This window comes from Phascolarctos cinereus, unplaced genomic scaffold, assembly GCF_003287225.1.
Source record: "Phascolarctos cinereus isolate Bilbo 61053 unplaced genomic scaffold, phaCin_HiC Scaffold_9;HRSCAF=440, whole genome shotgun sequence".
Classification (NCBI taxonomy): Eukaryota; Metazoa; Chordata; class Mammalia; order Diprotodontia; family Phascolarctidae; genus Phascolarctos; species Phascolarctos cinereus.
In genome coordinates this window covers 15,038,640-15,110,728 of record NW_027556402.1, presented here as the reverse complement: position 1 = coordinate 15,110,728, position 72,089 = coordinate 15,038,640, and the positions used below count along the sequence as shown (strand labels likewise).

The 72,089-nt window shown below is 38.6% G+C and overlaps 2 protein-coding genes across 10 annotated transcripts; one reads left to right on the top strand and one right to left on the bottom strand.

The window, feature by feature from the left end:
• Window positions 1-26,539: 26,539 nt before the first annotated feature.
• On the top strand, window positions 26,540-37,210 carry CSN2 (casein beta). Its single transcript, XM_020988530.1, has 8 exons — window positions 26,540-26,645; window positions 29,343-29,405; window positions 30,568-30,594; window positions 31,367-31,390; window positions 31,491-31,526; window positions 32,889-33,653; window positions 35,013-35,058; window positions 36,890-37,210. Exons 2-7 carry the CDS (start codon window positions 29,355-29,357, stop codon window positions 35,022-35,024), a joined length of 915 nt encoding a protein of 304 aa, XP_020844189.1. The 5' UTR covers window positions 26,540-26,645; window positions 29,343-29,354; the 3' UTR covers window positions 35,025-35,058; window positions 36,890-37,210.
• A 9,612-nt stretch (window positions 37,211-46,822) lies between these two features.
• Window positions 46,823-71,033, bottom strand: CSN1S1 (casein alpha s1). Of its 9 annotated transcripts, none has more exons than XM_020988534.2 (19): window positions 70,950-71,033; window positions 68,648-68,743; window positions 67,717-67,779; window positions 66,476-66,499; window positions 62,487-62,513; window positions 61,348-61,362; window positions 60,470-60,538; window positions 59,533-59,556; window positions 59,023-59,046; window positions 58,300-58,338; window positions 56,262-56,285; window positions 54,719-54,760; window positions 54,197-54,238; window positions 53,743-53,766; window positions 53,617-53,652; window positions 52,132-52,157; window positions 51,689-51,838; window positions 50,342-50,387; window positions 46,823-47,246 (listed from the first exon to the last, which is right to left on the bottom strand). In XM_020988534.2, the coding sequence occupies exons 3-18, from the start codon at window positions 67,765-67,767 to the stop codon at window positions 50,348-50,350; spliced, it is 657 nt and encodes a 218-aa protein (XP_020844193.1). In that variant the 5' UTR covers window positions 67,768-67,779; window positions 68,648-68,743; window positions 70,950-71,033; the 3' UTR covers window positions 46,823-47,246; window positions 50,342-50,347. The 9 variants fall into 9 exon arrangements, with proteins under 9 accessions (XP_020844193.1, XP_020844192.1, XP_020844190.1 ...); XM_020988533.2 differs by having other exon boundaries at window positions 68,652-68,743; XM_020988531.2 differs by lacking the exon at window positions 68,648-68,743 and having other exon boundaries at window positions 70,950-70,995.
• Window positions 71,034-72,089: the final 1,056 nt, after the last annotated feature.

Sequence of the window (72,089 nt, the reverse complement as noted above, 5' to 3'; positions counted from 1 at the left end):
ACCAGATGAAAGAGAAGGTGCTGCAAGCAGCCAGAAAGAAACAATTTAAATATCATGGAACCACAGTCAGGATTACACAGGACCTTGCAGCTTCTACATTAAAAGACCAGGGCATGGAACATGATATTCCGTAAGGCAAAGGAGCTTGGAATGCAGCCAAGGATCAATTACCCAGCAAAAATGAGCATCATTTTTCAAGGGAGGAGGTGGATATTCAATGAAATAGGAGACTTCCAAACTTTCCTGATAAAAAGACCAGAGCTCAACAAAAAATTTGATCTTCAAGTACAGGACTCAAGAAGGACTGAAAAAGGGAAACGGGACAGAAAGATACAATACGTTGTTAATAAGAGGGGGGGTGTTTAAACCCCTACAAGGGAATATGAGACTTGCAACCCTTGAGAACTGTATTGTTATTACACCTTGTTAAAGGAGTATACATAAAGAGGGTGGATATTAGTTGACTTTGATGTAATGATAAAAAAAATCTAATCAAGTGGGTTAAATGGATCCAAATAAGTGGATCAATCTGATCTTAGAAAATGTACTGAGAAAGGAGGAGGCAGACAAGGGTAAATTACATTACAGGAAAAGACACAAAATCCTATTACAGCAGAGGGAAAGAAGGGAGGTGGGGAGCATTGTTTGAACCTTACTCTCATCAGATTTGGCTCAAGAAGGGCATAATATAATCAGTTAGGTATAGAAATCTAACTTGCCCTATAGGCAGTAGGAGGGAAAAGGGGAAAGAAAAGGGGGGGAAAGAAGGGAGGGAAAGCAGTAAGACTAAAGGGGAAGAAAAGGGAAAGGGATAATAAAAGGGGAAGGGACTGAAGGAGGCGGTGGTCAAAAGCAAAACACTAGTGAAGGGGGAAAGGAAAAAGGAGAAAGAAAAGCATAAATGGGGGAAAAGGATGGAGAAAAAGACACAGATAGTAATCATAACTGTGAATGTGAATGGGATGAACTCTCCCATAAAATGGAAAGGATTGCAGAATGGATTAAAAACCATAATCCTACAATATGTTGTTTACAGGAAACACATTTGAAAAAGAGTGACACATACAGGGTAAAGGTAAAAGGCTGGAGCAGAATATATTATGCGTCAGCTGAAGTAAAAAAGCAGGGGTAGCAATCCTGATCTCAGACAAAGCAAAAGCAAAAATAGATCTAATCAAAAGAGATAAGGAAGGAAACTACATCCTGCTAAAAGGCACCATAGACAATGAAGTAATATCATTACTAAACATATATGCACCAAATGGTATAGCATCCAAATTCTTACAGGAGAAGTTCAGGGAGTTACAGGAAGAAATAGACAGCAAAACTATACTAGTGGGGGACTTGAACCTCCCCCTCTTGCACTAGATAAGTCTAACCACAAAATAAACAAGAAAGAAGTTAAGGAGGTGAATAGAACATTAGAAAAGTTAGGTATGATAGACCTCTGGAGAAAACTGAATGGGGATAGAAAGGAATATACTTTTTTCAGTACATGGCACATACACAAAAATTGACCATGTACTAGGGCATAAAAACCTCACAATCCAATGCAGAAAGGCAGAAATATTAAATGCATCCTTTTCAGATCATGACAATAAAAATTATATGTAATAAAGGGCCATGGAAAGATAGACTAAAAAATAATTGGAAACTAAATAATCTAATCCTAAAAAATGATTGGGTCAACAACAAATCATAGAAACAATCAATAATTTCATTCAAGAGAATGACAATAATGAGACAACATACCAAAACCTATGGGATGCAGCGAAAGCAGTTCTTAGGGAAAGTTTTATATCTCTAAATGCTTACATAAATAAAATAGAAAAAGAGGAGATTAATGAATTGGGCATACAACTAAAAAAACTAGAAAAAGAACAAATTAAAAATCCTCAACTAAACACCAAATTAGAAATATTGAAAACCAAAGGAAAAATTAATAAAATTGAAATTAAGAAAACTATTGAACTAATAAATAAAATAAGAGCTGGTTTTATGAAAAAACCAATAAAATAGATAAGCCTTTGGTTAATTTAATTAAAAAAAGAAAGAAGAAAACCAAATTACTAGTATCAAGAATGAAAAGGGTGAAGCTACCACCAAGGAAGAGGAAATTAAAACAATAATTAGGAATTATTTTGCCCAACTATATGCCAACAAATTTGACAATCTTAGTGAAATGGATACATATTTACAAAAATATAAATTGCCCAGATTAACAAAGGAAGTAAAATACTTAAATAACCCCATCTCAGAAAAAGAAATTGAACAAGCCATTGATGAACTCCCTAGGAAAAAATCTCCAGGGCCAGATGGATTTACATGCAATTCTATCAAACATTTAAAGAACAATTAATTCCAATACTATATAGACTATTTGGGAAAATAGGTGAAGAAGGAGTCTTACCAAATTCTTTTTATGATACAAATATGGTGTTGATACCTAAACCAGGAAGAGTCAAAATAGAGAAAGAAAATTATAGACCAATTTCTCTAATGAATATAGATGCAAAAATTTTAAACAAAATACTAGCAAGTAGATTGCAGCAACTTATCACAAGAATAATACACTATGACCAGGTAGGATTTATACCAGGAATGCAGGGTTGGTTCAATATTAGGAAAACTATCAGCATCATTGAGCATATCAACAACAAAACCAACAGAAACCACATGATCATCTCAATAGATGCAGAAAAAGCTTTTGATAAAATACAACACCCATTCCTATTAAAAACACTAGAAAGCATAGGTATAAATGGAGTCTTCCTTAAAATAATAAATAGCATATCTAAAACCTTCAGCAAGCATTATATGTAATGGGGACAGGCTAGAAGCATTTCCAATAAGATCGGGGTGAAACAAGGATGTCCATTATCACCACTGTTATTCAATATTGTACTGGAAACCTTAGCTTTAGCAATAAGAGAAGAAAAAGAAATTGAAGGCATTAGAATAGGCAAAGAAGAAACAAAGCTATCACTCTTTGCAGATGACATGATGATATACTTAGAGAATCCTAGAGAATCAAGTAAAAAACTACTTGAAATAATAAACAACTTTAGCAAAGTTGCAGGCTATAAAATAAACCCACATAAATCATCAGCATTTCTATATATTACCAACAAAGCCCAACAGCAAGAGATAGAAAGAGAAATCCCATTTAAACTTACTGTAGACATTATAAAATATTTAGGAGTCTACCTCCCGAAACAAACCCAGGAACTCTATGAACACAATTACAAAACACTTTTCACACAAATAAAATCAGATCTAAATAATTGGAAAAACATCAGTTGCTCATGGGTAGGCGAGCTAATATAATAAAAATGACAATCCTACCTAAGCTAATTTACTTATTCAGTGCCATAGCAATCAAACTACCAAAAAATTATTTTATAGAGTTAGAAAAAATAATAACAAGATTCATTTGGAAAAACAAAAGGTCCAGAATATCAAAGGAACTAATGAAAAGAAATGCAGGGGAAGGTGGCCTAGCAATTCCAGATCTTAAATTGTATTATAAAGCAGCAATCATCAAAACTGCTTGGTACTGGCTAAGAAATAGGGAGGTGGATCAGTGGAATAGGTTAAATATGCAAGACACAGTAGTCAATGACTATAGTAATCTATTATTTGATAAACCCAAAGACCCCAGCTTCTGGGATAAGAACCCACTCTTTGAAAAAAATGCTGGGAAAACTGGAAAAGAGTATGGCAGAAACTAGGCATAGACCCAAATCTCACACCATATACCAAAATAAAGTCAAAATGGGTTCATGACTTAGATATAAAGGCTGATACCATAAGTAAACTGGGAGAACAAGGAATAGTTTACCTATCAGATCTATGGAGAACAGAAGAATTCATGACCAAACAGGAGATAGAGAACATTATGAAAAGCAAAATGGATAATTTTGATTACATTAAAGTGAAAAGTTTTTGCACAAACAAAGCCAATGCAACTAAGATTAGAAGGAAGGTAGAAAATTGGGAAAGAATTTTTACAACCAGTCTCTCTGATAAAGGCCTCATTTCTAAAATATATAGAGAATTAAGACAAATTTATAAGAACACAAGCCATTCCCCAATTGATAAATGGTCAAAGGATATGAACAGACAGTTCTCAGATGAAGAAATTAAAGCCATCTATAGTCATATGAAAAAATGCTCTAAATCATTATTGATTAGAGAAATGCAAATCAAAACAACTCTGAGGTACCACATCACACCTATCAGATTGGCCAACATGACAAAACAGGAAAATGATAAATGTTGGAGAAGATGTGAGAAAATTGGAACACTAATACATTGTTGGTGGAGTTGTGAAATGATCCAACCATTTTGGAGAACAATTTGGAACTATGCCCAAAGGGCTACAAAAATGTGCATACCCTTTGATCCAGCAATAGCACTTCTAGGGCTATATCCCAAAGAGATCAAACAAATGGGAAAAGGACCCACATGTACAAAAATATTCATAGCAGCTCTTTTTGTGGCGGCAAAGAATTGGAAATTGAGAGGATGCCCATCAACTGGGGAAAGGCTGAGCAAGTTGTGGTATATGAATGTAATGGAATACTATTGTGCTATAAGAAATGATGAACAGGCTGACTTCAGAAAAACCTGGAAAGACTTATATGGTCTGATGCTGAGTGAAGTGAACAGAACCAAGAGGACTTTGTACACCATAACAGCCACGTTATGCAATGACTAAGATTGTTAAACTGAACCCTTCTCAGCATTAGGATCTAAGACATCTCCAGAGGCCTCGGATGGAAAATGCTGTCCACATCCAAAGAAAGAACTATGGAAGTCGAATCGCTATCACTTATCTTTACCTTCTGTTGAGTTTTGTTTCATCTTTCTGATGGTTCCTCCTATTGGTTTTAACTTTTATTTACAACTTCACTAATGTGAAAATATGTTTAATGGGTATTTAAATGTAAAACCTATATCAGATTGTGTGCTGTCTTGGGGAAGGTGGGGGGAGGAAGAGGGAGAAAAATTTTGAACTCAAAAGCATATGGAAGTGATTGTTGATAAATCAAAATAAATTAATTTTTTTTAAAAAGTGGAAATTTTAGACTCCCTACTGTTAGAGTTTTACTATTTCCTCCTGTAACTCATTTAATTAAGAATTTGGATGTTGTGCCATTTGGTACATATGTGGTTAGTATTCATATTGCTTCATTATCTATAGTACCTTTTAGCAAAAGGTAGCTTCTCTGTTTATCTCTTTCAATTAGACCTACTGTTGCTTTTGGTTTGTCTGAAATCATGATTGCTACCCTTGAAATGTTTAACTTAGCTGAAGCTTAATAGATTCTGCTCTAGTCCCTTATGTTTATTTTGTGTCTTGCTGTTTCAAGTGTGTTTGTTGTAAACAACATATTGTCCGATTCTGGTTTTTAATTCACCCTGCTATTTGCTTCCATTTTATGAGTGAATTCATTCCATTAACATGCACAGTTATAATTATTGTGTATTTCCTTCTGTCCTATTTTTCCCTGTTTATTTTTCTCTCTCTCCCTCTTTTTGCCCTGACTCGACTTAAAAATCTGTTTTGCTTCTGACCATTGTCTTGCTTAATCTGCCTTCCCCTTTTATCAGCCTCACCTCTTTTCTCCATCCCCTCCTACTTCCCTGTAGGGTAAGATAGATTTCTATATCCAACTGAGTGTGTATGTAATTCACTCTTTGAGTCAATTCTGATGAGAGTAATTACAAGCGCTGTCCACCACCACCACTCATATCTTCCTCTCCACTCTAAAAGCTCTTGCTTTCATACCTTTTATGTGAGATAGTTTTCCATGTTCTTTTTTTCTCCCTTGTCCCAGTGCATCTTTCTTTCTCACTCCTTAATTTAATTTTTTAAAATCATTTCGTCATAGTCAACTCACACCCATTTTCTCTCTGTATGCTCCTTCTAACGGCCATAATAATAATAAAGTTCTTAGAACTTATAATTGTCATCTACCTATATGGTTTCATCTTATTGAATCCTTTATGATTTCACTTTTGTGTTTTTCTTTTTGTTCTTCTCTTGAGACTTGTATGTGAAAGACAAATTTTCTTTTCAGCTCTGGTCTTTTCATGAGGAATGCTTGAAAGTTCTATATTTCATTAAATGTCCATATTCCCCCAAAGGATTGTGCTCAGTTTTTCTAGGTAGTTTATTCTTGGTTTCTAATCCTAACTCCTTTGCCTTCCAGAATATCATATTCCAAGCCCTCCAGTCCTTTAATGTGGAAGTGCTAAGTCTTGTGTGATCATGGCTGTGTGCACAATATTTGAATTGTTTCTTTCTGGCTGTTGCACTATTTTCTCCTTGGTTGAGGGGCTCTGGAATTTGACTACAATATTCCTGGCAGTTTTTGTTTTGGGATCTCTTTCAGGAGGTGATTGGTAGATTCTTTCAATTTCTGCTTTACCCTCTGATTCTAGGATATCAGGGTAATTTTCCTTGATAGTTTTTTTTTTGAAAAATAATTTCTAGGCTCTTTTTTTGAGCGTGACTTTGAGGTGCTCCAATAATTCTTAAATTATCTCTCCTCGATCAATTTTCCAGGTCAGCTTTTTCCAATAAAAGCTTCTTCTATTTCACATTCTCTTCTATTTTTTTTTCATTCTTTTGATTTTATTTTGTTGTCTGTTGATGTCTTGTCATGTCATTAGCTTCCACTTAGCTAATTCTGATTTTTAAGGAGTTCTTTTCTTCTGTGAACTTTTGTGTCTCTTTCACCATCTGGCTAATTCTGTTTCTTAAGGTTTTATTTTCTTCAGTATTTTTGTGCTTCTTTTACCAAGTTGTTTTTTTCCCCCACTAAGCTCTTTTCAGAGTTTTCTTACTTTTCTCTCACTTCTTCTCTCAATTTTTCCTCTACCTCTCTTACTTGGTTTTAAAAATCATTTTTGAGCTCTTCCAGGAATTCCTGTTGGACTTGTGTCAAATTCACATTTTCTTTGAGGCTTTTTTTTTCTTTTTGGTTAGGCAATGGGGGTTAAGTGACTTGCCCAGGTTCACATAGCTAGTAAGTGTTATATGTCTGATGCTGGATTTGAACTCAGGTCTTCCTCAATCCAGGGCTGGTGCTCTATCTACTGTACCACCTACCTGCCCCTCTTTGGCATTGTTGTCTTTTTCTGAGTTGTGTCTTGATCTCCCCTGCTCCTGGAGTAGAAGAAACACTGTCCCAATATTCAGGTATTTCCTACTGCTGTTTTCTGATAGAGCTCTGGGTATCTGCAGGTTTTCAGTGCTTCTAAGAAGAGATGTAGTCACTTCTCTCATGGCCTGTGTTCTGGTCTTTACACAAGAAAGGACCTTGTTCCCCCACAGCCACAAGTGCTAGAGCATTTCTTCTGGCCCCTTTGATCAGGTCCCCTGATCTCCTGTAGCTGCAAGCATTAGTGCTCCTTTCTGCCTTGGAATTAAGGTCAGGGTCCATATTCTTTTGTGGGTGACTACAAGCACTCTTTTCCACTCTGGAACTGTGACCAGGACCCCTGTTGCACTGCAACCATGATCAGTAGGGCTCCTTTTCACCCTGGGACTGTGTATGGGCAATGCAACAGGGTCCTGAACCCAGAGCCAACAAAGGGTCCCCGTAATCTCTTTCTGACCCCCTTACCGTCTATGGGCTGAGAGCTTCCAAAGCTGTAACTGATGATGATTCAGCCATCTCCAAGGCCTGCTGCTGGTGCCAGACAGAAACTGCACTGTGCTCCATGCCAAGCACCACTCTGGTGAAACAGACCTTTTTTGCCAACCTCCTAAGTTATCTAGGGCTGGAAAATTGTTTCACCTGATTTTGGTTCTGCCACTTCAGAATTCAATTTGAAGAATTATTTTAAAGTTGTTTGGAAGAGGATTTGGGAGAGTTTAGGTGAGTTCCTGTTCTTATTCTGCCATCTTGGCTCTCCCCCTACCATCCTTATAGTATTCAATATATATTGAAGCAAAGGTTGAATGACAATTTATTGGATAGGGTATGACAGAGAGGGTTATTTTCAGTTGCATTCTGAACTACATGACCTGTGAGGTCCCTTCTAACTTTGACATTGTCTGATTCTGTCCTTCAATATCAAAAGACTTGGTAATCAGGCTATCAAATGGTCTAGAAAACAATGAGGATAGGTTGAAGGAATTAAACAGATTTAGACTAGAGTCAATCAGTCAACAAGTATTTATTAAATGCTTGTTACATGCCAGGCACTGTAGGAAGTCCTAGAGATTTATCAAAAAGCAAAAACCCTGACCTCAAGAAACTCCCATTCTGATATGAGAGAGAAAATATAGATAACTAGGTACTTATCCTGACTAAATTGAACATAGTCTCAGAGGTAAGGCACTAGTGAAGGTAAAGGGGGAGTGGGAGAACAGAAAACACCTGCAGAAGGTGGAATTTGAACTGAGTCTTGAAGAAAGTCAGTGAAGTCATTAGGCAGAGATAAGGACGGAGAGAATTCCAGGCATGAGGGACAGATGGAGGGTTATGTGCAAGGAACAACAAGAAAGCTGGTGTTACAGAATGATAGAGATTGTAGAGGGGAGAAGATCCCCGTCTTCAAGCATTTGGAAAGTTGTCTTGCAGAGATCAAACTTTTTACATTTGGTTACATATAGCAGAGCCAAGAAGAATAAGTGGAGGATATTTCAGAGGAGATTTAGTTTCATTATAAGAAAATTCTTCATAGAATCAGAGGAATTTGAGAGCTGGAAGGAACCTAGTCAACAGCCATCTAGCCCATACAACAAAAGACTACCCACTGTCAAAAACCTGACACAAGTGGTCATCTAGCTTTGGCTTACACCTCCAAGGAGGTGTAACCCACCTCCTCTCAAGGAAGTGCATTCCACTTTTGGACAGCTCTCAATGTTTGGAGACTTTTCCTGGTATCAAGCCTAAATGAGCCTCTTTGAAACATCCACCTATGGTCCTTCATTCTGCCATCTGAGGCCAAACAGGACAAGGTTAATCCTTCCTCTATTTGACAGACTTAGAAATATTTGAGGACAGATCATGTTCTCTTCCCACCACCCTGAGTCTCCTTTTTCTTGAAACATGCCCAATTCCCTCAACCTATCCTTACATGCAAGGGACTTGAGTTCTTTGCTTCCACATGCACACTGGCTCTTCTATCTTGCCAAAAGCATGAGGCCCAGAATTAAATAGCTCCTTCATTGGGAATACCATGACTTGTATGATAGAACCTTAGATAGGCAGCATTAGCAAGTTGGACTACCATGCCGTATTGGTTCCTCTTATTGAACCTGAAGACCAGCTGTGCATCACCAGACCTTTTTGTTTACAAGAATTATTCACCAAGCCATGCCCCTCCCTTCTGGTGTGGAATTTCACATTTGTTCCTACAGAGAGTGCACCAACATTCCCTCCTTGGTTCCAGTTCAATCAAGCATATAGAAAGCTGTAGGGAGCCATTTTCCATCGAGGTATAACTGAGGAGCTTCTGATGTGTGATAATAAAAAGACTTTTAATTGGCTGTGGAGCCAGAATGGGTGGCTGAGCTGGAACACAGTTGTTATACAAAAAGGTCAACCTGCTTCTGATTACTCTTTCCTTTGTGGTTCTGGGGAAACAGAACTACTTTGCACCATCTCCCCCAGGTGTTGGAGAAAGGGCAGTGGCCCTATCTCTTACCTGGTCATTGCAGCTGTGGCCACATGGCCACCTCTGTCTCTTGATGTCTGGTGAAAGAATATTCCACTATATAAGTTCCCAGGATACTGAGTGGGTTGGGAGATCCAAAAATACCATGAAAGGTTCCGTTATTGATCAGCAAGGAATGGTGTCAGTGGCAGTGATTCCTGAAGCCAGAATCAGTCTTCAATGGAATGGTGAGAACCAACAGCAGTGGAGACAGCTGTGGATGGATGTAGAAAGGCAGTCACCTGAGGGTGGTGGGGGCTTTAGGGAATGTGACTCCCTCTTCTTGGAGATAAATGTCAGCCACAGAATCTAGAAAAAGATCATCTCTCAAAGCCCAGCAGAATTACATCTAAAGGAAACATCAAGAGAACTCCACAAAGAGATTAAAGGACTTGCCAGGTGAAGGCTTGGGAAGTAGTAAAGAAGGCTTTACTACATTTGTTCCCCACACATGTGCCTCATTATCATTGTATTATAAGTTTAACCTCACCTTTCCAACTGATCCTTTGTGTTTGGGGCAAAGAGCACTCCAGATTTGGAGTCCAATATTTTGTACCGACTGTTCTTGCTATACCTTTTCTAAAAGCTAACTAAGCCTGATTGACTGATTGTTAATGGGGAGATAACTAGTAGGGGCTCAGGAACAACAATAGTACTAGAAACACAGCTCTGAATGGTTAGCCCTATAACCTTGAAAGTAATAATAGTCAGCCACCCTCTGGACACCCGAAACAGCAAGTGACAAGTGCAAACTGGGGGACAACTGACGGAAGAGGTGCAACAATGCATTACATTGATTTTTAACCCATGAGTAGAGCTTTACAATTCTTCCCATTAAGTTTCATCTTATTTTAATCTACTTTTTACTCTACTGAGATATTTCTGTACTTATGCTGACATTCAACATAGTAGGTATCTCTCCCAGTTTTATGTAATCTATAAATTAATCAAGCAGCCTATCTATTCCTTCTTCTGAATAATTTACAAATCTTCTTTCTATACATCTTCCAAAATAATCTTCCCAAGACACAAGTCTGACCATTTTCTTATTCAGAAAATGTGATGACTCTTTCGGGTGTTTTTCTGATTCTGGCATTCAAGGACCCCACAGTCTGGATCTGGGTTATTCTTCCTTTCTTATTTCATGTTACTTCTCACATTACTCACTTTCAACAAGTCTAGGTTCCAAACAAACATGAATACTGACTATTTAATCTGAGCTCAGTGTTCTTTCTCCTAAGCTGATTGCCCTCCATTCCTGAAATCCAATCCCTCAGCTCTCTGCCTGTAAGCAATCCTCATCTTCCTTCAGATTCAACTAATTGGTTAATGAAAAATCTGTAGAAGTATAAAATTCAATTCATCTAGGCAGTTAGATGACACAGTTAATAAAATGGTGGACCTAGAATCAGGAAGACCTGAGTTCAAATCTTGCCTCAGACACTTACTAGCTGTGTAACCCTGAGCAAGTCACTTAATCTCTGCCACAGTTTTCTCATCTGTAAAATGAGGATAATAATATCTACCTCCCAACATTGTTTGTGAGGATCAAATGAGATCATGTTTGTGAGTACTATATAAATGCTAGCTACTATAATTATTCATCAATTTAACAGACATTTGCTGATGGTATATTTTGTTTCTTAGAGTGTGAAGTAGAGAAAGATAGTTGACATTTTCAAGCAGTAGACAAGATAATCTTTTGGCCATCCACCAAGTCATGGGTAATGGAAAGCTATTTCAGGAAAACCCCAGATATGCATCCCTTCACTCATCCATCTCTGGCTGCCTCCACCTCCTTTTCAATTACCTTGCTACCCACAGCAGAGACCATGCTCTGGAGGTATTAAGTTCTGAGGTCCCACTCACCTCATTGGTAACTGCCTCTCCTGGAAAAGGGAAGATCACCTCAGTCAGTCAGCAAACATTTACTAAGCTTAGTATGTGCAAGGCACTGTGCTAAGTACTAGGGATACAAAGAAAAGTAAAAAAAAATCCCTGACCTCAAGGAGCTTTTAATCAAATGTAGTTACATGGGAGCTATTCAAACTATTGACTCTTCAGGAGCAACCTAGTTTGGGGCTTTAGTGTGCCATTCCAATACAAACCCAAAGTTGACAATTTCAGTCAGATGCTTTAATATATATATATATGCATATATATATATATATATATATATGCATATATATGTATGTATGTATGTATATGTATGTATATTATATATATATGTTAGTATATTATTTTTATTTATTTATTTATTTTTATTTATTTATAAGGTGATTCTGTTAGGTTATGAATCACACTAATCTTTGGAAATTTTGCTGGGAGGAATTATCATAATGATCAAAGGGATAAATATATTTTAATCTTGATACTCAGATTACTGAAGGTAAAGTAAGTCTGTTGTTTCCATTTTCCTCTAATTTGAGGCTGGATAGACAAGAGTTCAATTAAAGAAAAAATAGAAAATAAAAAGGATTAAGTGTACTCTGAGTATTCTGGAACTTTAAAAATACATTGTTTTAATGGTAGTGGGGGGCCATTGCTTATTATACCCCATTTAAGCATAATTACCTTTGTCAAGTGAGAACACTTCTTGAATAAATCATTCAATCAGTCAAAGATATTTCAATTAGGTGCAACAGGAAGTCTGTTCCACTTAGTCATGCCCTGTGAGGATTGAATGAGATAACATTTGTAAAACACTTAGAACAGTGTCTGGCATATGCAGGTGCTTAATAAATGCTTACTCCTCTCCCTTACCCTCCCCCCCCACTATCTTGCTTGTCTATCAGTACCATTATCCATAAGAAGCACTTAATAAATACCTTATCCATTTATTGACTCACTCATTCACCAGGAACAGAAGTTGGAGAAAGGTCAGACCCTCTTTTAAGAACTTTAGCCCTGGAGGAGATAGGTGCAGTTGCTGATCTTCACAACAACCTTTTGAGGTAGCTGCTGTCATATCCTCTATTTACACTTGATGAAACAGAGAGAGACAACCACCAGCTGACATAATCTGTCTCTTTCCAATACCTGTCCAACATTTGGTAGCAGTTGGCTAACAGCTGTTGCTGCTAGTGACAGGAAGGTGGTGGCCTTCTCCACAACGACTTTTCCCCTTGGCAATGTCTATTAGCAAACATTATAATACACTCTGTTTGCTTTTTTACCCAAATATTTCCAGTAACTGTAATTTCCCTTGACCACAAAAAGATCAGGGGTTAGCTAGAAACAAAAACAAATTTAAATTAAGAGACCCAAACCTCTGCCTAAATGTTAGTAACATTTCTAAATGGGGCTCAGAGTCATTGTGATAATATTCCTAATGTTTCATTGAATATTAACTCCCTAAGGAAATAGAGAAGAAAGCCACTATGGGTCTAAGAGGCCATCATATCACCCCTATGCTTAAAATAAGCTAATTATTCTATCAAGGCAAGCCTTATTACATCTCTAGTTACAGAAAGGAATGGGGAAAGGAGACAGAGAAAGGGCATGTGAGGACTGTAGCTTACTGGTAGCCTATGCCCTTTACCCCTCTTCAGGAACAACCACATCGACTTATATTACAAAAGCATAAGGTTCTTAAAGCTCATTAGGGTACTGCCTGTCAAAAGAATAGGCAAAAGAGAATAGCATGAATTGCAAATGCCTCATTAAAAGACTATAAAAATATAAAAATGAAGGTTAGTTTGAGACACAACCGATGAAGGTATTATGCCTCACCTAGCTTTGACTGAAGGCCCTCAAAGTAGGAACTGGTCCATTATGAGCAACAGTAGGAATACAAGAATGCCCAGTATTGGAAGCAAGACCAGTACTGTTCAAAATATCTAATTACCTCTCATCTCACCCTCAATGAACAAGAGGACTTTTAGATGATTGATGGACCAAAAAAGTCCATAATATTTGTATTAAAATAAAAATGAAGTTCTTTCTTCTATGTCATTCCCTTGAAAATGTCAGCTATGTACTCTGCCAATGATTTTACTTCATGAAAGGTGAACAAAAAAAATCTGTTTCCACCACATTGGTGCCATATGGCAACAACACCAGACCAGGTTAGTCAATTTCTTGAAACGTCCAGTTCCTTTTCCAGCTGGCTTCCATCTCTTTCAAATGCTGAATGGTATTTGCAGCCATAAATTTATCTTGATCATAACAACATGCGTCTAAAGAGGCATGACACAATTCTGGAAGCTGGCTTAGTTAACCAGATCTGGTAACCACTTTTTCTTCATTCATTTGTGTGGTGTTTTCAAGTGAAAATTCATCACAAAAAACGATGTCCTCAATGGATTCCTATATTTAATTTTTAAATGTAATTACTAAACTTGATAATGTCTGACAAAAATAACAAGCTGAAGAGAATACTTAAATTAAGTCTAAGTCAACAAATATTTATTAAGCACTTCCTGTATACTGAGCACTTTACTGTTGTCTCAGTACAGGGTTGGTAAGGTTTAGGATACCAATAGTCCAGTACAAGGAACTATAGAGTATATAGCAAACCAGCTTTATTGAGGGGACATACTTACAATAAAGAACAGTCAGGAAGGTCAGAAATAGGTCAGGTCAGGTGGGACCAGGGTGAAGTTGGGCACTCAAAACCAATAAAGTGTGGTGGGTTTTATGGGGTTCTTATTCGAGTCAAGCAGTAGCATGCTTTGGCAGAAGGGAGAAGGGAGCCTGCACCTGGGGACTGGGGCCAATTCATACTAGTAGGAGAAGAGGAGGGAGATTTGGGGGAATGATGGTTAGCTGCTATACCAACACCCACCAACATGAAAGGGGCCTTTGGCTGTTACTGCTGGTCTTATTTTTGACAGGACAACTCAGGGGGCTTTGAGCTTCCCTGGGACTTCTTTCTTTAACCAAATGGGGAAGGGCTACTGCAGTTCTTATAGTCTGCAGTCTTAGAGGAAGGTGGTACAAAATTTAGAGAAGAAATGTTCTGTGATTTTATGGGATTTGACAGATACCCTAACAACTAAAATTCAAAGTAATGTATGATAAGTGAAGAAGAGAAAAAATGTAAATGAGTTAGGTCCTAGTGGGGAAAATTATTATCAGCTGAAGGGATAACAGAAAGCATCCCAAATCAGAGATCATTTCAGTTAGCTGCTGTCAACAGGCAGTCACAACTTCACAAAACCTATAGGAAAACTAGGTTTATGACAAGAGAGGTGTTAAGGATTGTTAAGGGGCTCACTGAACTTGGCTTTTTAGTTGCCAGATTTTCCAGAAACACTGAACCCAGACTGCACAGGAAGCCCAGAATGTGTCAACAATGAAGCAGCTGACAAAATTGGTTGTTTGCATCCCACACTAGACTCCCTGTGCATTCTTAGAAAGCAAGACAAGAGCCAGTCAGTCTGTGCTAGGCTGAGAAACCACCTGTGCAGCTGGAACTTGTAGATAAACAGACCATCTGATCTTCATAGGCCAGCAGTTCCTAAGGGAAAAGAATGGGGCTTTTGCCATCACCCTGCTCCTCCCCTTTGGGAGGGGTTTTGTCTTTTTCCCACCTTTACTGCACATTTCCCCTTCCCACCACACACCTCTTTTGGTGGAGATTTTACGGTATCTCCTCCTTCCTTTGTCCTGTTATTATGAAAATGCAAGCTTCTGTAGGGATTGTGAACTCTTTGGGTTCCACATACACATTCATTTCTCTTGTAATAAACCTAGTTTTCACTGAGTTTCATGAAGTTGTGATTGCCTGTTGACACTAGGCATTTAAAGGAATCCAATGAAGGCAGAGGAAACGGCATTCTAGGTATAGGGGAAGGTGTGAGAAAAGCAATGAAATAAGACATTCCTCTTTAGACAGACAGACCATGGACTAGAGATACAGAGTGACAGAAGCATTCTCAGACACAGGCAATATGCTAATTGGTTTTGCTGGACTATACATACTTATTATAAGGAAGGGACTCCACTTGGATTGGTGTGGGAATGGTCAATTATTGAATAGTGATAGATATGCAAAAACAAGAAGCATCAGTAACAAGCATGGAAGAAGAAGAAGAAGAAGAAGAAGAAGAAGAAGAAGAAGAAGAAGAAGAAGAAGAAGAAGAAGAAGAAGAAGAAGAAGAGGAAGAGAAGAAGAGAAGAAGAGAAGAAGAAGAAGAAGAAGAAGAAGAAGAAGAAGAAGAAGAAGAAGAAGAAGAAGAAGGTGGGAATAGGACCAGATAGAATAGTTCAGGTTTGTCACTTCCTTGTTGAAATAGATATTATATGTCTCAGAAGTCTTAGTGCAGTTTTAAGTTTTGATAGCTTAAATCTCCATTAAGTTTGGTATGCCCTGAATATATCTCTCTCAGTATGTATACACATTAACATATATGTGAAGAGGATACTGAGATCTAAAGAGAGAAAGGGAGATATCTATGCCTTTTCATATGTATATGTAGATATATAAATATATGCTTGTACATATACATATGTATGTATACATTGTGACCCTATGTATGTATATTTATACATATACCCATACATATAAATAAACATACATGCATGAATATATATACATATACTTCCTTTAAAATTACACATGAAGCTCACATTTTTTTAAATAAAAGCCTCTTTATTGTTTTTCTTCATACATTGAAATGGTTAGATTTGCTGATGAATAAGTTAGCAATGAGAAAAGAATTTTTCTTTGAGCCTAACAACTGGCCATATCTGGTTAAAGCAAAGAGTATACGTATGGAAATAATATGTGGCACCAGACTTTGGAAGACTCTGATTGCCAAGTCAATGACTATGAATTTTTCTTGGTGGGCAATAGGAAGGCACTGGAAGGATTGGAGCAGAGAAGTCATATTGATTGTTAGGAAGGCTGAGAGTGGGGGAAGAAACACTGTCATACAAACTATTGCAAACTATTGCTATGAAATGCTAGACTCAGAAGGAAAAAACATTATTAGAGTAGAAAAAGCTGTATGTGGGGATGGGGTGGGGGAGCAGGCACTCAATATCAAAGATATTGTGATGGTAAGTTCAATGAAATTTTCCAGCTGACCAGATATGTGAGATGAAGGAGATGAAAGAGTCAAAGATAACATAAAGATTTTGAATAAGTAAAACTAGGGAAGTGGTGGTACCATGGACAGAAATCCAAAAATAAGAATGAGGTTTGGAGGAAAACATATTAAACTCAGTTTGGGATTTGTTGTCTGTGAGGTGCCAATAGGACATCTAGGTAGAGATGTTCTGTAGGCAGCTGAAGATATGCATCTAGAGCTTGGGGGAGAGGCTAAGGCTGAAACTATAGATGTGTGAGTCACCTATAGACCATTAATGATGGAAGTATGGTGAATAAATACAGCTGACAAGACTCAGACCCTACACAAGAAGGAGAAGTGAAAAGGGCCATGAACAACACCCATCTAAAGGAAAAAAGGAAAGGTCAATGATTCATACACAGAAGTCCTTAGGGAGTTAAGAGAAGAATCAGGATAAAGCGTAAGGGACAGAAGATAGATTACCAGGAATTCAGGAAAGAAATGGTGGGAAAAGGAGGAGAGTCATTAGATTAAGGTCATTCCCTTCCCCCACTCCCAAATTCTCATATTCTACTTAACTTTCATAATTTGTGATATCTTCAATGAAAGGAATTGTGGTGTAGGTGGTAGAACATAGAACCTTGATTTCAGGCATTGTGAGGTCATTGAGTACTGACTGTGTGACACATTAGCTGAGTGACCATATACAAGTCATTGTGCCTTTCTGAGCCTTACTTTTATTATCTGATGAAAACTAGTAATACATAACTAACAAGGCTGTTGAAAAGCCCTATGTAAATTGTAAAGCCCTATATAAATATGATATATCATCATCACCATTATTATTTATCCTTTTTTTTTTTGGTGAGGCAATTGGGGCTAAGTGACTTGCCCAGAGTCACACAGCTAGTAAGTTTTATGTGTCTGAGTCCAGATTTGAACTCAGATCCTCCTGACTCCAGGGCCAATGCTCTATCCACTGCACCAGCTAAGTGCTCCATTATTTATCTTTTTTGATGGGATTTAAGTAGAAATTGTCCCCAGACAAGCCTCTATCCTGAGAAGGGATACAGTGTCAGTTAAAAAAAAGAGAGTGGCCTCAGATACTTGAAACTTCCTAGCTGTGTGACTTTGGGCGAGTCACTTAACCCCCTGCCTAGCAAAAAAAAAAAGAGAGAGAGAGAGAGAGAGAATTTCCAGCTGTCTCTCTTGCTTCTACCCTCCAGGTTGTACTATGTAATTCTGGGGATTGCAGTGAGGATGAAAAATATATGTATACATACATATATGCATATATGTATATATATAATATATGTATGTTAATATGTGTATATATATACAGATATACATATATTTTAAAACATCATTAACACAATAAACATTTCAAATCTTATTAGAGTTCAAGTGGAAAAAAGAAAATGTATATTGAAGTAATTTTATTACTTTAATAATTAATGAGTTTCCAAAATAGAAGGACAAGAAATATAAAAATGAAACCCAGTTAATGATGCACAATTTTATTTCACCCTTTCTTATCTAGCATTTTAAATCTTATGTTTAATTAAATGACAATTTGGCCATTTAAAATAACACCAAATATAAGGAGTTTGTACTCTTAGAAGTCTATCAGATTGGAATTTCTTTTCTGCCATCCACAGAAATTCTAAGAAGTACATCAACAAAGGAGTGGGTCTCTTTTTCTTTCTTTCTTTCTCTCTCTCTCTCTCTCTCTCTCTCTCTCTCTCTCTCTCTCTCTCTCTCTCTCTCTCTCTTCTCTCTCTCTCTCTCTCTCTCTCTCTCTCTCTCTCTCTCTCTCTCTCTCTCTCCCTCCCCCTCTCTCCTAGGTGGCATAGAGCACCGCTCCTGAAGTCAGGAGGACCTGCATTCAAATCCGGCCTCACACCAAACACTTGACACTTACTAGCTTGTGTGACCCTGGGCAAGTCACTTAACCCCAATTGCCAAAAAAAGTCTCTCCTTCTCTCTCTCTCTCTTCTCTCTCTCTCTCTCTGTCTCTCTGTCTCTCTCTCTCTCCCTCCCCCTCACACACACACACACACACACACACACACACACACACATACACATACACACCCCATGATACTAGACACTTGTTTCAGAAATGCAGGGGTTAGGGGCAGCTAGGTGGCACAGTGGATAGAGCACCAGCCCTGAATTCAGTAGGACCTGAGTTCAAATACGACCACAGACACATAACACTTACTAGCTGTGTGACCCTGGGCAAGTCACTTAACCCCATTGCCTAGCCAAAAAAAAAGGAATAAAAGAAATGCAAGGGTTAAATGCACAAAGCCAGTACTAGAAGATTGAAGCCACACTATTTTAATCCCTAAATAATTGTTAACGTAATTGGGTTCTCCTAACCTACATTGTACATCTAAGAAAGAAGGTAGTACAAATGGTGACTGTGGTCCCATATCTTCATCTTGGCATACTGAGGAGCCAAATTTACATGATAGAAAGTATAGCTTCCTATACTAAAGAGGAGAGCCTTTCCCAATCTGGATCAAAACAGAGAGATTGAAGAAACAGCCCTGGTCTGTTCCCAGGGTCTTTTCACTTGACAAAATGTCACAAGTGTCACTACTTAGCAGTGCATACATGGCAAAATAAATTCTCTTGTGCCACATGCAATGGAATCAAATTAGGGGAAAGGATCTGGAAGCAAAGCTGCATAATCAAGATGGTGAATGAAGACAAAAGAGACAAGAGCCCACGAAGGTTCACAAAATGTCAGCTATAACTGACTACGAAAGCAGTGTGATGGGTTTACGTAATCATACTCTCTGAATTTCATTTGGTTCAGGCATTGTAAACTCTTTTGATTATCCAGTGAATCTATCCCCCTGTTCAAAGGCAGCTAGCTATATGTTGTTATCTATGACTTGAGATGGGCACCAATAGCATGATAAACACAAATTTTAAAAACTTGTCTAGAAGACAGGGTAATCTCAGATCTGCAAATAACAGAACACTTCTGAGTTGCTAAACTCTGTACTAACAGGGGGCACCAATAGACAGCATGGAAAATAGCCTTGCAAAGAGCCTTGGACTGAAAGTCAGGTCATCTGGGTCCCACTCCTAGCTCTGCCTTACCTAATCAGGTGTATGACCTCAGGTAAGTCTCTTAGCCTCCTTGGGCCTCATTTTACTCATTTATAAAATGAGAATATCTCTCAAATCCTTTATACTTCAAAAATTCTGTGACTTGATCAGAAGTGTGCTGACAGATATTTAACATTTGGCTTTGCAAAAAAAATGGACACAAAACACATTTTTAAGTTTAATCCGCAGTATTAATATTTTCTTCATCACTTTCTTAAATCTAGAAATCAATAAAATAATAAATCAAGCCCTGATTCTTCATATGAGACAGAGTTCATGAAGGAGGAGATAGTGGCAAAAGATATTTGTGTCATGTGAGATGAGGAGGAAAGGAAATGAGGGAGCTTTGGCACCTGGCTTCAGTTTTTCCAGTAAAATATGAAGCAAGGTTCTCAGTTCAGAGGTGTTGGGGGTGGGAGGGACAGAGAAGGGAACATGGGAGGTTTGAAAAAACTTTTGTAGTAAGTAGGATAGTAAATTAATTAGAGAGGTGTAAAAGAATTATCTTTTAGCAGTGAGGGCCCAGGTGAGGTTATGTAACCCCATTTGTAGAGGACCCAGGCAGGAAAATTATGTGATTTTCTCCCCCTTCATTCAGCAGCTTTGTATGGGAGCAAAGGCAGCTGATGATGGGGATAATCCACAGCTGAGGCTTGCAGGGAAAAAAAAGCATATGATAATGGGGCCAGAGACTCACGAGAAGAAAAATGTAGGGTTGAGCTGGCTCGCAAGGGGCCAAAATAGAGCAAAGAGAGAAATGCAAGAGTAGAGGTGATTACGCGGGGAAGAAATGAGTGGTCCAGTGATTGGAAGTCACGGTGTGGACAAAGAACAGGATTTGGGATGTGGAGGGAGAGGGAGGAAGGAAGGAAAGAAGGAAGGAAAGGAGGAAGAAAAGAAGGGAGGAAGGGAGGGAGGGAAGAAGGGAGGAAGGGAGGGAGGGAGGAAGGGGAGGGAGGGAGGGAGGAAGGAAGGAAGGAAGGGAGGAAGGAGGAGACGAGAGGAAGGAAGGGAGGGAGGAAGGGAGGAAGGGAGGGAGGGAGGAAGGGAGAAAGGGAGGGAGGAAGGAGGAAGGGAGGGAGGGAGGGAGGAAGGGAGGGAGGAAGGAAGGAAGCTGAGACTAGATTTCCAGGGTTCTGCTTGGATATGCTAGACCTTATTATTTTTCATCTAAGTGATGGGGGAGAAAAAGAATGCCTGAGCATAGTTGATGTTTAAATATTTATTGAATTGAGTATAACAGAAGGATTGAAAGTAATGATACAGAGGAGGAAAAAGCATTTCACTGGTTTTCAAAAGTCACTATTCCCAATTGTTTCCAGTAGGTTACATCAATGCAATTTTCTTAAGCACTTGCTATGTTCTAGGCACTGTGCCAAGAACTAGAATGAAAATACAAACACAAAAACAGTTCCTGCTTCAGGGAGCTTTTGTTCCAACAGGAAAGGCCAACACAGAAAAGGGAGTTGAAAAGTGAAGGTGTGGAGGAGCGGGGGAGTACTTGCCCTGATAGAGAAGTCCCAAGAGTTAGAAGGGAAGGTATAGGAAGTGAAATTACAGCCTATTTGGTCCCACCCTCTAATTTTACAAATGAGGAAACTGAGGCTGAGATAGGTAAAATGCTTTGCCCATGGTCATACAGATACTAAGCATCAGAGCAACTTCCCATATTCTCTTTTCTTTTCTTTTATTATTCTTTAATTACCACAACCTCAACTAAAGGAAAAATTCTCCAAAGATTCTCCTACAAACAATGATTTCCATGTAAAATGAACAAAATAAGACTGAAAAGAACAGGCGCAGTATGCTGGCTTAAGAACAATCTTCTTCTACATGAAAAGAATAAGGGCTCTTCTTATTTCTGAAATTGTTTGCAATGTGGTCATCCATGGGCCTCCTTGCCTCATTTGTGGATGATCTTGAAGACAATCCCTCCAGAGCCCAGGCCTTGATGATGAAGCTCATGGAAGCAGGGAGGGCCAATCAGGAAATAGTCTGGCTTCTGAGGTTAAGCCAGAGGAGTCCACTCTTTTAAACAATTGATTCAACAAAGAACATTCCCTGAAAGGAAGGGAAACACCAAGGCCACAGGTGCTAGTGTGTGATTTCCTAGAAACAAAAGAACAAAGAATGAGGTGCCATCAGAGCAGCCATTTGTACTTTTCAACAAAGGTTCTTTCTGGAGCTTGTCTGTGTAATGGGCAAGTGGACTCAGCACTTTCTCAGAACTTCCACTGGCCTCCAGTTCCCCACTGTCAGACATGGGCTAGTATTTCAAGGCAACATCTTCCAGTGGCAACGTCCCAATGTTATTTCTCTGGTTAGGCAGAAAGATAAAACTTCATGTATTACCTCTGATTAGAAGAGCCAAGAAACCCTCTAAGAAAGTGTGGACACCATAACCATCAGACAGGATCCTCAGGAAGCCCATATGATCCCAATAAACAGCATACTAGCTAAAGGTTGCATAGATACAATATAAGGACATGCTGGGGGTGGAGGAGTGTCTTCTAAGAGAGTACACTTGGGAGTACTCCAGAGGGGAGGTGCATCCAAAATCTGCCATTTACTTGTGACCTTGGACAAGTTGCAACCTCTTTGGGACTCATTTTCCTCATCTGCCAAATAAGAACTCTACACTAGATAACTCCTAAGATCCTTGCTAGCTCTAAGCCAATGATCCTATGATGGTTAGAGTAGAGTGGTACTCTAGCCTGTAGCTACTGTGTAAGAAAGCAAGGTAGGTATTGTCATTTGAGTGGTTAGACCTTTGTGCAATCCTCTCCCCCAATTTTACTAAACCTTCTGCCATTTTACTCTTTTAGCCTTTTTTCCTGTGAGTCTTGAAGGTGGTTCCAACTTCAAGAGTCCTCTTTTAAAATGAAAATATCCCTGGAAGAGTTCCTACTTTGAATTCTTATCAACTGACACCTGAATTATGGTTAAATGAAAGCAGGAACAGAATCAGGAGGAGACTACCAGGAGAAAAGAAAGGGCATTAATGGGGAAAGTAGGCATTTGTCTTTTCTTTTTTACCTTCACCTCATGGCTAACCCATTCTCCCTAGTTAAGGTCCTTGCCTAGGCTATTAGGATAGCACACTGGTTGGTGGGCCTGCCTTGAATTCTCTCCCCACTCCAATCCATCGACCCCTCTCCATCAAAATCATGTTCAGGTTTGACCTCATCACTCCCTCCCTGCTCAATAAACCCAATGGTTCCTATTACCTCCATGATCAAATGGGAAGCCCTTTGTTATTTAAGACTCTTCACAATCTGGCCACTTCTTATCTTTCCAGTCTTTTCATATTTACTCCTCTTTCTGCACTCTCTGGTCTATCAATACCCTCCTACTGACTCTTCCTTCCATGAGATACTCCATCTCTCTTTCCACTGGCTCTCTTCCATCCCCTTCCTCCTCATTTCTTTTGACATCCCTGGATTTTTTCAAGATTCAACTCAAATGCTGCCTTCTGAAGAAGGCCTTTCTGGTCGCCCCCCCATCCTACTAGATTACCTTCATTCTGCTCTTTCTCTATCATGTACATTCCTATTTATTTACATGTTGTATACTCCATTAAAATGGAAGTTCCTTGAAGGTAGGGATTTTTTTTGTAGTTTTGCCTTTTTTGTATCCCCAGCATTTAGCACAGCATCTGACATATCTTAAGTGCTTAATAAATGATTGTGGATTGATTGATTGAAGCAACTGGGTGCTGATAAGAATAATAGCTATTTACACATTTATTAAGGGTTGCTCATGTGTAAGAGTGTAAATTCCACCCCAGATGTGATCTACAGTTTTAGGGATCTTCATGGGATCAAAAACTCTTTTTTGCACTTAATATTATCTTATTTTTTCCAGTTACACATAAAGATAGTTTTCAACATTCATTTTTGTAAGATTTTGAGTCCCTTCCCCCCTCCCCAAGACAACAAGCAATTTGATATAGGTCATATATATACAATCATGTTAAACGTATTTCCACCTTAATCATATTGTGAAAGAAGAAACAGAACAAAAGGGGGAAACCACAAAGAAAAAGAAAGAAAAAACAAAACAAAAGGCAAAAATAGTATGCTTTGGTCTACATTCAGACTCCATAGTTCTTTCTCTGGACATGGATAGCATTTTCTAAAATGAGTCTATCAAAAACTCTTAAAACTAGAAAGACTCTTGGAGCTAAAAGAATCAAATATGAATGAATGCATGCATGCATGCATGGATGGCTGAAACATTTATTAAGCCTTTACTACACACAAAACACTGTGCTATAAAAATAAAAAACAAGACAGTCTATGCTATCAAGGAGCTCCCATTCTTTTTTTTTTAAATCACTATCATGATTTTTATTTGCTCAATTGCTTTTGTTACTAAGCCTCCCATCCTGTCTCTTATTAGAATGGCTGACTCACCTGTTGATGGCCACCATTTTCAAGGTCTTTTCTTTCTTTTTTTTAATTTTTAATTTATGGAATAAAACAAGCATTTCCTAACATAGTACAATCAAAAAAGATGATAGTACATGAAACTGCAAATCTACTGTGCACAATTTACTATTCCTTTCCAATACACAACAAAATTGTCATGTAAATTTCTTTCTTTTTTTTCTTTCCTCCCCTCCACCCCTAGAGATGGCTATCATTAGACCCAAATACGTAGTGTATATATATATATATATATGTGTGTGTGTGTGTGTGTGTGTGTGTGTGTGTGCATGCGTGTGCGTATACATAATTATTCTGTACATACTCCTATTTATCAGTTCTTTCTCACATTCTAATGGAGGAAGATCTCAGCTACAAATCAGGTGGAAAGATCTCATTGTCTTTAGGGAACACTGACAACACAGATGGTAATGCTACTTCTTAATATCTATTCCACTGATAAAATCCATATCTCTTTCTGATGTTGTACCATTTGACAGAGCCAAGGACTTTGGTGGCCAGAGCTTTCTTTAAAATATCATGTTAAAGATAAAGAAACTGAGGTCAAGCAAGGGAGGTTAAATGATTCGTTAAACTAGTTATCAGAAGGGTCAGGATTAAAATGCAGATCTGATTTTGAATTCAAAACTCTTTCCATTATATCATTGGTTCTCAGTGAGTGTGCCTCAACACACCAATGCGCTATGAGTTTTGGCTAGATATGGCAAGCATTTGATGGAGCTCACAGTGGAATCACATTCATAAGTCTCCTGAATTTCTCATAGTATTCCATTCACAATTCCTCAGAGCCAAGAGCAATCCTGCACCATAACCAAAAATGTTTGAGAACAACTGTGTTACACTCTATTTTTATAAAGCCCACAACCATTACAAACACTCAAGCAACTGAAGATGCTAGGGATTGAGCATGTGGGAGTCAGCATGACATGGTGGGAAGAAGGCTAGGCTTGAAGTCAAGAGACTTGAGTTCAGATCTTTCCTTTGACACTTGCAACCATGGACAAGTCACTTAACCTGGTTTGATTTTGGTCTCCATTTCTGTAAAAGGAAGATAAATCCTTACACTGCCCAACTTAATGGCTAAATACAATGGCCTTTTCTCAGTCCTCATCCTTCTTGACCTCTCTCTGGAATTTGGTATATTGATCACACCCTACTCCTATACACTCAGATCTCCCTGTGGTCTTCTGACTCTCCTATTTCTTGATTTCCTTCCACATGTCTGCCTGTTCCTTCCCAGTCTTCTTTGTTGTATCTTTATCTGTATCACATACACTAGCTGTGGGTGTCCCTCTTTTTTCTCTACACTGGTTATCTCACCTGGTCATCTCATCAGCTCTCAATGGTTCAATTCTCATCTCTATGCTAACAATTCTCAGATCTATAACTCCAACTCTAGTCTCTCTCCTGAGCTTTATTGTCACATCACCAAAGGCCTATTGGACCTTTTGAACTAAATGGCTCAAATTCAGCATGTCCAAAAGAGAAACCATTACCCTTCCAAACAAAAGCCCAAAATCCTCTATTAAGAAAGGGGTTTAGCACAGTCTTCTTCCCATTTCCCACCAACTTTAGACTTCTTCACTTGGTTGACATTGACTATATGGCCCCCACTTCTCAGGCCAGGGGTTCTCAAAGTGTAGTTCAGAGAATTCTTTGAGTCCCCAAAACCCTTTCATAGGGTCCATAAGGTCAAAACTATTTTTATAATAAGAAGAAGAAATTTGAATTTTCAGTATAGTAAATATTGATTTACAAAATGCATAAATAAAAGCTTGGTGGGTGTTCAATATTTTTAAAAGGGTAAAAGGTTCCTGATACCAAAAACCAATGAGTTTTCTCATCTGCAAAATGGAAGGATTGGATTAGATGGTCTCTGAGATCCCATCCAATTTCAAATATAAAATCCTATGCAATTTACCATAGTAGTGTTCAGAGAGGGTACCTCTCTAGGACTGTGCCTTTCAGAGAAGGGATTGACTTGAATTGGGAGAAGGCATTTCCTCATCAAGGAGTTCCCTGGATCAATGAAAAACAAGGCCTATCTCTATCCCTGTTCCTGTGTCTAAGGTAAGTAGACCCGCAGAGAAGATTGGCACAGTCCATCAACAATTCTTTCCTTCCTGTTCAGATTTAGGTTATCACATAAATCACTCCATTGTTAAAGTACTCCTTGGAAGTGCTATGGGCAAAATCTAGCCAGAAAAAAAAAATTATCATCCTAGCAACTTCTTCGAATTCATGTTCTTTATTGGTATTTTAAACCACAAAATTAGCATTTCATCAAGCATTGAGTTTAAATAGCCTTGAGACAGCACCTTCCCAGTCATCAGCACAGCTTCTCCAGACCCTTCTTCTCTCCTCTTGAGGAAAGAAGGTAACGTTTGCATGAATAATTTATTTTATTATTTTATAATTTTATTTTCTTCTTGTCTCTATCTCTTATTCCTCCGTGGGCCTTGTTAATGGGAAATATTAATAATAGTCTGTTAAAAGAGTCATTTAACAGATTCCTTTGCCTTTTTCTTTTTTTGTTGTTGTTATTCAGGCATTCAGTCACGTCTCACTCTTTGTGACCAATGGACCATAGTACACTAAAAACCCTTGTATCCGCTACTATCTCTCAAAGTCAGTCCAAATTCATGTTTATCATTTCCATGAGATTATCTATCCATCTTATCCTCTGCTGTTCCCTCTTTTTTTGCCTTCAATCTTTCTCAGCATCAGGTTGGGTCTTTTCCAATGAGTCCCATCTTTTTATTATGTAGCCAAATTATTTAAGCTTCAGCTTCAGTATTGGACCTGTCAGTGAATAGTCTGCATTAATTTTTTTTAAAGTATTGACTAGTTTGATCTCCTTGCTGTCTAAGAGACTTTAAAAAGTCTTATTAAAATTATTTTGTTTGAATATAAATCTCTTTATAAAACAAGAGAGAGAGAGAGAGAGGAAGAAAGAAGGCTTCCTGTGATCTAACATAATTGATCACCTTCAGGACTAATGCAAAGCAAAGGCAGCCAATGGATGGAGTACTGGACTTGGAGTCAGGAAGACTTGAATTTGAATCCTAGCTGATACATTGCTAGCAGTGTGACCGTAGGCAAATCACTCAACTTCTTCATGCCTCAGTTTCCTCATCTTTAAATGAAGGAGTTGGACTTAAGGACCTCTAAGGTTGCTTCCAGTTCTAATTGTGTAATTCTATGAATAATTATTTCATAAAATTGGACAGCTTAAGTCTTGAGCAATTCAGTGTCTGTACATATATTTAATCTATGGAAGAATTGTATCCACAATTTACATTGGAACAGGTCACAACAGTAGGATCAGTTTACAGCCATGTGGCATAGTGGAAAGAATACTGATTTGGGGGCCAGAAGACTTATGCTGGGATCCCAGCTTTGCTACTTAATCAGTGCGTGCTCAAGGACCAGTCACTTTGCCTTCTCTGCCCCTCAGTCACCGGATCTCCAAAACGAGAGAGATTTGACTTACCGCTCCTTAAGGCCCTTTCCAGAGATAAACACTATGATTCTCCTTATCTTATGAAGTTGCTAAGATTAAATTTGTAGAAGGAAATGTAATATGAAAGTTTTCCCAAAAATACATTAAGTAGCACTGATTTCTCATCATTTAGTTCCTTCTTGCCAGAGAGAAAGGAATTTGAGGTTCTAGGCAATCTGCAAGGGGCATATCAAAACTGCCAGCATCCTTGAAGAGACGGACCAGAGAATGCCCTTCTCTCATTCTATCCCATTTTGCTTTCACTCTGGTGGAGGCACGAGGAAAAGACCCTTTCGCAATGTCCACAAAGTGGACGGATCTCCCTGGGGAGATCCTCTCCAGGCTGACATATGGTATTTCTTACTGGATGGAGATGTCTTAGTAGTCATCCAGCTTGAGAGGCTTATGGATAAATATGAACAAAATGAAGATCTGATAGAATAACTTGTCCTGGAAGAGCTCCACATTGTGTTAAAAGAAGACATACCCCCTTAAAAAGAGCTTTCATGTTACTATAATGGTTCCCTACACTGTACATTGTATCACAATGGTACAGTAATTATAACAAGGTTTGGACTGGCTGCCTTATGATGGAGGCTCAAGTTGATTAAGATCCTGGCCTTGCATTTATTTTCAGGTAGGGAAGAGAGGAAGCTGTCTCAGGACTGGAACTAGAGGGCAGCAATTTTCCTGTATAGTGGAAGTTTTTTTATTTCTCTGAGGAACCAGGGGAGGGTGAGAGAGATCAAGAGAGAGAGAGAGAGAAAGGGGGGGGGGGCAGGCAAAAACAAAGACAGAGACAAAGAGAACTTTTTTGACTCCATTAAGTTTTCAAGGAGTTAAAACATTTAATGCTCTTTTGAGGAGATGGAGGAAGGCCCTCTGCCCCAAAGGCACCTCAGAGCAGAAGACGAGGGCTCCAGTCATTGGTGGTAGCCACTCGTTCAGGCAAGTTCCAAGAGAAAGTCTTCCTTCTCAACTTCCTCTTCCCATTACTGCCTATTAACTGACATTGCTACATATTCTAGTTGTTTCCTGAATTCAGCCTTTCTATAGTGGACTGAAGTTTTGCCTTAACCATACAGAGGCCAAGGGGTAAGTTAATATAAGTTTAAATGAAGGCAGAAAGCCAAACTCTGCTTAAATGTTGGGAATTTTCCTAATGGGGTTCCAAGAAATTGTCATCATACTTCTAACCTGTCATTTAGTATAAACTCCATAGAGCAGCAGAGGAGAGGACCATCCAATTTCCCCTCAGCTCCAAAAACAAAAAACAAAAAACACAAGCTAATTATTATAACTGGGTGTGGGTGATGACATCTTCAGAGAACCAGAGAGCAGGGAGTCAAGGGAAGGGAAGATTATTGGACAGTTAACTGGACCTTCTGCAGAGACCCTGAAAATCATTATATTTGGTGGTTACAACATCAAAAATGTCTTTGTTTCCTTTCTCTTTCTTTCTTCCTTTATTTCCTTCCTTTTATGCTCTCTGGGGAAAAGAATATAAAGTTAAGGGGGAAAACTGATGTCATAAAACCAACACAATCTCTTTTCTCATATCTCTTTGCACAGACCTCAGCAACCATGAAGCTCCTTATCCTCACCTGCCTTGTGACTCTTGCTGTTGCCAGGCCTGTAAGTACATCAGGGAGTTTAGAAAGATCTGTTCTTATCAGTGGTTAGGAAACTCCAAAATGGTTACCTAAAAAAAAAGTTGATCTTGAAACCCTCAGAAGCAATAGAATTTCCAACAACTTAGAATTTCAAGTAATCATTTCAGACAAGCAGAATTGCTATTATTCTGAACCTAGATTTAAGTGGCAAAATTTAAATTCAATGGTGCAGATGCAAAGGTGAACAGAATAGTATAGGAAATTTTGTGTCCGGTTATCAATAGAGGTCAAAAATTGGAGGAAATAAAACAAACAATAAATGATACCAGTATAAATGTCCACCTCTTTTCTGTTTTTTTTTTCATTAGGAAGCATTAATATTCTCTCCTTCCTAACTTCTCCCATTGGAAAAAAACTAAGAACCAGCCTTTTCTAACAAACATGCATAATCAAGAAAAATAAATCTCCACAATGGTCACGTCCAAAACTATGTTTCGTTCTCTATCTTCGGCTGGAACTCTTTTGCCAAAGATAAGACTCATTTCTGTCAAACTCCCTGATCATTGATCAGATCCTCACACACTGACTGTGACTGTTTACACAACCCCAGGGAACAGAGCACTGGGTACTTATCTATCAAGTCTGAACTGTATACATTGCCAAGCCAGAGCAATTCGATATAAAATGATTTCCACCCTCCACTCTCAAAAGGCCCAAATTTCTATATTTATTCAGGTTAATAACTGAATACAAAGTTATACTATTGAATAAAGTGGGATTTTTTTCCAGGAGCGACTGCAGCATTCAATCCACCCCACTGGCATTTGTCTGGCTTTACAAATGTATTTGTATATTAGAGAACTTCATGGGAGGGAGAAAGTGAGGTGGAGATTTATTAGGTTTGCCCTAAAACTGGTCGGGGAAGGTAGATGGCTCGGTGGTTAGAGTGCCAGGCCTAGAGTCAAGAAGCTTCGTCTTCTCGAGTTAAAATCTTGCCCAAGAGATTTACTAGTGGTGTGACTCTGGGCAAGTCACTTAATCCTTTATAACTCAGTTTCCTCATCTGTAAATGAGCTGAAGAAGGACATGGCACACCAGTCCAGTATCTTTGCCAAGACAACCTAAATGGGGTCACGGAGAGTTGGACATGACTAAAAACTAATTATCTTTGTCTTATTTTGCAGATGGTAGAAGAGATTTCAGAAAGTGAGGTAAGATACTTTCCTATCAAGGCAGGAGCCCTATGCTCTGTGCATCAATCAGTCAGTCAACAAGCATTTTTAAGCACCTATTACATGCTAGATTTTGTCTTTGGCACTAAGGCCACAAAGATAAAAATGAAGCATCTTCCCTTAAGAAGCTTGCTTGGGGTCAGTCAGGCACAGACTTCTGTATTCCCACTTAGAAGATGAAATGTTATTTTATGAGTTGAGATAGGCAGATGGGCTGCAATCTAAATTTTGGAGGAAATAATCACATGGATGAAACCAAGGATCCATTTGAATCTATCACTATAAGGACAGATGGACACACATGGAACGAGACTAGGGCAGAGCACTTGGATGGAAAGTGTAGGGATTGTAGAAAACTTTGGTGCAAATCTGAAGTTGAGATGGCCTAGAAATTTAGCAATTTGGTGTTGAATATGTAATATTAATACATGAAATAGAGTATCATTTAATGAATTTTTCTCTGGCTTGGTCTTGTGTCCCCAACTTTTAAATTCTTTGTGGGCAGAAACTCAACCTTTTACTTTTTTCTTTTTCCTTCATCCCACCCCATAGCACTTAGGAATCATCCAAAGAATATAGTGGAAATTTCAGAAATTGCTTCAATAATAACTCATCCACTTACTCAAATAATTGCTCCTTGCCTTGAACTCACAAATAGTTGCTTTGAATTGGTGTGGTGCATTGAGTATTTATAGTCAAGAATGCTAAAATTGTCATTTTTTCTTTCCTTTTTGTTTTCTTCTTTCCTAAGGAACATGTCACTGAAGGCCCTGAGGTAAGCCCTTTCCATTCAAATGAAAATATTGTTATATTCTATAGCATTTTAATCTTTAATGGACAGTGAAATAGTTTTGATTTTTATTTCTTTTGAACAGAAGCTCATCAAAAGGAGAGATAACATCCCAGTAAAGGTAAAAATGTTTGGCAAGGATCATTTTCACTGGGGAGTGGAAATTCTTGTCTTAAGCCTCTACTCGCATCCTTGATCCCATTCCTTCCCATCTTCTCCAGTAAATTGCCTTTATAATCATCTCTACTGTCTCTCTCTAATCTTTATCTTCTCCTTAACTAATTGTTCTTTCCATTCTGACTTCAAACATACCCAATCTCCATTCTTAAAAATGCCTTACCATTCCTTCAAACTATTGTCTTGCCCTTTGAAAATCAATATTTCCAAAACATAACTCATTATCTTTCTTTCCAAACTCTTTGGGGGGGGGGCAGCTAGGTGGTGCAGTGGATAGGGAACCGGTCCTGAAGTCAGAAGGACCTGAGTTCAAATCTGGCCTCAGACCAAACACTTGACACTTACTAGCTGTGTGAACCTGGGCAAGTCACTTAACCCCAATTGCCTTAAAAAAAACCAAACTCTTACCTCTTCCAAATTCTATTTCTGCCTCTAAGATTCATTACCTCATTTTTATTCTTCTATACCATGTATATCCAATCAGCCATCAAATCTTAGCATGTCTCTCTCTGTGACATATCTTGCATCTGACCCTTTATCTCTACTACCATAAGTACAACTTTAGTTCAGAATCTCATCGACTCCTTCCTAAACTATTGCAATGACCTTCTAATTGGTTTCATGCTCCCCTTCTGCTTATTCCAATTCATTTTCCACACGGTTTTCAAAGGTGATTTTCCTTAAGCATAGATTTAGCCATATCACTCCCCCACTCCACAGGATATGTGAAGAGAGGAAAGGTTTAGAATTTCTTTCATTAGGAAACAGAAAATAAATCAGGGAGGAATAGGATTGCCTTGCTAAAGCGAAGGACCAGTTGAAGTTGGATAATGCAGATTAATAGTGTATCCAGGCAGCCCGGTTTTTGTCTTCCTCTAGCTCTGCTCAGCAGCATGTGAGCAGATGGTAAGGAGGATGATAAGAGCAGTTAAGGGTTTGGCAAGGATGAATAGCGTAGTTATTTAAAATCTACAGTGGTAGTGTTTATGGTGCTGAGCACCAATAGAGATACAAAGCTGAATGAGAAATGGTCCCTGATCTTAAGATTTAAACTCCATAATTTTAGTTGAAGTTTCTTAGCCCTAGGCTATAGGTTCAGCCCCACGCCAGACTCTAGGACCAAGTCTATCCCTAAACAGAGGTCCTCATTCACTGGTTTATTTTCAAACAAGCCTCAGGATAGGGTTCTAGCAACTAGGTTTTTATTGTTATTCCTGTGAAAATTCCCCTATCTTATCTCCCAGTATCATCATTAATCAATTACAGTTTTATCATTGACTTACTGATGCCTTTTCTCTCTTTCTAGAATGAACATTATGTTGAAATCAACCGTTATCTTCTGCCTGAATATGAAATGATGAACCTTTATTATCAGCCTTTATATTGGTCTGAAGAAATGCGTAACCTCAAGATGACCAGCCTTCCAAAAGACAAAAGAATGGCTGTCCTTAAATCTTCTGTCCCAAATGAGGTGCTGCCTCATTTTCAGCATAGATCCCCGTCTCTTCCTAAGCCCAAAGTCCTGCCTCTCTCTCACCAACATCTCCTGCCTTACCATCCCCTCAGAATGGTGCCTCTCTCTCACAAACAGTCGACCATTCCTAAGTGGGAGATGCTGCCTATTTCTGAGAGAGAGATTCTACCTGCTCATGAGAGAGAGAGTCAATCTGTTCATGAGAGAGAAAGTCTGCCTGCTCATGACAGGGACACCCTCCTTGCTCTTCAAAGAGAGATGCCATTTGTTCCTGAGAGAGAGCTTCTAGGAGCTTTCGAGAGAGTAGTTCTACCTGAACAACAAAGAGAGATTCTTAAGGAGAGAGAGGCTCTACCTGTTCACAAGAGAGAGATTCTGCCTCTTCCTGAGAAAGAGAAGATTCTGCCTCTTTTCCAACAGATAGTTGGGCCTCTTCCCCAGAGAGAGATTGTACCTTCTCATCAGAGAGACACTATTCCCCGAAGAGAGGTTTTTCCTGTTGATCGACGGGAACGCGTGCGTGAAGTGGTGACTCTTGATCTCTACCCATTCTTTCAACCGGTGGCCAACTTTTATTATCCCAGTGAGGTGAATGAGGTAAATTCATTTATCACATGCCATTGCAACTATGGTTCAAATATGATCATAGGATTTTTTTCTACAAGAAGAAATGCTAAGAATATTAGAGATAGGAGGTAGGAATAAAAAGAGTAATGTGGTTGGAGAACATTCAGGAGGGCTGGAAGTATAACCATTAGGGAACTGGTGAACAGTGGGCAAGGACTGAGTGAAGGGGACTTGACTCTCCACCTCCAAAGTGGTTGCTGCCATCTTGTCAGTGCCTTTAAAAGAGGCATAATTGCTAATGGTAGTTAACCTTCCTTTAGACCAAAGGTTCCTAAGCCAGGAGTTCATGAATAGATTTCAGGGGATCTGTGAACTTGGATGTGGGAAAAATTGCATCTTCATTCTCAGTAACTTCCACTTGAGATGGATTATGAATATAGGCAACAAAAGATTATTCTGAGAAAAGATCTGGAGGCTTTACCAGACATCCAAATAGGCCTGTAACACAAAAAAGTCAAGAACCCCTGCTCTGGATCATCGAAATTATTTCTATAGACAGAAATTTACGGCGGCAAAAGACCACATGCTCCTCCTTCTGAGCTCTTCCCATAGTCTGGAGTCAATGAGAATAATAAAATGTATGCCTTTGTTTGGAACAAGAAGAAAAATAATCACTTACGTCATTATAAATTGAATGCAATTTAACTTAATTCAATAAGGACTTCTTAAACATTTAGAGTGGCACTATGCTGGGTCTTAGGAGGAATATAACCTTGGGGGAGAATATTATACCTATCTCCAAGTCTTGGAAGGAAGGAAATATCTGCTTATTAAGTCCCTACTGTGTGCTAGGCACTGGGCTAAGAACTTTACAAATATTATCCCATTTATCCTTATGACAACCCTGGGAAGTAGGTATATCATTATCCCCATTTTATAGATGAGGAAACTGAGGCAGACAGCAGGTAAGTGGCTTGTCCAGGGTCACACAGCTAGTAAGTATCTGAAGCTGGATTTGAACTCTGGTCTTCCTGACTCCAGATCCAGTATTCTATTCACTGCACCACCTAGCTGCTCATAATGGGTAACAGGAATCCCATCACCCTGATCTTACAATGTAGAAATCCATTAATCAACGAACATTTATTAAAAATCTACTATATGCCAGGCACTATGCTAAGTGCTAAGGATACAAAGACAGGCAAAAAATAGTCTCTGTCTTCAAAGAATTCACAGTCTAATGGGAAATAAGAAGTCATAGCAAATAATGGAAATATTTAGTTGTACATCTTGTGTTAAATGGTCATCTCTTTTCCAGTTACTTCTATTATAATGTGAAGCATCTTTTTCACTGTCTCCTCCATCTCTGCTTTGTTTTTATTTTTCCAGAAGAACGAATAGGATCATTCAGATGACTCTATCATCCTGGCACTTGGTAAGTCACTTGGGTTTGTAAATCAAACAAATCTGGCTGTTCTGTCCCCTGACAAGGCCCTGTGGCTGGAGGTCCCTGACTCACATTGAGGGGATTTTTCTTATTTCTTTCCCTTGGCTCCAGAATTGCTCATTCACAGGGGTCACAGATTTGGGGCTAAAAGAGATCTCAGACACTGGTTAGTTCAAGGCCTTCAATTTATGGAAGAGGAAACCAAGGCCCAGGGAAGCTAGATGACTTGCCCGAGGTCACTTGGGTAGTAGTTACCTGAGGCAGGACGGAAGCATGAGGAAATGGCTGGAGAGCCAGCCTCAAAGCCAGGAAGGCCTGGATTCAAATTCCATCCCTTCTCCGTACTGGGTCTGTGACTCTGAACACAGCACCAAACCTCTTGGGCAACTTTCTGAGACTGGTATAGGAGATAAGGGAACCCTTTCTGCCCCTGCACAATGTCTGCAACTTAGAGTCTTAGAGAGCTGCCTAGAATGGTAACAAGAGTCCCACAGCCAGCCTATGTCAGAGTCAGGACTGAAAACCAGCTCTTCTCCCCTACACCAGGCAGTCACTCTCTATATAAGAGTTAACTAAGGAAGAGAACACAGTAAAAGCATTCAGAAGGTCCAATGCAGAGGTAATGATATGAGTAAAGATCCAGAGTTAGGGAGATGTTGGCTATGTTCAATGGCTGGTTTCCCTGGAGAGTTTTATCCAAGGTGGGGGTAGTCTGAGATAAGGATGGAAAGGTAGCAGGAGGCCTTGAGTGACAGGCTAAGGTCTCAAACCCAAGCTCAGTGTTCTTCAATCATTCTGCCCCCTCATTGGAGATGGATCCACTGTTTCAGATTTCCATTTTCTCATAGGAAGCCCATGATAAGATGTGCTGAAAGAATGAGGCAGCCCAGAGCAAAAAGCCTGTCCAAAGGCCACTCCTTCTGAAATCCTTAGTAAGAATCACTGCTTTTTAGCCTTCCGGAAACATTTCTGCTGGCAGAGAAATTCCGTTAGGCACTTCCAGGCTGCAGCAGCAGCAGGATGACAGAAAGGAGAAACTTAAAGGGACCTCCATGGTCATCATCACCATCAGAGCCAGCACCTTACAAATACTATTTCACAATACTATTCCAATATTACAGTATTATGGTTTTACAATACTATTTCACAATAACCTTAAATGTGAAGTAGGTGCTATTATTATCCCCATTTTATAGTTGAGGAAACTGAGGCAGACAGAGGTTAAATGACCTGTCCAAGGTCCCACAGCTAGTAATAACAACAACAACTAATATTTACATAGTGTTTACTATATGCTAAGCACTTTCCAATTTATCATCTCACCTCACCACCACCCTGCCAGGGAAGTGCTGTTGTTGTCTCCATTTTATAGAGGAGAAAACAAAGGCAAACAGGATTAAGTGATTTGCCCAGAGTCACACAGCTAGTAAGTGCCTGAGGCTGAATTTGAACTCAGGTCTTCCTGACTCCAAGTCCAGCACTCCATCCGCTGTACCACCTGGCTGCATTTGTTAAGTTTCACCACAGCTTCATCAGCTGGGTAACTTTGAACAAATCACTTAACCTTTCCAAGCCTCAGTTTCTTCATCTGTGAAATGAACAATAATGCATCTCCTACCTACTTCCTCACAGGTTTAGGAGAAAAATATCTTATAAAAATTAAAATGTCATACATAAAGGAGATCTATTATTGTTGACCAACTAGTAGAATTACAGGTCCTCAATAAAATGTGCTTTTATTAAACCATAATGTGCAATAACATTTTGCTTCTAAAATAGGTTTTAAATTAACCAACATGATTTTCTTTTTCATTAACAGATCTGACTGCGACTAGAAATCCTACTTGGCATTTTCCATTTATTTTTTGGTGTTGGAATTCAGCCCTTTCCTCCTTGCATCTTCTAACATTCTCCATTTTAATTGGAATTTGAAGGATTCACTATTTACCAGTTCCCAGATTCGGAAGGGTGAATAAGCACCAGACACATTTGCTACGTTTCTCTCATAGTCACTTTGTAAGGACGGTTTCATGAACTGTATTACTTCTTAATGCCAGGATGCCTAACAATTCTGTATATGGTCATCGTCTTTTTCTCCAACTCCTACAATAAATTATCCCTGTGGGTACATTGCACTTGACCTCTCTTTATTCTCATTCTTTTGCATTGATTGGCTCCCTTGCAAAGGCCCCCATCATGAGTGCTGCCAGTCACACACAACCACAAAGGTGCAGTTTACATGTTTGTTGAAGACTGCTTTGAAATTTGATAACCATGTCACTGAGGAACCCATCAAACCACAGAATGAAACTCACTTGGGGCCTCATCATTGGTTTCCTAGCCCCAAGGCTCTCCTTACTCCAATGCATCCTCCATAATGCTGCCAAAGTGATTTTCCTTAAGCTGAGATCTGACAATATCACTCCTCTCTTCCAAAAACTTCCATGGCTCCCTATTTCTTCTAGGATCAAGTATAAAATCCTTTGTTTGACTTTCAAAGCCCTTCACAGCTTGACCCCAACCTACCTTTCCAGCCTTATTATGCAAAACTCTACCGCCAGTACTCTCTGGGCCAGCCAAACTGGCCTTCTCTCCATTCCTTACACAGAGTACTTCCTCTCCTGTTTCTAGGCCTTTGCGTCGGCTGTCTTCCATGCCAGGAAAAGGTTTTCTCTTCACCTCCTTCACAAAGAATCCCTCTTTCCCTTTAGGATTCAGCTTAAGCATCAACTTACACAGGAAACAATTCCAGATCACCCCACCTGTTAGCATCCTTGCTCTCAAACTACCATTTATAGACTTCCTTTGCATTTATTCTGTATATGCATGTACCTTCTTCCTCTGGTAGAATATCAACTTCTTGAGACTAGAGATCACTTCTTTCTTTTTTTCTGCCTTTGGATCCTGAGTTCCTTCCCACATGTATGATACATAGGTGATTAATTAGTGTTTCTGGATTAATCACCTAATGGCCATTCTTCTTAAAGATGAATGTCTCTTCAAACTGAGTTAGTCTGGTCCTCACACTGGTTATCCACCATGACCTGAGAGCTTGAAGGATTTCCACTTGGGCCATATTCTATAGCCTTATGACTGGACATACCACCAGGTACCTAATTCCACACCCTTGGAAACCAACACAATGCTGGGAAGTTTGCCTTAGGTTGTTCTTGGGAAATTAGATTAAAAGGCAATTGTCTCTCAAATTTGCAGCTTCACATTATGACTGTTCTTTTAGACTGCTCAGAATCACAGAGCATCCATCAACTGGGACTTCAGAGATCAATTGCTGTCATTGATACATGAACAAGAACACTTTCTTCAGCATCTCCAATAAATGACCATCCTTCCTGGTAGATATTCAGTGAAGTGGAATGTACTACCTTCTTAGGTAACCCATTCCACTTAAGGAAAGTGTTCATTGTTGGCCTCTTTGCAACTTCTATCCACCACTCCTAGTTCTGCCTTCTCAGGTAAACCCTCTTCCATAAGAAAGCTCCTTAGACATTCAAAGACAGCTCTTGTAGCCATCCTAATCCTGTACCACAGACCAAACATCTCCAGTTCTTCCAGCCAGTTCTCACATGGAATTATCTCAAGGTTTTATCATCCTGGTCACCTTTCCCTAAGTGCTCTCCAACTCCTCCATGTGCTTCCCAAACTTCAGCTCCCAAAAGCAAACACAGTGATCCATATGTGACCTTACCAGGGCAAAGTACACTGAGACAACCACTTCCCTAGTTCTCAATACTCTGCCTCTCTTAACATGGCCTAACATTTCATTATAGTTTGGGAAGCGAGGCTGTTCCCTTGTACTGTTGCCTCATAATAAGCTTGCAGTCCAGCAAGATCTTCACACCTTTTTCAGACACAACACTATCTTGCCATGCTCTGCCACATCTTGTAATTGGGACGTTGACTCTTTGTACCCAATTGTAAGACTTTGCTTTCATCTCTAACAAATTTTATCTTATTAGGTTTGGCCCAACTCATCCAGATGCTTTTTGGATACTGACTTTGTGCTAATTTTCTCTCCCATCTTTGTGTATAACATTCATAGGATTTGCCATAATAATACTGATGGGGTGCTTGTGCTTGGATCCCACCTCCAAGATCATATTTCTCCCTAGCCTGAAGGCACTATTCCTGACAGTTTCTCCCCAGCCCAAGGACCCTATCTCTGGCAGTGGCTTATGAGTGGGCCCAATGAGGCAAACTACTTCTCCCTGTTACAAGAACAAGCTGACCTCTATAGAATTTCCCTTGTATGAACAGGACTGTCTTGTACCAGCAGAACTATCAAGTACTGATGCCCACAGTTACTGTACACAATCCAGAGGTCAAGTTATAGATGTCAACTCCTGAAGCTCTCTTGTATCAAATGTAACAGACCAAAAATATACCCTTTAGGAACCCTCTCTTCCCCCTCCCTGTGGTTTCCAGTAGTGAAGGACATAGTGGTATGTTATCACCTAATTAGCATACTTGGCACATAATCCACTACTTTTCCTATATAAGCTTTAGCATCATTCCTGTTAGGTTGCAAGTTCTCTAAGGAGCTCTGCCCACTGTGGCAGAATTCCTTAAGGACCTCTGCCCACTGTATAGCACAACAATAAATCTTTGCCACCTTGACTTAAAGAATGCTCGAGTCTGTGAATTCATTCCAGACAACCCTGTCCTATGTTCTGGTCTTTGAGGGGTCTGTAAACCTCTCAGACCTCAACAATACAAGTAATTATAACAATAATAGTAATAAAGACTAAAATTTATAGCACTTTTATGTTTATAGTTTATGATGTGCCAGGAATTGTGTTAAGTGCTTTACAGTTATTTCCTCATTGGATCCTTACAACAGCCCTGGGAGGTAGGTGCTATTATGATCCCCATTTTATATATGAGGAAACTGAGGCACATAGAAGTTAAATGACTTGCCCAAGGCCATATAGTCTCTGAGTCTGGATTTGATTAGGTCTTCCTGACCCTAGACCTGATGTTCTATCTACAGCACAAGATCATCAACAGTGTAGATCAAGCATAGATTTTTTTGGTTATTCCATGAGAGAACTTTTTCCTAACTAACATCTAACAATAAATAATTACTCTTTGGTTCAGCCCATTCAATCAGTTCTGAAACTGCCTAACTATACCATCATTGAGACCACATTGCTCCATTTTCTCCACAATAATACAGTAAAATTAAAGCTTGTTCATGGTCTAAAAACTGTCATTCTTAGTACAACTTGACCCCTTTCCTATCACTCTGCCACAATCATGGCAGAAGTAGTCCTGTGTGGTTGGGCACAAAGGACTGAGGGCTATTTTTGCATTTTCTTTGTTACATGGCCTATGTACTAGTAATGTGTCTCTCCATGATTAGTGAGGCTGATCCCTAGAAAACAAATTTAATCTATTCCTGGGGCCACGCTCTGAGACTTCTGATATAGTGGAACCTGCCAGATCATTTACATCATGTACACCAGATGTTAAGAAGCAAGGCTCACCTCCATGCTGTACTCCATTGGAGTGGAACTTTTATAGAAAATTGCTTTGAGCAATCAGTAGCGTGGGACCCTTCATTAAATTATTTATTTATTATTAATACTAATACTAGTGAATATAATGTAATATTATGAAACTTTAAGATTTACAAAGAGCTTTGCTTATATTACATCATTTGAGCATCACAAAAACCCTATGAGACAAATGCTATTTTTCCTATTTTATAGATGAGAAAATTAAGGTTGAAAGACGGTAAGTGATTTGTCTGGTATCACATAGCTGTAAGTGACTGCTGCAGTGCATTTCAAATCAAGGTCCTGATTCCAAATCTATCCACTATGCCACAATGGTTTCTCAAATCTGTTCATTTGTTTCCTCTTTCCCATTTCCACTGCCAACAACATCTCAGTTCAGCTCTTCAGTGGATTATTGCAATAGCCTTTTACCCACCTGAGTCTCTACCTCTATCCTCTTCCAATATAACTTTACATATTACTTTCAGATTAATCACCCTGATAGACAAGTCTGCTCACATGCCTTCCTACTCAGAAATCTTTAGTCATTCTCTCCTTGATATACAATGGGAAGGGTGCTAGATTTGGTGTTCAAGGAGCTGGGTTCAAATCTCAGTCCCTCAGGAAACTCTCTAGGCCTCAATTTCTCAGTTTTAAAACAAAGGAGTCAGATTGGTGACCTCTAAGGTCCCTTCTAAGATTCCCATGATCAGTTGCAAATTGAATACATTTCAAATTTGTTAACCTGGCATTCAAGATCCTACACAATCAGATGTTAACCTGCCTTCCTATCTTTGTCCCCTAACAGTGACCTGAATGCTCCCTTCTGTCCAAATAACTAGTCCAAGATAATAGCCCCTGTGTCCACAAACATATTCTGAGCTTCTCCACTGTTATGCCATTGAAAACCATTCCCTATATAGGACTGTCATCCCTGACATTGCCACCAATTGAAATTGTACTCATCCTTCAAGGCTCTTCTCAAATAACACCTCCCTTCCATAGCTAACATTCATTCTTATTGATCATGAGAAGCAGCAGGACAGACAGGCCAGGCAGGAAAACCAAGGTTCATTTAACAAGTACTGCCCAATGTGGTTTGGGGAGTCGCTTCACTTCTCAGTGCTCTAGGCAACGTCTTAAGGCTTTGAGTCGTAAAAGAAATTGCTGACCTTCATTTGTAAAGTCAGTCATTCAACAAGCATTTAAGTACTCAATACAAGCCCACCATTGTATTAATCACTAGGGACAGGAAGAAAGGAAAAAACAGAGGGAATTTCCTCATACCAATGGATCTCTATCTATTGGAGGATCATAAAATCAGTAATATACCTAAAGTATTTGATACTCAAAGAGAAATACTTTGTTAACACCCTCATTATCTATGCAACAAAATTGATTTCAATAATATTTATGAAATGTAACAAATAATAATGGCTAAAATAGAAATGTAGACAATGAAAATTTTTACTGAACTTTACTGAACTTTGTATATGTAATCATACCAATAAAATATATTAAAAATATAAAATCATACCAATAAAATATATTAAAAAGAGATAAAATAAATGTTAAAGTGCAAAAAAAGGAAAGGTAACAAATTGATACTTCTAAATTACATTAGCGTATTTTTTAAATTACATTTATATGTTGGCCTGTCACCATTATGAATAATAACTTTATAGTTTCTGTTTTAGAATTGTAACTTCTGCAAATGTGTCAATGATTTCTTCAAAATAGATCTTTATTCATTCATATTCAATAGACAGTATATTCAATGGACAAATTTGTCTCACTCATACTTAAAGACTTTTTATTAATTTTAATTTGGAAACATTTAGTTCAAATGAAGCAATAGATACACGATGAGTTAGGAAAAAAAAAGTCTTACACATAAGAATAAGTTGGACTAAGATTCATAAAAATCCTGTTTCGTGATAAATTCCAGAAATTTCAATACTGTCCATGTCTTTCTTTCTTTGGAATTGATTCTAATGGCTTTCAAATGTCTCCATAGACAAAAAGTGTCTACTAAAGTAGAAAATTTATCATGAATTTCTATTATATTTGGTTAAAATGTCAAAAAAAAATTTCTTCTTCTGCAGAAATCAGAGAAAAGGGCTAAGTGATAATGAGTATTACCATAATGTTATCCATTGCTTTAGAACAAATAACTAGTTGTTGGTGAAAATGATTGAGGAATTCAAACATTGCCCTTTTGATTTATTCTGACAATATAAGACCAGCATCTTTCATCATTTCTCCTGGTATTCATCATTTTTCTGTGTAAATATTCATTGAATTAATTGAAGATCTATAAAAGGATTGCTTTGCTACATGAAAAGCCCATTTGAGATTAAGTAATAAAAAATTAATTTACTCCCTTTATCCTCTCTATAGCTTGTTTGTATATGATTGTTTTCATGTTATCTCCCTGATTAAACTGTAAACTCCTTGAGAACATTGACTTTTTTTTTTGCCTTTGTATCTCCATTGCTTAGCACAGTGCCTAACACATAGTAGGTGTTTAATCAGTGTTTGTTGACTGACTGACCCAGTGGAGCTCAATAAAGAAAAATTTAAAAAGCAAAAGATTAGGAGATCGATTCATTGTGAGCAATATATTTTGAGTAAATATTTAATGCCCTCAATATCATGTATTGGTAATGAAAATTCTGAAGAAATGCAAGCTAGCACATTCAAAGCACCCAATCTAGAAGCAACATAAGATTCAAATGACAAGGAGCTAAAAAGTGACAGTGAATCATATATAAGTTCTATATATAAGGAACCGAAAAGAAAGGAAATGTTAACAAAAGTAACCACAACAGGATAAGAACAATAATGGAGATGGAAGATACGCTATCAAAGACCAAGACCAAGACTTTGATGGATGATATTTTAATTTATTCTAATACCATTGCTTGGCCAATACTGTTCCAGATGATTTGAGAGTTAATCTGGTGAAGAGAGAAAGTGCACCTCTTCAGACTAAAAGATGGACCTTTCTCTGCTATTCAACAATAAGAACAAATGCTCTTAAGTTGACACTTGACAACTTCATTATGGTTTTATAAATCTCAGCCAAATGATGAATAAGTATTGAGAACTTGAATAGTTTATTCAAAACAAAAAAATGTGGGTTTTTTGCTTTAGAATTTAGGAAATGAGATGAAAACTGGAATATCTAGCTTTATAATTGGCTATAAATCCTGGTAGAAATGAAGTCCTAAAGGCCATGAGCAGGAGATAGCTGAACAATATCTTTCCTGCTGAGAAAAAATGGAGGAACTTGGCAATAGGACTCACTATTCCACAAAAATTTGTAGTGGACCTGGTCAGCTTGGCTTCATGATTTTCCCCAGTTTAATTCAGCAGCATATAAGTAGAAATGAAGGAGGGAAATGGTGAGAGTAATCCAAGGCTGAGAATTAACAGAGCAAGATCAATGATAGGATAAGTGGGTAAGTGACTTTAGAGAAGGCAGTATTATAGAATTGAACTGGTCCAGCAAAGGGTCAAGATAGAGAAGTGGGGATAGTAGAATGATTGCAGGAGATGATGGCATGGGAAGGAAGATTGAAGGACATAATGAGGTCAAAGAACAGGGTTAGGGATTGAAGGAAGAGGGAGAGGTGGAATGATGACAATTGAGATGAAAGAAGATAATGGCAAGATCAAGGATATGACTGTATGTAGCTGAGGTGGGATGGAGAAATAGATCATAGAAAATTAGTAAATTGAGGAATGGAAGGTAAGGATGCTTCAGGGAATATCAATAGAATGAGGGCAGGGCTTGGGGAGGAGAAAAAGATTCTGAGCCAGGAATTGAACTCATTGAAAAAAAGAGAGTGGAGACAGGATGGAATGGGATCAAGGATGCATGTAGAGAGGTTTGTCTTGTCAAAGAGAAGGGCCATGTCTTTAAGTGACGGGGGTAAGCGAAGACATCTGAATGATGTGAGATAAGAATGAGGGAAGGAGAGGGAGCTCTCCAAATGGCCACCATTTTTTTCAGTGAAGGCCAAGTCTTCAGCTGAGGGGGTGGAAGGGTAGTGTCAGATGTCTGAGGAGGAATGAAAAGGCTTAGAATGGTCACTGTGGTGAGTGAGAGACAGAATGATTAGGGAGATGTCAAAGGATTGCCTTGTTGCCATGAGAGCCCATTGGAAATTGTATGATATAAATTTGTTGCAGAGCTAGTCACTATGATATTGTGACTTGCTTTTATTCCATTCACCAGCAATTGAATTTAATTGAAAGTGGCATAGAGTAATTCAAAGTTGGTGCTTGATAAGACATAATCAGCAATAAAACAAGAGAACAAAAGGCATAGAAGATGATGTACTGATTCAAAAAGAGTCAAGGATCAGGAAGAAAAGAGAGATGATGTAGCTTGGGAAGAACTGAAGGGTGCAGGGATTGGAGATCGCAGTGAAGAACAGGGCTAGGTCATAAGGGAAAAGGAGTTTCCTTATCTGGGATTTCTCTGCACCAATGAAATCACAGGTTCAGGCCAGATCCTTACCCTGAAGCTTCCCTCAAAGGCAGCTAGGTGGCATAGTAAATAGAATGCTGGACTCAGAGTCAGAAATACCTCAATTTGAATCCTGCCTCAGATACTAACCTCACTATGTGACCCAGGACAAATTACTTTCATCCCTCCTCAAAATTTCCATGGCTGGCTTTGCCCCTCACCCTCTCAGATGAGATCATATTTCACAGAAGAAAATTAAGGCATTCACCTAGCGCTCTCTCTTCTCTCATCTTCCTCATTTCCCACCAATCAGATGCCTTCACCCTCTATCTCCTCCTTTACCTGTGATGCACATAAGGAGACGGCCCCTTCCCTTGTGAAGGAAAATTCCTCTGCTTGAACAAGTGATCCCTTTCTATCCCATCTTCTCCAGCAAATTGCTTCCAGCTATCATCCCCACTTTCTCAACAATCTTCAATCTCTTCTTATCTATTGGCTATTTCTCTACTGCCTACACATGCCCAAGTCTCCTCTACACTCAAAAAACACCCCCACTTGATCCCAGCATTCCAGATAGATATTGTCATATATCTCTCCCCCTTTTCATGACTAAACCCCTTGAGAAGGTTGTGTACAATCAGTGCATCAATTTCCTTCCTGCTCACTCTCTTTCCACCTCTCTACAGTCCAGCTTCCAAAATCAACATTCAGCTGAAATTGTTCTCTCCAAAGTCACCAAGGATCTCTAGATTGCCAAATCTAATGGTGTTTTTTCAATCCTCATCTAAATATAAAATCTTCTGTTTGGCCTTTAAAGATCTTTATAACCTGGCCCCTTCCTACCTTTCCAGTCTTCACACACCTTACTTCCTCTCTTATGCTCTACCATCTAATGACACTGATCCCCTTGCTTTTCCTCAAACATGGTGCTCCATCTCCCATACCTTTCATTTTCAAGGGCTTTCAGCCATGCCTGGAATTCTGTCCCCTGTCAGCTCCACCTCCTGGCTTCCTTCAAGTCTCAACTAAAATCACAACTTCTGCCAGAAGTCTTTCATGGTCTCCTTTGGTGTTAGTGTCCTCCCTCTAAGATTTTCTTCAATTTGTCCTGATTATATCTTGTTTGTACACAATTGTTTGCATGTTATTTCCTCCCATTAGATTACGAGCTCCTTGACAGCAGGGAAAGCATTCTCTCTTTGTATGCCCAGTGCTTAGCATGGTGCCTGGCATGTGTAGGCACTTAATAATGTGTGTTGACTTGACTTAGTCTCTCCAGATCTCAGTCCTAATCTATAAACTGAGTTGGATTCAATGTCTTCTAAGGACCCTTCCATCTTTAAATCAATGATCTCATCATTCTATCCCTAATGATATTCACAGCAGTATTCTAACTCCAGAAGTAGCTACAAAAGTGAATGCCCCAATCCCAGTCCCAGTCCCTGCCCTTGATAACCTTCTAATCACAGGGAAAACAAAATATCTATATTCAAAATGGTGGTAGAAATAGACAAGCAAGATATCATGAATCCAAAGAGGTGAATATGTGAAAACTTCAGGAAGGTAGTGGCATTTTTCACGGACTAGAAGAATAGGCAGGCTTCCAATAGTACAGAGCCAAACATCATATTTATATTCCTCATGAGCCATCTTTTGGGTCTCCTTTATATTGTATTTTTTTTTAATCCCAAAGTCACTTTTTTTGTAAGCATCTTAGATGAGGCATCAGGATTAGATAAAATGAACTGTAGGCCACATATGATGGTGCCTTAATAAGTAATTTATTAAAAGCAAGAAAAAAGGAAAACTTTATTACACAGTAGCTAGAAGGAGAAGTGCTAAGAAATTAAATAATTCAAAGACTCGTTCTTATAAATTCCCTTTACAGAAACATAGCAAAAGCTTTGGTACCTATAAATAATGTGTCCATACTAGAATGCCCTTCACCTGGCTTGTCAGGACTGAAAGTGGGACATAGGAAAGAGAGTTTCTAAATCAAATTTTGATTAAGAGGAATAATGCCATGTAGTATACATCAGAGAAAGATTCCACTCTCCTGAGTTTTGCTTTGCTTTTGTTTTTTCATTCAATAATGAACATCAAATTTCCTGCATAGGATGATGTTATTTGTAGACACCAATAGAAGACAGATCCCATAAAGAGGTTGGAATTTTCAGTCAGAACTGTGAATAAAAAGAGAAATTCAGCATTAATGATTGCCATTATTTGTGGCTGGAAGATAATGTCATATAACACAGAATTTTCTAATATGTATTTGCTGCCTGTCACTCCTAGTTATCACTAGGGGGAAACTAAGTCATTGGTCTTGACATCAACTGTTTTCTTTCACAGTTACAGAGCAGGAAACAGAAAAGGCATTATGGCTTCTGCACTTGGATTTCTTATGCAAATGGAAATTAATCCAACTTTATTTAAAGAGGCATTATGCTGTAGTGGACAGGGCCCTGGATTTGGAGTCAGGAAGAGCTTGTTTCACATCCCCCCTTTGACATTAGCTCTGCGACTCTGAGCAAGTCACTTAACCTCACTGTGACTCAGTTTCTTCATCTGTAGAATGAAGGGTTGGATTTGACCCTCAGATCCTTTTCAGCTCTAAATTTATGATGTTATATTTTCAGAGTCATTCAGTATTGGTTTAAAGTAACACCAAGGCTGTTGAGCTCAAATTTTATCACTGAGGGATTGGTGATTGATTACATATTTGGACAATTATTTGAGTGCTCTTTTATACGTAAGCTATTTTTATATTTGCTTCTCTATTTCTTACTATTCTCAGTAGCCAGCATAGTACCTGGCATACATAAAAGTTTATTGAAAGTAACTGAATCATCCAGCCTAATCCTCTCATTTTACTGATGGACACCCCGAGGCCACAAGAGGGCAAATAACTTGTTCGAGGTCACATAGGTAAAAAGTGGCAGTCAGGATTTAAATCCAATTTTTTTTGCTTTGTTTTGTTTTGGTTTTTGCTTTTTTTTGTGGGGGGGTGAGGCAATCGGGGTTAAGTGACTTGTCCAGGGTCACTCAGCTACTAAGGTGTCAAGTGTCTGAGGCTAGATTTGAACTCAGGTCCTCCTGACTTCAAAACCAGAGCTCTCTGTCCACTGCACCACCTAGCTGCCCCTTTAAATCCAATATTTTTAAATCCGAATCCAGTGCTTTTTGTTCTATTCCTCACACCCAAAATGAAGTGAAATGAACTGAATTGATTTGTAAATAGCTTGAGCTAAGTCAAAGCCAATCCACTCTCCTCACAATCTGCTTTAGTCCACTAGGTTTGGGGTTCTAGACATCTTCAACTTTTGGGAAAAGATTTGGTTACAAGAAAAATCAGACTATTCCAAAAGAATATTTGTCCCATATGTATTTTGCCTAACATTACCACTATTTTCTATTTGGCACTTGATTCTGCTGCTGCTGCCTATGCCCGTAATCCTTGTCACTGGGGATGCTGAGGTTAGTGAATCACTTGAATTCAGAAGTTCTGAGCTGCAATGAGGCTAAAGTCAGTCAATCAGGCATTTTCACTAAGCCTGGCACCAATACAGTGGCCCCGAGGGAGTGGGAGGGCCCCAAGCCTACTTAAAGAGGGACAGACTGGACCAGGCCAAAAACAGAGCAGGTCAAACCTCCCATGCAGATCAGTAGCTGGGATCAGGACTGTAAGTGGTCACTATACTTGTCGTCTGGATGAGACAGGGACACCCAGTCTTAGAGAGAGAGAGAATGTATAAACATACATACAGATATGTATATACATATATGTGTGTGTGTGTGTGTGTGTGTGTGTGTGTGTGTGTGTGTGTGTATATATATATATATATATATATATATATATATTCTGCTGCTCATCTTCTAAGCAGCATCCTTCAAATAAGAATTTTTTCTTAGCTCTGTAGTTCTTGCAAATTTTTCAAAAACTTAAATACAATATTTGAATAAATACAGCTCATTACTAAAGCTATTTACTGTTTCTACCAAACATTTGTCTCTAAAACCTGATCTTTAAAATGCAATTTAACCTGGAGTTAACATTTCAGCTTTGGCATATCTCAATGCTTCAAAAGATCTGTCTGTTCGTTTATTTGGTCACTCCCTCCAAGGAACACAACTGATATGACTTCCACTCTTAAGCAGACTCTTCTCCCTGAGCTACCATGTTGAACAATTTTTTTCTCTAGTTACAAATACTAAGGAATTCTGGTAATTCCCAATGCCTACATAGGAGCATTTAAATTAGAGAAAAGCTATTGGACAATTTTAACCTTGATCGGATTCCATTCCTGTTATCATTGAGTCATTTCAGTCACGTCTGATTTTTGTGATACAATTTAGGATTTTCTTGGCAGAGATTCTGGAATGTTTTGCCATTTCCTTCTCCAGTTCATTTAACAGATGAGGAAACTAAGACAAACATGGATAATTGATTTGCCCAGGGTCACACAGCTAGTAAGTGTCTGAGGCCAGATTTGAATTCAGGAAGAAGAGTTTTCCTGACTTCAGGCCCAGCACTCTATACACTTTGGTGCCTCCTAACCGATCTCATTCACCAAGTACTTACTAAGCACAGTATCATGTTCCAGGCACTGTCCCTGGTGCTGACAAAAATGAAGCAGCCCCTGCTGTCAAGGAGCTCATATTCTAATGGGGGACCAGTAGACTAGACATTCACTGAAAACTTCCCTGCTATGGTCAGAAAGGTTTTACTTTAAAAAATTAAATAAAAGTGACCTGCTTCCACTCCCCCACACTGAGATGTTTCTCATGATTAAATTACTTGTCCCAACTGATGGTGAAAGCTGCCCTTCCTACTTGTCCCTGCTGTAGAAGAAACAGCAGTAACAGTGCACTCAGACTCATGCGGGAGGATATACTGCAGAGAGATGCCATTACCAGAGAAGCGCAGAATCACATATCCCAGGAAATTGACTAGTGCACCTCAGCACCATTTTTAAAAATTGTATCTAGTATAAAATTGATAGATTAAAACAAAATTCAATACGCATTTAAATTATACCTTAAGCATAATGCAATAGTGAATCCCAAAGCTTCAGTTTAATGAATACATTAGCAACAACATATAATGAATATATATTTAATAAAGTATTCGTTTGATAATCTCCTAAATGATAACAGATTAAAATATAATATATAAGTAGCACATACAAGGTTTTTTAAAGTATTTTCCTTTGCATATATTTGTGATATAAAAATTGAATTTGATGCCTTGCATAAGACCAAATGATAAGTGACTTACCAAGGACTAGGAGAGAGGGAGATCTGGAAAGCTCTTCTTAATTCTTCTAAAAGAAAAACATTCATTATTATAGAAGTAAATACAAACAACAAAAATAGAAAATAGAACAGGAAAAATTTTTTAATTTAAATTTAAAAAATTTAAACAGTGGAGACCTAATGTACCATTACAAACAACTCAACATTCTGTTTCCTTCTACGTAGCAAGATTGGGAAGAGTTGGCAGTTTGGTCAAGTTAAGAAAAATTGGTTGCCCCCAAATTTATTTGCTCTCTTTGCTTGAAGCCTCTTCACATTCCAATCCATCCTCTACTTACTTGCCAAAGTGACTTTCCTAGAGTGACCATGTCACTCAATAAACTCTCTATTAATTCTGGGATAAAATGTAAAATCTTCTGACATTTAAAGCCAGCCCTTCTCAACCTAGTCCCTTCCTATCTCTTTGGTATATTTATACCTTAGTGCTCTCCATGAACTTTATGATTCAGCTACACGGACCTACTTCTTGTTTCTTAAACATGATATTCCATCTCCAGACTCCATATCTTTGCCTTGGAAATTTTCTCTTTCCTTAAATCCATCTCTTAATTTCTTTGGATCAGCTTAAATTCTGTCTTCTGCAAGAACCTTCTTCCCCTACCATGACCATTCCCCTCTGAAATCACCTTCGATTCACTCCATATACATATCATTTGTATAAAGTTATTTGCATGCCACTTCCCTATTAGAATGTTGTCTTCTTAAAGTCAGGAACTTTTTTTGCATTTCTTTGTCTTTCCCCTGCCCACCACCACACAATGCCTAGCACGTAATAAGTGAATAATAAATGCTTATTGACTGACTGATTAACTTTATTTCTATGCCTAGAAAAGAGTTTTCCTTTGTTTAAGAACTTAATAAAGACAAATTGAACTAAATCAAATTACGTGTTGGTGTTGGGGATGAAATTCAGAGAGTAGTTGATATATAGGATGGATCAGCTTTACTTTTCCAGTAGAATACCCTTACCCTATGTCTTTAGTTTGAACTTTATAAGTTGAAAGGAGATCTTTTTTCTCCCTCCTCAAAGAATTTTATTCCTAGATGGATTCTCCATAAAAATTCCAACTCCTTAAACTTAACTAAATCCTAAATGGAAATCATGTATGGGCCAGCAACCTTGCAGTAGCTTACCTTGACTTAGCCAAGGACCAAAGGTTGCTTTCACTCTTACAAGAAATTTTTACCTTTGATTCTATTCTAAATATGCTTTCTTTTGTATTTTCATAAGTTTTCAATCCTTTTATTATCTGTAGCATATATTCAAACGATAGTTGTATTGAGGTGTAATAAATTAAGAGGAACTCACCTTCTCTTCAGAATGGGTAAAGTCTGCTTCAGTAGCCCTTTTGATAGAAGATCGTGGGGCACTGCGGATAGGAGGGACAGAGGCTTCTTCTGAATAAGGGGGAAGCCGTGGCATGGAAACTGGAACATATGGGTAGTAGAATTTCGGCTGTTGATACAATAATGCAAGATGATTTCATCAGTAATTTTAAAGAGGAAAAAAGGGGAAATAATTTAGTCACTGTAATTCACCATGAACTGCTTGCTTATGCATTGGCTTTACAATTTTCATAACTTTTTCCTTACAACAACCTTGAGAGATAAGTGGCAAGAGTATTATTCACCCAATTTTATGGACACAGAAACTGAGATCCAAAATAATTTGGTCAAGATCTCCAGATAGTACAGATCAATATTCCTCTTCTCACATCATATTTTCCCTAGCTCATGTATTAATGTACTAACCTTTTGTTTCTGGGATGGCCAATTTCCTTATTAAATGGAAAGAGAAAGTAAACTTCCATGTGAAACCTAGTAAATAAGCATTTTTTTTCTTGAAAAGAGGTGAGAACCCTCTTCCCACACATATAAGGAGCATGAAACTGATTATTTATTAAGCAGGTTAATGCGTAATAACCATCTGCACCCTGAGAAAATCTAGTTCATCAGATTTTCTTAAAATCCACAGTCTAGAATATAGTAGATATCTTGGAGGTATTTCCCTTCTAATAGAAACATAAATGGGAAACATTAGAAATCATTTGAGAGGGCTAAAATGACAGAGGCAACTAGGTGGTGCAGTAGAACTGAGTTCAAATCTGACCCCAGATGCTTCCCATCTGTGTGACCCTGTCCCTGGTGCTGACAAAAATGAAACAGCCCATGCTGGCAAGGAGCTCATATTCTAATGGGGGACCAGTAGACTAGACATTCACTGAAAACTTCCCTGCTATGGCCAGAAAGGTTTTACTTAAAAAAAAAAATTTAATAAAGTGACCTGCTTCCCCTCCCCCACACTGAGATGTTTCTCATGATTAAATTACTTATCCCAACTGATGGTGAAAGCTGCCCTTCCTACTTGTCCCTGCTGTAGAAGAAACAGCAGTAACAGTGCACTCAGACTCATGTGGGAGGATATACTGCTGAGAGATGCCATTACCGGAGAAGAGCAGAATCACATATGTCTAAGTGTCTTATCTATAAAATGAGGATTATAATAATGCCTACCTACCAGGATTATTGTGAGGATAAAATGAGATATTTGTAAGGAACTTTGCAAACCTTAAAGCTCTATGCAAATGTTAGCTAACATTATATTATTATTAATTATTATTAGTAAATGGATAGGGTGCTGGACCTGGAATTAGGAAAACTTGGTTTTCAATACAGATCAAGGAGAATTCTGAGCGAGAGTCAAATGATTATCTGGTTAAGTGAGGGCCAAGGAGAGTCCAGTTCAATTACTAAAAGGATGGAATATGGTTTGATTTGTTCGATTGTTCATTTGCTTGTTTTGGGTGGTAGTGATGGTGATGGTGGTATTGCGGTGATGGTGGTATTTGCTTTGGTTTGGTTTTGATTTCCTGAAGACTGACAGATAGACAAAGGGTTACTTGCCTTAGAAAAAAAGAGTTTATCACACTTAGGAGAAAATGAATCACTATCTTCCCAGATCAAATAAACAACTGACAAGAAGGTCAAAAACTTGGAGAAGATGAAAGTTGGGACAATGATGGATGTAAAGTGAGTAAGAGACTATAGTCTTATGGCTATGGTAAACAAACTTCAACATGAATGAATAGAATCACAAATGAACTATTCAGGATTACATGATTTTTTGTCAGGATCTGAGTGGACAAATCTGTATTACGGAGAAGAAAGGAGAAATATACTGGCAAATTTCTTTTCATTGATTACCAACATTTTGTTCTGTCTTAAATGAAATCTTACCATGAATAATTCTCTGTACTCTTGAGGTTTTATTAGCTAAAAGAAAAAACATATTGTAAAAATCCAAGACATTTTAAATAACATACTTTAAATACTTAGTATTTAAATTAAATAAATAAATCTCACCTCAATAGGATGATAAAGAGACTCCTGAGAAAAAGAGAAAGATAATTTTACATTAACATGTGTATATATTTACAGAACGTTTTACTTTTATGGCTTAAAATCAAGTTAAATTCGTGATTGATTAAATCTCTATCACCAAAGGATAGTGGAAGACTATAGTAACTACCTCTAAATAAAGCACCTTTCTATAGCCAGAATGAGTGATTTAGTTGAGATAACAGCATTAGGAGCCCAAATTAAAAGTCTATTTGCCTTGACTATTTCTGTTACTTTAGTTACTGGTCTTAAACTACTGTTAATACTCAATGGGCATGGACATGAACTAAATCCTCCAAATCACATCTTTTTGTGTTACCCTTATAGAATACTGTATTCTCAGCTACTACTGAGAAAGAATATTATTGTACCACATTCTCTTTCATTCAGTTGTTTCAAATCTTAAAAGAAATTTTACCAGGTAGCGTAAATGGATAGCTCTCTCTTGTAGAAGTTTTCTCTGGTGAAATAAATGCAAAAATACATGAATGAATGAGTAACATGAATGAATACATAAATAAATGAAAATTTTGGAGGACACATAACTATAGGGTCATATATATCAAAAGTTCTATTTGCTTCAGAACAATAAAGAGATTAATTAGCATTCTGAGGGAATTTAATCATATCTCCAAACCCCAGGGAATACAAACTGTCCATTGGAAACCAGACATTCTATAGGATGAGCCCATGGTCTGGCTATTTGGGCAAAGACGAAAATAATGAGTGGTGTCTTATGTTCAGTGGTTCTGAATTTACACTGTAAAAAGCAATCACATTCTACAATAAGGGAATATAGCCACAAACGAAATCCCCAGGGCCTCAAGCTTTCATGTAAAGGTGGGCAAATGACACTTGTTCAAAAGGACATGTCAGTGTTATGCCACATTCCCTTTTATTCTCCAATGACATGTGTTCTAAGTCTTAAATGAGATGTTACCAGATCCTGCAGGCGCCGTCCGTTGACATCTTTCTTTCTCTGCTAAAAAATAAATTTAAATTAAATTAAATATATGTAGTAAAAACATAGGATACCTTAGAAAAGACTGACACTTAAAATTAAGTTAGTGTATTACAACTCATTGGAGGAAATGACAGACCCCTTTGAGGAAAAGAAAAAGATTTAATTTTGGCACATCCAACTTCATAATACTGATTGACCAGTATTGCCAAGTAAGTTGGAGAATTAAAGCATTTTTCCATTTCCCTATCTATAAATTCTTTCTCTATTGCCAACAACTGAACTCAATCCCCACCATCATCTTATATTTCTTATCTTATATTTCTCCTCCCATTCTCAGCCAAACTCCTAAAAAAATCTCCATTTTGCGCTTCCACTTCCTTCTTTTTTTACTTTTTCTTTTTTTCTTTTTTTGCAAGGCAATCAGGGTTAAGTGACTTGCCCAGGGTCACATGGCTTGTGAATATCATGTGTCTGAGGCCAGATTTGAACTCAGCTTCAAGGCTGCAGCTCTATCCACTGTGCCACCTAGCTTCCCCAACTGGCTTCTTTTTTTGTAGATTATGTTTAAAACACTTATTCACATTCCAAAATGATAGTGTTAAAATTCCACACTGAGATACTAGTGCAAGCAGTGGTATACTGAAGTGGAAAAGAAGTCAGTGATTAACAAATTGTTCTAGATTCTGACCCCACAATTCAACAGAAACTGCTACCTCCAAACTTATCAGTGATCTCTTAATTGCCTAGTCTAAGCATCTTTCTTCAGTCCTCACCCTTTCAGTAGTCTCAGCAATATTTAACCCTGCTGACTACCCTCTCCTCCCACATACCCTCTTCTCTAGATTTCAATGACACCAGTCACTCTTGGTTTTCCTCCTTCATGTCTAACTGCCCTTTCTCAATCTTCTTTGCTGTGCCATTACCCACATTATGCCCCTAAAGCTCTTTCCTGAGCCCCATTCTTTTTTTTTCCCTACCATCTCATTTGGTGATCTCATAAGCTCACATGCATGCAATTATCATCTCTATAGCAGGTCTATATATCCAGCCCCAAGTCTCCCAAGTCATCATGGCATAATGGTTAGGGCACTGGACTTGGAGTCAGGAAGACCCACATTCAAATCCCACCTCAGGCATTACTAGTTTTGTGACCATGGGAAACTCCCTTATCTGCACTCTGCCTTAATTTCCTTATCTGTAAAATGGAAGAATAATACTCAACTGTGTCTAAGCTCCCTTCTGGCTCTAAGCCTGTGAACCTATAATCTCATGATCATGAACTGTCTCCTAGACATGTTAAACTAGATTCCCAAAAGCATCTCAAACTCAATATATCTAAAACAGAACTCCTTATCTTTCTACCCAAACCCACCTCTCCTCTCAAAATTCCACATTACCGTCAAGGGCACCACCATTCTCCCATTGACAAAGAAGTCTAAGTAAAATAGGTTCTTCACGAGGTGCATTTAATGAAATTTACTGGGATGCCGACCACAGAAATAGAATCAAGGTAGCTTACCTCCCTTGAGGCAGAAGAACCCTCCTGTAATGAAAGAAAAAGTCAATATTACTTATAAGATTGGACTCATAGTTTTTTAAGCCTAGAAGGAAATTCAATGATTATCTAGTGTTGTATTTGACCCTGAATGTGCAAATGTTTTTCTAAACTGTATAGCATTATGCAAATGTAGAGCATACTAATATACCTATTTTATAGATAGAATTATGGAGACTAAGGCCAAGAGTTGGCTAAATAGATAAGTAGACTGCAGAGAGATGGTATAGATAGTTAGAGGGGAAATAGCACAGAAGAAACTGTTGTGACATTGAAGTCAGAGGATCTGGGTTCAAATCCTGCCACTTATAACCCAAATGTCCTTGTGGAAGTCATTTATCCTCTCTTCCTTTGAGTGCAAAATGAAGGAGTTGGATTAAGTGACCTCAAAGGTCCTGTCCAGCTCTGTGTCTATGATCCTATAACAAGCAAGAAACAACAAAAACTAATCACTGGAGTGATGTTTTGTAGGATGCAGGAGGGATGGGATTGAGTGAGTGGGGTGACCATGGCCAGAAGGAGAGGTATTTATTCAGATATCAGAGAGCAGGAGCAATGGAGGAGCAAAGAAAGGGAAGTATTGAAAAAAGGAAGTTGTGAGCACTGCATCAGACCACTCTGGCTGAGAGGGAAGGGAAGGAATAGAGTCGAAGATTTGGGGAGAACAGAGGAGAGAGTTTGAAACACACACTGTGGAAAGTGAGAAAGGGAGCCCATCCATGATAGATGAATTGTTAAGCAACATTGAGGTTGTGCATCATTAATCTACAAAGGAAAAAGCCATATGGTTTCATGACTTTTTCTGGCAATGATTGGGAGAAAATGCGAAGAAAATTGGTGAGTAAGTAACCCAGGATAGGAAATTATTGGGGAAGGGATGGGAAGGTAGAGAGATTCCAGGGCAGTGGTGAACCTGTCATGGAAATGGCTGAGTCCTGGTCAAGTATGGAGTCAGGAGGATCAAGAATGATGGACTTGAATAAAAAAGGGTTGAGAATAAATAACAAGTTTATCAGGAGAGTAAGTAAGAAAGAGAGAAAGACAGGATATTGTGGTATGAGGAAAGAGATATTTCAGAGATTAATATTTTTGGAGTATAACAAATCAAGAGTTCAATGAGGTAGATTAGAGTTGAGTAGGTCAAGAAACTATGACATACGAGTATTAGAAAGGTTCTGGATATAGACACTGAAGTCATTGAGTATAATGGACTGGAAAGAAATCTGAGTCAGGGGCTGAAATAATCAGAGAAGGCTGTCTAATGTGGGGAGATGGCACTGACAAGAATGGGAAGAATGTGTAGTAACATAATATTCTGATGGCATGAGGTTGTCAAGTGACTGCAGTGGATGGATGGTTTGGAAGAGACTGTGGAGAACAAGGAGCTAGCAAATCCATTCCACTACGTCCCAACAGCGCACTTCCCACTCCCCCAAGACAGCGTAGAGGAGAGGCTGGAAGAAATGTGTCTTTTGGCCAGGGTGACTAAGGGTGTGGCATCCCAAAGCAATATCCAAGTTTTAGCTAGTGACAGGAAGGACAAAGAAATGTTAAATCAAAAATAAAAGATGGGGAGAAATTTACTCATAACAGAGTAGGTATCCTAAATACATGGTGGAAGGGAAGGCAAAGAAGTGAATAAAAAGGCTGAAGAAGATGGAGACCAAAGTCCCAGCGAAGACGTCAAGGCAAGCTGGGGGATGGGACGGTTTTGTTCTTGTTCTTCTCGCTGTTGTTGCTGCTGTTACTGTCATTGTTGTTGCTGTTGCTGTTTTCCCTAGGGCGATGGTTCAAGATAACAGGATTTGGGGAATTATCGTGTAGGGAAATAATGGAAGGACCACAGGATCACAGATCTAGAGTAGAAAGAGCCCTCAAGAGTTCCAAGTTGAGCTGTCTCTGCAAATAGTCATAGAGTTAAGCTTCTGGTGGATACAACTTCAAGTACAGAGAGAAAGAGAGAGATGTGGCTTCCCACTTATCACACAGTGTGACACCTTACCTTGATGAAGGTGTATCCAACCTCTCTGCGGACACGTTCCTATTTAAAACAAATTTTCTTGTATCAAAAGTGAAGCCATTGCAGTGGCCTGGGCTTTTGCCAGCTAGGTTACCCTGAGCCTGAAGTAGGATAAAATGTGATAATACCTGTAAATTGCTTTACAAAACCTTAGAGCACTATATAAATGCTAACTACAATTGTTTTCTCTCTTAGGGTCTTGAAGGACAAACCCTGGAGGTGAGGGAGAGCTAGACCTGCTCCCATGAGTTTAATTCACCTCTGATCGTGTGGCCAACAGAGGCAGCAACTTCTATGCTCCACCACCAGATGGTCTCTCACCATTCCTTGCAAACCAGGACCAGATAGCTTCCAGCCCAGTACAAACTATTGCCTGCTTGACTTCCTGAGACATAGCACCAATTGCATCAACAAAAATTACCCTCCCAAAGAGATCCCTTGGTATCCATTGTCATCAGAAATCATGGCTTAATTGGAAAAAAAAACAGAATAAATATTTTGGAGGAGGTAGGATATTTTTTTCCAAATAACATTCTTTCAATAGTAAAAATATTTTGGCAATATAACGAAGCAAAATTAGGTTATCTGAAGTTCACTTAAGACCTCTGTGAAGGTTTTTCCATTCAGAATGAAGTGTTTTACAAATACTACAGATGAAATCAGTAGAGAATTTCAAGATCTTTTCATGCATTTAAATTGTCTTACTTCAGTAGATGGAGTGACAGATTCCTTTGGAAGAGAAAAAAAAGAAACAATTTTAATTTTATGACAAACTCACAAATGCAGTAGTTATTAGCCTAGTCTCTGTGTGCTAATAAAAATAGAACATTGAGATAATTCTTTGCTTTAGCCCAGATATTGTAGTTCAGAGTTTCTTAAACTTTTTCCACTCGTGACCCCAGCACTTCTTAAACTGTGGGTTGAAATCCACTAGATAACCAAAAGCACAGTACTCAACAGGTCTGAGATTATTTGCTCCCTCCAATATCATTAATTCTTAATTATCATTAAATATATTGCTTATATTACATTTTATCATCAGGAAATTTAAAATACCAGGCTCATTGCCCTGAAAAAACGCACAAACAACCCCCCAAGAAATGTGTAACAGGGCTTGCAGCAATCTTGGACTACCCAAGAGTGTGACAAAGGGAAGAGAACAGTGGAGCATTTTGTTGGTTAACTCTGGGGGCTCATTAAATGAACAGGTCTCACCTCGCTTGATGAAGTCTTCAAGTCCTGTCAAGAAAAGAGAATGAACACAAAACTAAAGATGATGCAGGAGATAATAATGCACTCTCCCAGGCCCCATTGGTCCTTCTCAATGGGAAGCACCTTTTAAGAGCTCTTCTGTACCGCCCCAATGACACATGTACTGACTGGCAGGGAATGAAAGAGTAACCAGAAAGTGTATGCATGGCACTGTATCATGGCCATTAAATGCAATGCTCTATCAGCCTCTTAGAGCAACTAGGTGCCGCTGCAGTGGATAGAGTGCCAGGCCTGGAGTCAGGAGGATCTAAGTCCAAATCCAGCCCCAGACACCTGCTACCTGTGTCAGCCTGAGGAAGTCACTTAACCCTGTTTGCCTCAGTTTCCTCATCTGCAAAATGAGCTGGAGAAGGAAATGGCAAACCACTTCTTTACCAAGAAAACCCTAAAGGGGATCATGAAGAGTCAGATATGACTGAAAATGACTAAACAATAAAATTAGCCTCTTGCCAAAACACAAACAAAAACCATTGTCTTTGCCCACCTCCTCCCTGCATATAGGTATACTGCAGATATAGGCAATAATATTAGTCTATTTGAGAACTCAAAGAGCATAAATCAGTATTCACTATGGTTGAATAGACAAATGATCCTTTCAAAAATCTTAATGCAGATTTAAGCTTTAAAAGCTTAAGCTTGAAGGTGAGATCCTTTGATTTAAAGAATCCCCAGAGTAAACTAGCAAAATACCTTGATTTTGTTCTTGTTATCTGTCCTACACTTTAGAAGCTGAAGATTTAAAAGCTTAAACATGCACCAAACAACAACTAAAACCCTCTATAGACACAGAAAAATAAGGACTGGCTAAGCCCCATTTCCAAACAAAAATTGTTTTCCCTTTAATGATAATGTTTTCATTAAGTTTGAAGATAATTTTTACCTCTCTGGATTTGTCAAGCTCATATTCTTCCAAGGGGTATCTGTCTCTGTTCAACTGGTGGAAAGACTCCTTAGAAAAGACAAAATCAGCTTTAGTGCTCTAAGTCCATCTACTCTGGCCCAGGAAACCTGACTACAAAGTGCCAGGATTGGGCATGAAAGCCCGATGCCTTTACAAAGACCTGCATCCCTCTGCCCAGTTGATTCTGAAAGGAGTAGCTCAGCAAAGGACTTCAGGATATAAGGACCTCTACTCTTCACTAGAGATCCCTTTTCACTGGAGACTAGCCTGAGGCTACTGAGTGCCAATAAAACATGTACTTGTATCTGGCCAATACAGTGGGCTAGACCACTGTCTTATGAGACCAAGGTAAAGAAATCATGCCCTCAAAACCAATTCACTTTACTTTCTTCAATGGCTGTAGATTTCACCCATATCCTCACCCAGTCATTGCTGGAGACACTTTCTTTGGTCAAGTGAGCACAAATGGATCATAAAAGACAATATACGTATGTACCAGGTAGAACCTAACTATTTATTTCAAGGTCCAATTGTCTTGAATTCCTGTGAGTCCATGCTTAGGATTTAACCAAAAATGGGACAATTGGTTTGGAATACAGCCATTATAGAAGATGGCACTTGAATCTACATGACCAATGTGAAAAGAGAGAGGAAGAATTCTTTGGAAATTTGGGACAGAATTTCTGTTTAATTTAGAAAAATTCATATTAAAATTATCTATCCCCCCACATTTGCTAGATTTTTTTCCTACTTTCATTTCTCTCTGGTTTTGTAGACTTGGCCTTTGTTGCCATAAAATAGTAGGAAAAGATTGGGTAGCCTAGTATCATGACAGGCTTGGGATCCAGATGTCTTACCTCGCTTGATGAAACCTGCAAAGAATAAGAAGGAGTAGATTACTTTTTATTCTTTCTTTCCTTTGAAATTGTGTCACCTCTTGGATCTCTGGGACCATTTCCGTTGACAGAAAAATCTAGAGGCCTCTTATGCAAGAACTGGTTTCTCAAATGATGGGAAATCATAGCATTTGCAGAGTTGACCAAGACACTTAGCCCTGAAGACCAGGTGAGAATATGCCTGCCCCCCACCCCAGCTTTGCAGAGGTGAGGGCCTGTGGGTAGCTGATAGCAACAGTTGATTTTTATTGAGCCGCCTTTTTCTGCTTCTGTTATTCTTTGTTACCGGGAGGGCTCACTGGGCTGGAGGTAGGAGGGAGTGGTGGCGGTAATGTTTGCAAATGAAGGTGTTGCTGAAACAAAAGGTATTCATAATGCTCTAATTAGGAAAAATAATCACAACGTGGATGAGATATTATTGTAGGACAATATAAAGGGGGCAGAGTATGAAAAGAGTACCTCATAAAGAGAATGCCACCCCACGAGATTACAGTTTTGTGTTTAACACTGGACCACCTACAAAATGTCTCATTTCCTATTTCATTTGGTCTATACTTCACTCAGGCCAAATCTCAGCCCCTGGAGGTCATATCTTTTCTGAGGTCCTCTCAAGTTGTCTTAGAAGGACAACTGCTTTAAGCCTGTATTTTTGCTGTTCTATATTCATTTCGTGGCAATTTTCTGTCTGTTTGTGAAATAAATCTGGAGAACCTGCAAAGGGCTGACCTATTCTGCCATCTTCCCAGGATGCCATATTGTATTTGGTCTTGTTAGATGACTTCAACCTCGTTGGGACCCTTACTGGCCTCCTTTCTACTGACAAAGAAAAGTAGAAAATGGACCCTATGATCTAGGCACCTGGACAAAAGAGGTCTCCAGATAATGCTCTGCACACAGTGGGCACTCGATACCCACTGGCTAAATCCTAAGCAAGAGCACTGTGGACAATTCCAGTTTGGAGACCTGATCGTTTATCTCCCTTCCTTCCTCTTCCCCCTCCAAAAGCAGCTGGCAGGATAACATAAAACAAAGGAAGGAAAAAGAAGTCGATTTCTTTCTGCCCTGTGCTGGGGCACTGATTGTCAACCAGGAAGACTCACCTCGCTTAATGGAATGACATTTTCATTCTGCAAGAGATAAAAGGTGGATGTGAGTTCAAAGCTTCATAGTGGGAAGTGGGTCACCTGTAAAACCGCTTTATGTTACGAGATAAAAGGAGAAATCAGAGGTACCCCCTCCATCCAACATTCAATCCACGGAATATTTCTAGCAAGGCCTAGGTCTAGTACTAAAGCGGCAGGTAATGAAACAAGAGGTCTTCCAATGAAACCTGACAGCTGCCTTGAAGTGGGGAAGAGGAGGAGGAGACTCTGCTCCCCCTTTCTGCAGAGTGAACTCTATACCTTCCCCCTGGAAAAAGGGCTTGTTGCACCTGCTAGCTTCATCAGCACAGTGAACTACTTCCTCTTGCTTTGACCAGCCTGCAAGTATTTTTCTTACCAGCCTGCTCTTGCTTAGCAGAATGGCCAAATGAGTAGAAATAAAGAAATAAAATTAAATTAAAAATAGCAGATTCAACACTTATTAAGACTGAACTGTAGCTGTGATGGTGTATTGTCACAAGAAATTGTATTGTGATAAGTATACAAAGGGCTGTTGGATAGAGAATAGCAATTAAATGGTGGGGGGGTAGGAAATACTATGGAAGCAAAGGGAGAGGGACTCTGGATTTTCCCTCTCTTAACACAAGTTAAAGCCATTTTAGAGCCAGCTTTCAGTTCAGTAGGTAGCTAGGTGGCTCCGTGGATAAAGTGCTGGGCCCGGAGTCAGGAAAACCTAAGTTCAAATCCAGACTCAGACAATCACTAGCTGTGTGACCCTAGGCAAGTCAATTAACCTTGTTTGCCTTAGTTTCCTTATCTGTAAAATGAGCTGAAGAAGGAGATAGCAAACTACTCCAGTATCTTAAAGAAAAACCCATATGGGGTCATGAAGAGTTGGATATGACAAAAACATCAACACCTCTATATTCAGAGTAAATTCTGCAAGCCATGTTCACTCTATTGTATTTGAATTCAAAAGCAACTCAGCCCAATCTTTCTGAGAAGCTAATGGTTATCACTATAAGAATATAATTCTAAAGAATACAGTGTATGTTTGGTCCCCTTAGAAATATAAATCACTGAGCCAAGACTTTCCTAACATGTCCTTGTTATCACCAGCGTCCAAAGAACAAGATTGTAAGATGCCATGAAACCCTGTCCTAGAACTAGACCCAGCACCGGCCCTGGAGTCAAGAGAAACTGAGTTCAAATCTGGGCTCAGATACTTGACACTTACTAGCTGTGTGACCCTGGGCAAGTCACTTAACCCCATTGCCTAGCAAAAATAAATAAATAAATAGTCCACACAGATTATCTGTGTGAGCTAACCATTTTCTCCCTTGCCATGACTTATAATATCAATAAAGCCTTACATTGACTCATACTCTAAACTTTGAGTAGGTCCTTTTACTCCAGTAGTGCATTCTTAATACATCATCTCTCCAAGTCTACCAATCATAACTAATTCCTCTATTAACAGAATAAAATAATTACCAAGCGGCTTTCCAATTCCTGATGTTTAATATGTCTCCGTAAAAATTAAAAAGAGAAAAATCAGAAATTGTTGTACATATAGATAGATACACATGTGCATATACATATATACAGATATGTATATAGAGTCACTTATTCATCATTCACAGATCAATCAATCCACAAGCATTTATTAAGCATCTGCTGTGTGCCAGGCACTATTAGGCAGTGAAGATGCAAATACAAAGAATAAAATAATTCTTACTGTCTTGGGGCTAAAATCCTAATGAGAAAACATAATAATTAATATTGGACAGATGGATGGATGGATGGATGGATGGATGGATGGATGGATGGATGGACGGATGGATGGTTAGATAGACACAGGGAGACAGGGAGACAGGGAGACAGAAAGACAGATAGGTAAATATGCATATATAGAATAAATACAGATAATAAATAAATACAAAGTAATTAGGGAGAGAAGGCATTAGCAATTGGAGAAGGTCAGGAAAGATTTCACGTGGAATATAGTGCTCAGGCTGCACATTGAAGGAAGAGAAGGATTGTGAGGCAAGGTGAGCGGTGAGTGCATTCTGAGCATGGAGACAGATAGTATGGAGGCACAGAGAAGGAAAACTGAGCACTGTGTGTAAAGATGAAAAAGAAAGCCAATCTGATGGATTACAGCATGTGAAAGAATGAACAATATACACAGTAAGGCTGGAAATATAAGTTGGAACTAAGTTTTGAAGGATTTTTAAAAACTAAACTGAAGAGTCTGTATTTGATCCTAGGGGATAATAGAGAGCCACTAAAATTTAGTGAGTAGTAGAATAAAAGGGTAGCTAGGTGGTGTAATGGATAGAATGGCAGGCCTGAAGTTAGGAGGATCTGAGTTCAAATCCAGCCTCAGACACTTACTAGTTGTGTGACGCTGGGCAAGTCACTTAACTTTGTTTGTCTCAGTTTCCTCATCTGTAAAATGAGCTGGAAAAAGAAATGGCAAACCACTCCAGTATCTTTACCAAGAAAACCCCAAAGGGGGTCACAGAGAGTCAGATGCAACTGAAACGACTGAACAGCAACCGTAGAGTGACATAGTCAAACCTGAGTTTAATGAAAACTCCTTTGGCAGCTGTATAGAAGGGAGGCCAATTAGGAGGCCGTTGGAAGAGGTAATGAGGTCTGGATTAAAGGAATGGCTTTGTGAGCGGGGAGCGGGCTCAGATGTAACACGTCATATATGTCAAAAGCAAGTGATTTCATTGGTACGGAAACTTGCTTCATCGCCGCGTATTGCAACCCATCTCTAGCTTAGTAAATACGGCTTAGAGAGTTGCAGAAAGTTCCTAGGGATTCACTGATTCACTTATACTCACACAAAAAGTTCTAGGCAGTATTTTCCAGGTCTTCCAGACTTCCTTATTATGGCTCCAGCACGTTATCCATTATATCAAGCTTTCGTCTATGCTCCATATACATATGACATACATAAATGCTTATATGTAACACTCATTATGTTGGCCTTTCCCACAAAGACTACGGCTACAACGAATGTACCCTTAAGAGGGAATAAAATCTCTAGTGATGGGCAATTGACTCATTTTGAAGGGTTAATTACAATAGATGGAGAGAAATAGAGAAAGGGCTAAGTTCTTCCCTGAAATTATGAATCTAACTCTTTTCTTGAAAAGAGATATGTATGAGGAGAATTGTTTTGGGGTTTTTTTGTTGTTTTTTGTTTTTTAGGCAATTGGGGTTAAGTGATTTGCCTAGGGTCACACAGCTAGTTAAGTGTCAAGTGTTTGGTCTGAGGCCGTATTTGAACTCAGGTCCTCCTGACTTCAGGGCCAGTGCTCTATCCACTGCGCCACCAGCTGCCCGTGAGAATTGTTGAGAAGAGACAAAAATTGCTGTCTTGAGAAAATTGAATGTTGCAACAGTTTCCGTAATTGAGAAGTCAGCAGTAATAGTGATGGTTTGTGCTTGCCATCTTCCTCTCAGCTGCTATGTCGTGAATAATTGCTTCTGTGTTTATTTTGTTACCTATTTGTTACTCTGCTAATAAATTTTATTGTCTATTATTGTTGCTGTTTATTCAAACCTAGGAGATTAGAGAGTCTATATAGAGAAAGAAATGAGCAAAAGCTTATGAGAAAAATGGTTTCTCCAGCTTATTTTTTAAAATATATTTCATAAACTGGAATGGAGTCTGGGAGCTAATTGTTTACAAATAAGAAATATGTTGCTATTTTAGTAATTAATGTAGAAAGATAAGAATTTGATTATCTTAGAATCCAGAATGGGATAATGAATAAAGAGGACAAGCTAGTAGCAGGAAGAGAAAGGTGAATACATCATATGGGCTACAGATGGAAGAAATCAGCTCCAAAAGGCCACAATACATACACACACACACACACACACACACACACACACACACACCTGCAATATATATACATGTAAACAAAAGTTTTACTATTAAAGGCTTTTAAGTGAAAGATACTTACATCAGCAGATAAATGGAGGGCATCCTAGGGAAAAATAAAAGAGACTCGATATAATTTTTATTCACGAGTATATAAGAAATAAACAATTTTAATATTTCCTACTTCTTAAACATAGCAGATAATTGAGACAATTACTTGAAAAATTCCAACAAAAATAAACAATAAAAAATCTGTTGCTTTAGTGTCAATTACCCAGAACAAGGAAGAAACACTTTGGGGGGAAGGGGCTGAATTAGCCATCCATTTTTTTGTGTCTTCTATTTCACTTTATACTGTGTAAATTTACCAAGTTACAAGGACGCGTACGGAAGCCATTGTCTGAATAGTTAATATCACTGACTTTCCATGAAAATACTTTTGATGAAACATCTAAGTAAGGGAAGGGGAAAACGAGTCTATATGTGCGCATATGTGTCCGTGTGTGTGTGTGTGCGTGTGTGTGTGTGAGACAATACTGAAATTTTTGGAAGAACCATCTCAAATGGAAGAATGTTGAAAGCACAATGATATTCCAGGTTTGTTCACGGATTTGCAAAGTGTCAGGGAACTTTAGGAATATTTTTCTCCCTCTTTCTCTGTCTCAGCAACTCTCTCTTCCTCTGTCACTGTCTCTCAATTGTTTTCTGGCCCATTCTTCTATTCTTGAGAGGCAGCTAGTTAGTACAATGGATAAAACGCTGACTTGCAATTAAGAGAACCTAAGCTGGAATCCAGTCATAAACACTCACAAGTTATATAGCCCTGAGTGAGTCACTTAACTTCTGTCTGACTCATTTCTTCCTCTGTAAAATGATGATGAAGATAACACCTTTTTCCTATGGTTTTTATAAAGATAAAAGAAGATAATATTTGTAGAGTGCTTTGCAAAACTCAAACCACTATATAATATATATGATATATGATGTATATTAAACTATATTATACGCACTTATATCATATAATAGTTTCCTAGAAGTCAAATTTCCATGTCCCTGCCACTAAGGCACAAAACAATGATAATAATAACTAGTCTTACCATTGTACTCTCTGAATTGGAACACTTCAATTGTAATTAACAATACCCAAAAGAGAAGCCATTAGCCCGCTTCTTGTCTAAATGCCTCAGTGGCTAATGGAAGACAAAAAATAATGTGAACTTCTAAGCTTCAAAGTCCTATTGTTTGGTTTCCTACCCAGATGCTGCAGCGGCTCCTATTCCCTGGTAAGAAAAGAAGTCTCTCTAAACACTTCGTTATACTTACTGGCATGGCCAGAGCAAGAGCCACTAGGCAGGAGAAGAAGAGCAGCTTCATCGTGTCTGAGACCTGGGAAAGGAGAGATGAGAAATCAGAGATTGTGTTGGTGCTACTGATTTCACATTCATTTCTCCTAAACTGTGTATTTTTGCCTAGCAAATAAAAGTAAGGGTCCTTCAGAGAATCAATTTTTATATAAGCTTCTGATCTGGGGATTTGATATGGATATTCATAGTTCTACTACCTAGATCTGTTCAGTACAACAAAAACAGAGAAGTATTTCTACTAAGCAGTTTGAAGAGGGGGACGACCTCCTGTGGGCTTCCGTTTTCTTGTTTGTAAAATGGAGAAGAGGGAGAAGATGGACTGGATAAACCTTCTAGCGCTAAATCTATGCTCTTATGGGGCAGCTAGGTGGTGCAGTGGATAGAGCACTGGCCCTGGATTCAGGAAGACCTGAGTTCAAATCCGGTCTCAGACACATGCCACTTATTAGCTGTGTGACCCTGGGCAAGTCACTTAACCCCACTGCCTAGCCAAAAAATAAAAGAAAAGGGAAAGAAAAAGAAAAAGAAGTCTATGCTCTTATGATCCCATGAACACTTGGGGAGATCCTCTAGGGCTCCTGTATGAGATGGCAGCTGAGCTGAGCTTTGAAGGCATTTGGAGAGAGAGAGTTGGAAAAGCTCCCTCTCTCGGTCAGCCAATGTTCTTTTGGGACACATCTGTACCAACTTTCCCTTGGACTTCCAGAAATAGGAGTATATTCTTACTACTTTAACTCGTAGAAATATTGAGAACTTCCCCTCTCTAGTAAGACTCCTGCTTGTGTTCTACTCTATTCCTCAAGACTAGGAATCTCTTCCATAAAAGCTAGAAGTAGGCAGGGGAAAGAGGAAGCAACAGCGATGGTGGCCCACAGGGAGCACTGGCTTACTTGCCTAAGCCTGGATCTCAACTTAGAAGTGGATATTTCCAGTCTTGTCAGTAGACTTGAGTGGTTGGAAAATGGTTGCCCAGGAAATGCTGATCTCTGTAACAACATCTCAGAGAAGTTGGGAAGAGAACACTGGACTTAGAGTCAAGAAGACCTGAGTTCAAATCCTACCTCAGACACTCAATAGCAGTGCAACTCCAGGAAAGTCAAATCTTGTTGTTTCTACCTTCATAACATTCCTAATAGATATTCCTTTCACTCCACTTGTATAAGCTCAACTCTAGTTGAGGCCCTCACCACCTCTCACCCACACTGCTACAACAAACTCCTAATTGCTCTCCCTGACCCAAATTCTTTCCTTACTCTATCCCCTACTCAGTGGGAAAGCTCCATTTTTTTCTAAAGCAAAGGTCTGCCCATATTACTCTAACCTGATACACATATTCAGTAAACATCAGTGGCTCCTTATGACCTCCAGGATCAAATCTAGTCTTTTGAATGGAATTTCGAGCTTTGACTAACCTGGTCCCTTCCTACCTTATCACTCTTCTCACACTTTGCTCCATGTTACACACTGTACAATCCAGTGACAATGACCAATTTGCATTTCCTGAGACACAACGCTCCATCCCTTATCTCTGTGGCTTTGAAGTTGGCAATTCCCATGCCTGGGATGGTCTTCCACTTCATCTCTGCCTTCTAGCTCCCCTGTCTTCCTTCAAGTCTCTGTTTAGATCCTACTTTCTGTAGGAGGTCCTACTCTCTGCCCCTGCTGTGAGTACCCTCCCCTCCAAAAATAACTACCCCCTATTCCCATGTGGCCAGTTATTTAGATGCTGTGTCCAATGTAAGCCCCTTGAGGGCAGCAACTGTTTTTATTCTTTTTTATTCCACAGTGTTTAGCACAATGTCTTGTATATAGTAAGCACTTAATAAATGCTTTTTGGCTGATTGAATAATTGATTGAAGCTAGATTAAATATGTATACTGTACTTTATATATACACCTTTCAAAAGGCACAATTTTAAAATAAAAAAAAAACTTTTAAAACTGAAAGAAACCTAGGATGCATTGTCCATAAGATGCAGTCACAGATTTTCAGTCTGTTTTTATCCCTTAGAAGACCATAGATTTGGAGGCAGGAGGACCTTTAATGGTCTAATGATTGTAATGATTAAGAAGAAGACCTAGGATTTCCACAGCACTTTAAGGTTTGCAAAGTGTTTCATAAGTATGATCTCATTTTATCCTCATAACAGCCCTGGGAGGTTGATATAGTATTACTCCCATTTTGCAGATAAGGAAACTGAGGCAGACAGAAGTTAAGTGACCTGCCCAGGATCAACATCTAGTAAGTATATAAGACTAGCTTCTTAATTCAGGTCTTCCTGGCTTTTGGCCTCCCACTTCATCCTTTGTGCCACCTAGCTGCCTAGCATAATCCATCATTTTATATGTCTGAAGCCTGAGTGGAAGGAAAGGAAAGGGAAGGGAAAGAATTTGGCCAAATCAATGGCAGAGCCAGGATTTGGATCCAGATATTCTGAGTCTAGGGGCAGCACTCTCTTCATGCTGATAACCAAACTAGGTTAACCTCATTTTTCAGTCACTCTTACTCAGTTTGATGTACTTGTTGAATTTCGTGGGCAAATTCTCTAAGTCATTATTAAAGCAATTTAACTGTCAATGCCAGGTCCAGGAGCTATTCTCATGAAGCTCCACTAGGTGGCTCCTGGTCATTTCTAACAAATTGAGTTTACCTAGCGGCTACCATGATCTAGTCCATGCTCTCCAAGGACATAATGCTGAACTTGACAAAAAAAAAAAACCTTAAACCTTACTAGAATCTAGAAATGTATAATGCATAACTATTGCTTCCCCTTGACCCTTGACAGAGTGTATGTAAAATACATTCAAGTCTTAAAAAGCTATATGAATACTAGCTATTATTATTATTATTATTATTATTATTATTATTATTATTATTATTACTACTGTTGGTATCATTATTAATACAATTTACTTAACCTGTAATATGCTATCGATATAACTGGTAATTAGAAAGTCATCACACTGGATTTATCATTGACCAACTCATATTAATTTCTTACCTAAAACCTCAAGGTCGTACAAATATTTGCAAACCTTGAAAAAAAGCTTAACTTCGCTCAAATTACATTTATAAGAAGAAATTATTGGTGCAATTTGCTCATTTTCATCCACAAACTATGAATACTTCTTAACACAGGAACAAAAAAGATTAGGCAAGAAGAAAGAATAAGAAAATACATATAAATATTACCTTGAGTCAGAGGGAAGTGGTCTGATGGAAGTGATGTTGTCCACTTCTGCTTCCCAGCTATTTAAACTCTGTGATTGATGATATGCTAATTTTGTGGCTTAAAGTTAGACCCATGGAATTTGAATTCTCAGAACTCTATGATCAAAAATTATTCTTCTTTCCAATTTCTGTCCCTAGAATTTCTGAGGAGTGTTATTAAACAAAAGAGTGATTCATAATATGACCTTAGATTTTTCAGGAAATAAGGTCAAATTGAAAATTGAAATACAGAAAGATACAGAGATGAAATGGACAACAGAGGTCATTGGATCCAATCCTCTCCTTTTATAGATGAGGAAATGGCTTGTCCAAGTAGTACATGGGGAGTCACTGACAGAGGTAGGATTTGAACTCAGGTGTTCTCATTCCCAAATCACTCTTTCCATTTTGGTTTTTGTTGAGAATGATATTATTGGAAGAAACATGGTTCTTAACAAAGGGGATGATATATCCCAGTTAAAATGTCTTTATGTTGTCTGCAAGATTCCATTTGCAAATGTAAAATGTTGTATCTAAGCATAATCCTACAAAATGCCCTATCTTTCAACAAGCACAAAATACACTAAGAATTCAATTTTTCATTTGCTCCACTATTTTGAAAGATAGATGTCTTTTAAAATCTACATTATATACTTATCTTTGGGGTTTAGTCAGTCAATCAGTTGATAAACATTTACTAGGAAATTATCATGCCCCTGATACCATGCTAAGCACTGGGGTACAAAGAACACTATACAAAGAATGGTAAAAGACAGTCCCTGCCCTCAATGAGGGAAACAACATGTAAATGACTGTACCAAAAATAAAGCTATATACTGGATAAATTGTAAATAATCAATAGAAGGAAGACACTAAATGAAACTTTTATAGGATATATAATAAATAATGCCTCTTCTACAAAATCATGAGAATCATCTGGTGAATTTGTTAATATAGTTAGCCAAGAGAGAAAAATTAAAGGAAATTCCAATATTTGGGACCTTGATACAATGAAGGAGCTCTTTGTGTCTTGGACAGACTCTGTCTACTCAGAGACCCTCATGCCAAATAGGGTAGGAGGGAGAGAAATTGCAAAGTTACTTATTATCTTGTATGCCTCTA

Excerpts from the sequence above, each read along its gene's own strand:
- CSN2 (XM_020988530.1), top strand. The coding sequence starts at position 29,355 with ATGAAGCTCCTTATCCTCACCTGCCTTGTGACTCTTGCTGTTGCCAGG. Across the intron at positions 29,406-30,567 it reads CTCTTGCTGTTGCCAGGCCT|ATGGTAGAAGAGATTTCAGA; the intron begins GTAAGTACATCA and ends CTTATTTTGCAG. Across the intron at positions 30,595-31,366 it reads AAGAGATTTCAGAAAGTGAG|GAACATGTCACTGAAGGCCC; the intron begins GTAAGATACTTT and ends TTCTTTCCTAAG.
- CSN1S1 (XM_020988534.2), bottom strand. The coding sequence starts at position 67,767 with ATGAAGCTGCTCTTCTTCTCCTGCCTAGTGGCTCTTGCTCTGGCCATG. Across the intron at positions 54,761-56,261 it reads GTTCTTCTGCCTCAAGGGAG|CAGAGAAAGAAAGATGTCAA; the intron begins GTAAGCTACCTT and ends TTTATTTTTTAG. Across the intron at positions 50,388-51,688 it reads TTACCCATTCTGAAGAGAAG|AAGAATTAAGAAGAGCTTTC; the intron begins GTGAGTTCCTCT and ends TTTTTCTTTTAG.